This window comes from Staurois parvus, unplaced genomic scaffold (genome assembly GCF_062004578.1).
Source record: "Staurois parvus isolate SC_StPar_1 unplaced genomic scaffold, SC_StPar_1.0 ptg000044l, whole genome shotgun sequence".
In the NCBI taxonomy this organism is placed as follows: Eukaryota; Metazoa; Chordata; class Amphibia; order Anura; family Ranidae; genus Staurois; species Staurois parvus.
The window spans coordinates 508,676-580,764 of NW_028317840.1; the positions used below are offsets into that span (position 1 = coordinate 508,676).

General features: G+C 41.9%; 1 protein-coding gene across 1 annotated transcript; it reads right to left on the reverse strand.

The window, feature by feature from the left end:
* Positions 1 to 18,640: 18,640 nt before the first annotated feature.
* AREG (amphiregulin) lies at positions 18,641 to 31,052 on the reverse strand. Its single transcript, XM_089663701.1, has 6 exons — positions 30,879 to 31,052; positions 26,783 to 26,983; positions 22,019 to 22,229; positions 21,084 to 21,242; positions 19,601 to 19,699; positions 18,641 to 18,832 (listed from the first exon to the last, which is right to left on the reverse strand). The coding sequence occupies exons 1-5, from the start codon at positions 30,961 to 30,963 to the stop codon at positions 19,609 to 19,611; spliced, it is 747 nt and encodes a 248-aa protein (XP_089519827.1). The 5' UTR covers positions 30,964 to 31,052; the 3' UTR covers positions 18,641 to 18,832; positions 19,601 to 19,608.
* Positions 31,053 to 72,089: the final 41,037 nt, after the last annotated feature.

A 72,089-nucleotide genomic window follows, 5' to 3' on the forward strand; every position in this document is an offset into this window, starting at 1 on the left:
GGAGTGTGAGGCTTGATCGATCTGTCATCTCAAAGCATCGCCGGAAAAGCTCCCTTGTGTAGAGTTGTTTAAAATTGGAGATGACCTGCTGGTCCATTGGCTGGAGTAGTGGGGTGGTGTTAGGCGGAAGGAACACGACTGTGATGAAGTTAAAGTCCTCCTTCCTCGAGGCCTGGAGGATGAGCAGGAGCATTGTCCATGAGCAGCACGGCCTTGAGTGGCAGGTTATTGTTCGCAAGGTACTGCTTGACAGCAGGACCAAAAGCAAGATTGACCCACTGCACAAACAAGAGGCATGTGACCCAAGCCTTTGGGTTGGACTGCCACAAAATGCTCAACTGCTCCTTCTTCACCTTGTGTTTCTTAAAGGCCCATGGGTTCTCTGAGTGGTAGACAAGCAGGGGCTTGATCTTAAGGTCCCCACTGGCATTGATGTATAACAGGAGGGTGAGACAGTCCTTCATCGGCTTGTGGCCAGGCAATGAGGTCTCCTCTTCCATGATGAAGGTACCCTTTGGCATCCTCTTCCAGAAGGGCCCAGTCTCGTTGCAGTTGAAGACCTGATGAAGAAGGTAGCCCTCTGAAACCATGATCTCTAGGAACTCAGTAGCAAATTCCTCAGCTGCAGCAACATCAGAACTTGTGGATGCCAGATCTAGTCTTGAACCTTTCAAACTACCTCCTGCTTGCCTTGAAGCCTTCTGCATTGGCTGACATTCCTGGCTGTTGGTCGAGGAGGTCAGTGTGTAAGGCCTTGGCTTTTTCGCAGATGATCACCTCGGTCACTGTGTCCCCTGCACGCTTGCTTCTCTTCAATCCAGAGCAGGACCAACTTTTCGACCTCCTCCAGAACAGGTGGCCATTACTTGGAGACCCTGGTGACTCCCTTGGCTGCATCTCTCCCAGTTATCTTCTCTTTTATCTTTAGGATGGTACCAATTGTTGATGCACTCCTTCCATATTCTTTGGCGACGTCAGTCAATCGCATTCCTCCTTAATGCTTCCTGACGATTTCTTTCTTGACCTCAAGCAGAATCATCTCCTTCTTCCTCTTCCCAGCTTCCACTGCTTTCTTGGGTACCATGACACCACGGTCACAAATAACAAAAAATGCTTTACACCCACACCCAGGCTCTCAATGCTCCAGTCCAAGAGCCCCAAGTCTAGCCACACAAGATACAGTACTGTACAGTAATGAAAACCCAAAAAATCTGTCCACATGAGCTGGCATGGAAACCACTCGACAATGCAAAACACACAGTAGCAGGCATGCACAGCACATGAGCTGGCATGGAAACCACCCCACAATGCAAAACACAAGGTAGCAGGCATGCACAGCACATGAGCTGGCATGGAAACCAACTCACAATGCAGAACACACAGTAAAAGGCATGCAAACGACAAAGCTCACCTCCCTACCTTTGCACAGACTCTAGCATGCACGGTGCTATAAACCTCCCAGGTGCAACACCGACTCCACCATGCACGGTGCTACTGTATAAACCTCCCAGGGGCAACACAGACTCCAGCATGCACGGTACTATAAACCTCCCAGGCACAATGCATCCTGGGGAAACTTGCTTCATATTGCGGTAAAAATTCATAAACCGAGGCATTATTGTCAATGGATTTTCATTCATAAACAGAAAATTCCATAAACCGAGGTGTTCGTAAACCGAGGTACCACTGTATGTTATTGTTAATCTCATCTATAAACTTTTTGAGTGATGCCTCATCACCTCTCCATATCACCATCCCGTCATCAATGAACAGCCTGCAAAGAACGAATTGTTTCTGCATATTCTTAAAAATATCCTCAGATACCCACTTGGCCACCATCACAACACCTTTTACTTGGGCATAGTACTTGTTATTATACCAAAAACATGTATTCCTCATTGCTAAATCCAAACAGTCAAGGACGAACCTCTTCTGGTCTTTCCTCATTGTTTCATCACTCTCCATTGCCCATTTGACTGCTTCAATTCCATCTTGCTGCTTTATGCTTGTATACAGACTATTAACATCTATTGTTGCCATAATGTAATTGTCCTCCCAGGTGACGTCATTTTTTATTAAAACCCCACTATCCTTCAGATAGGTAGGCTGTTGCATTACTTTTTCTTGGAGAAAACAATCTATATATTCACCCATCCTGCTGAAAGTGGGAATCTGCAGATATTTTTAAGAATAGGCAGAAAGAGTTGGTCTATTACAGGCGGTTCATTGATGACGTGATGGTGATGTGGAGAGGTGATGAGGCATCACTCAAAATGTTTATAGAGGAGATTAACAATAACATGTATGGATTGACCTTCACATCCACATGGAGTAGGGAAAGGAGAGAATTCCTGGACCTGACTGCATTTACAGCTAGCAGTAAAATTCTAACTAAAACGTATGTAAAAGAGACAGACAGAAACAGTTTCCTACCACCAAGTAGTTGCCATCATCCTAAGTGGGTGGGAAATATCTGTATTGATCTATAAGATGAACACTATACATCTAACTTAATATTTTCAAGAAAATGTACAGTGAAAAGGAGATTAGTCATGGCGCTAGACAAAATTTAAGTGAAGCTTTAGTCATAAAATTAAGTCCAGCTAGATCACTTCAGACCGGCCCCTTTTGCAGGTATAGCTATGTAAAACATTAAAAATAAGTGCCAATGCGGTTTAAAATCCAGTAATACTCTGTCTCACCATCGCCTCTACACATGCTTAGTTGCTCTCTATTTTTCAGCACCTCTAGAGGCTAATTTGATGACAACCTAAAGATTTAATGCTGTTCAGGGGCTCTGGGCTTCAGCAAAATCGTAGCCTCCAGCCAGAAGAAACAGGAGCAAGCGTGGACACAATTTACAGAATGCTAATTTTGGTATCATTTTGGTAGCATAATTAATGTTGTGGAATGTATGTTTCTTGCTAAAGAACATTATTTTTTATTAAGTTGTTATGAGTAAAGTTCCACTTTAAGTTTCTCAATGTAGCTGTTATGCAGTTATGAGTCACACAACAAAATTCTCCTATAAACTGTTACTAAAAGTTAATTCAGTTTAACTGCTTCCTGACTGCCCTATAGCAGAAATACTGCTACAGGGCAGCACAGGTGTGCAAAATCATGTGTATATATGTGGTTCGCATTCCCGCGGTACTCGCGGCTCGGGGGCGAGCGCACACCCCCGCCGACTTGCGGGTGCTGTGATTTGATCCCCAAGGGATCAATCATCCGATTTAGGCCAGTGATGTTCAGCCTAAATCGTATGATCAATCCCTGTCCTATCAGGGTTCTTCCTGTACCTGTGTTTACACTTACACAGGTACAGGAAATTATGAAATCTTCTCTCTCTGGACACATTCCATCCCAGAGAGAGAAGAAAGAAGACACAGTGAGTACAAGCAACACACTTGCACACAGAATATTTTAGGACACATTTAACCCCTTGATTGCCCCCCAGTTAACCCTCTCACTGCCCTGTCACCAGTGTCATTAGTACACTGTACAGATTTTTCGAAAGTCACTGGCGACTTCAGATAGCGTTAGCATCAGTTAGCATCCCTCTGAGATAGCGTCAGATTGTCATTACACCAGTCATCACATTTAACTTCTTGATTGCCAGGAACACGGTCACATACACAATAAACCTCCACTGCTAGTGTAGTGTCTGAACGGATCAATATCTTTGATCAGATCAGCACTATACCAGCGTTCACATTAGTATAGTGTCCCCAAAAATGCAGCATTAGCAGGATCAGCCCCGTAACCTGCCAGCACCTGCGTGTAGCCCCTACGCTTACCTCCCCTCCCCCCTCTCCCCCAGCAAGTGCAGTGTCAGTAGATCACTATCACTTGATACATTACACACAAAACCACAGTGTTCGCAGAATCAGGCCTGATCTCTGTTACCACTTGCTGGTAAATTTTTTTGTAGCGGTTCAAGCAGTCCCTGACAGTCAGGTGCGCTTTTTCCCATGAGTCGCACTGGGTACCTATAAATGTAGTGGTCAAAATGTCAATTGAAAGGTATTCTAGTGAAGAGGCCTGCAGGATTCTGAGCATGTCAAAGCAACCCAAAAAAAGAAAATCACCCTCGTGTGCCCCAGTGTTGACCCCATGCCAGTATGTAAAGAGCGGTTGCACCATGCATGTGAGGTATCACCGCGAACGTCAGATCAAGGGAAGAGATTCTAGCACTAGACCTCCTCTGTAAATCTAAAATTACCAGTTGAAATAGTGCAGTGACGAATAGCAAAAAAAGGCCTGGTCATTAAGGTGGGTAAATCCTCAGGAGGGCGAGTGGTTAATATCTACCGATGCTCATTTACCATATATTTATGGTTGCAAGCATGGCATACTTTTGTGCCACAAAAGACTTGATAGTGCTTTGGTGACTGTAATTTTATTGTACTTTTATATACTTTTATTTTACTTTTATTTAATTCCACTGTACTTTTATTTTCATACTGTGCAGTGTATTGATTTGTGGGGCCTTGGGGGTCCAAGCCTTATCATGTACAGCAAGCTTTTACAAAGCATTTTCAAAGCTCTTAGACAGCTTCCTTTGGTTTTGTTGAAGTATTTCAAGAAACCTTCACTGCTAATAAGGTCATATCAAACACAGGTGCCAACAGACTCCCTGCCTAATTACAACCTGTTTTATTTACCATTAATTTTAAGTTGTAATTTTGGAAATCGTAGGAATGCTGATGCCTAACTACAGGAGGAATGAATGATAGTTTCTATACTTATCCTGTATCTGTAAATTGGTGTGGAAACATTTCACATCGATCTCTGTAGTGGTAAAATAGGAGGGGCTTATCAGTTAGAGGTGGGGTTGTTACAAGGCACAGAGGTCTTGGTGCAGTTCTGAAAATATACCTACCCTATTTGATTATTCTCCATTATGACAGATAGAGATGAGCGAATCGAAGTATCCGAAGTGGAATTCGAGTCGAATATCGGAAAAATTTCAGAAAATGGCGGCTGACATGTTCGGCGACAGAGCGGGGATGTCTGGGAAGGCGCGCAGACAAGGCGCGCTGACCCATAATGCATTCCTCAACTACATGTGATCGCATCAGCCAATCAGCAGCCAGCCAGCCAGCACTGTGTAATGGTCGAGCTATAAATAGCGGCCATTTTGGAATTCTTCATTTGCCTGCAGTTATTGAACAGAGGCAGACCGCTCTGTACTAGGGACAGGGACAGAGTTAGGGCCACAGAAACGATAATTGGGGACAGAGAAAAGTTACTTAGGGACAGAGAACCATTACTCAGGGACACAGACTTGTTAATGAGGGCCACAGAATCGTTATTTAGGGACAAAGAAACGCTAGTTAGGGCCACAGAATTCATACTCAGGGACAGACAGAATTGTTACTCAGTGCCAGAGAATTGTTACTTAGGGCCACAGAAACGTTATTAGGGCCACAGAATTTTTACTCAGGGACAGACAGAATTGTTACTGAGTGCCAGAGAATTGTTACTCAGGGACAGACAGAATTGTTACTGAGTGCCAGAGAATTGTTACTTAGGGCCACAGAAACTTTACTTAGGGCCACAGAATTTTTACTCAGGGACAGACAGAATTGTTACTGAGTGCCAGAGAATTGTTACTCAGGGACAGACATAATTGTTACTGAGTGCCAGAGAATTGTTACTCAGGGCCCCAGAAACTTTACTTAGGGCCACAGAATTTTTACTCAGGGACAGACAGAATTGTTACTGAGTGCCAGAGAATTGTTACTCAGGGACAGACAGAATTGTTACTGAGTGCCAGAGAATTGTTACTTAGGGCCACAGAAACTTTACTTAGGGCCACAGAATTGTTACTCGCACAGACACAGAATTGTTACTGAAGGCCACAGAACTGTTACTTAGGGCCACAGAATTGTTACTCGCACAGACACAGAATTGTTACTCGCACAGACACAGAACTGTTACTGAGGGCCACAGAACTGTTACTTAGGGCCACAGAATTGTTACTCGCACAGACACAGAATTGTTACTCAGGGCCACAGAACTGTTACTTAGGGACAAAGAAATGCTAGTTAGGGCCACAGAATTCATACTCAGGGACAGACAGAATTGTTACGGAGTGCCAGAGAATTGTTACTCAGGGCCACAGAAACTTTACTTAGGGCCACAGAATTTTTACTCAGGGACAGACAGAATTGTTACTGAGTGCCAGAGAATTGTTACTCAGGGACAGACAGAATTGTTACGGAGTGCCAGAGAATTGTTACTCAGGGCCACAGAAACTTTACTTAGGGCCACAGAATTTTTACTCAGGGACAGACAGAATTGTTACTGAGTGCCAGAGAATTGTTACTCAGGGACAGACAGAATTGTTACTGAGTGCCAGAGAATTGTTACTTAGGGCCACAGAAACTTTACTTAGGGCCACAGAATTGTTACTCGCACAGACACAGAATTGTTACTCGCACAGACACAGAACTGTTACTGAGGGCCACAGAAACTTTACTTAGGGCCACAGAATTGTTACTCGCACAGACACAGAATTGTTACTCGCACAGACACAGAACTGTTACTGAGGGCCACAGAACTGTTACTTAGGGCCACAGAATTGTTACTCGCACAGACACAGAATTGTTACTCAGGGCCACAGAACTGTTACTTAGGGACAAAGAAACGCTAGTTAGGGCCACAGAATTCATACTCAGGGACAGACAGAATTGTTACGGAGTGCCAGAGAATTGTTACTCAGGGCCACAGAAACTTTACTTAGGGCCACAGAATTTTTACTCAGGGACAGACAGAATTGTTACTGAGTGCCAGAGAATTGTTACTCAGGGACAGACAGAATTGTTACGGAGTGCCAGAGAATTGTTACTCAGGGCCACAGAAACTTTACTTAGGGCCACAGAATTTTTACTCAGGGACAGACAGAATTGTTACTGAGTGCCAGAGAATTGTTACTCAGGGACAGACAGAATTGTTACTGAGTGCCAGAGAATTGTTACTTAGGGCCACAGAAACTTTACTTAGGGCCACAGAATTGTTACTCGCACGGACACAGAATTGTTACTCGCACAGACACAGAACTGTTACTGAGGGCCACAGAAACTTTACTTAGGGCCACAGAATTGTTACTCGCACAGACACAGAATTGTTACTCGCACAGACACAGAACTGTTACTGAGGGCCACAGAACTGTTACTTAGGGCCACAGAATTGTTACTCGCACAGACACAGAATTGTTACTCAGGGCCACAGAACTGTTACTTAGGGACAAAGAAACGCTAGTTAGGGCCACAGAATTCATACTCAGGGACAGACAGAATTGTTACGGAGTGCCAGAGAATTGTTACTCAGGGCCACAGAAACTTTACTTAGGGCCACAGAATTTTTACTCAGGGACAGACAGAATTGTTACTGAGTGCCAGAGAATTGTTACTCAGGGACAGACAGAATTGTTACTGAGTGCCAGAGAATTGTTACTCAGGGCCACAGAAACTTTACTTAGGGCCACAGAATTTTTACTCAGGGACAGACAGAATTGTTACTGAGTGCCAGAGAATTGTTACTCAGGGACAGACAGAATTGTTACTGAGTGCCAGAGAATTGTTACTCAGGGACAGACAGAATTGTTACGGAGTGCCAGAGAATTGTTACTCAGGGACAGACAGAATTGTTACTGAGTGCCAGAGAATTGTTACTTAGGGCCACAGAAACTTTAATTAGGGCCACAGAATTTTTACTCAGGGACAGACAGAATTGTTACTGAGTGCCAGAGAATTGTTACTCAGGGACAGACAGAATTGTTACGGAGTGCCAGAGAATTGTTACTCAGGGCCACAGAAACTTTACTTAGGGCCACAGAATTTTTACTCAGGGACAGACAGAATTGTTACTGAGTGCCAGAGAATTGTTACTCAGGGACAGACAGAATTGTTACTGAGTGCCAGAGAATTGTTACTTAGGGCCACAGAAACTTTACTTAGGGCCACAGAATTGTTACTCGCACAGACACAGAATTGTTACTCGCACAGACACAGAACTGTTACTGAGGGCCACAGAAACTTTACTTAGGGCCACAGAATTGTTACTCGCACAGACACAGAATTGTTACTCGCACAGACACAGAACTGTTACTGAGGGCCACAGAACTGTTACTTAGGGCCACAGAATTGTTACTCGCACAGACACAGAATTGTTACTCAGGGCCACAGAACTGTTACTTAGGGACAAAGAAACGCTAATTAGGGCCACAGAATTCATACTCAGGGACAGACAGAATTGTTACGGAGTGCCAGAGAATTGTTACTCAGGGCCACAGAAACTTTACTTAGGGCCACAGAATTTTTACTCAGGGACAGACAGAATTGTTACTGAGTGCCAGAGAATTGTTACTCAGGGACAGACAGAATTGTTACGGAGTGCCAGAGAATTGTTACTCAGGGCCACAGAAACTTTACTTAGGGCCACAGAATTTTTACTCAGGGACAGACAGAATTGTTACTGAGTGCCAGAGAATTGTTACTCAGGGACAGACAGAATTGTTACTGAGTGCCAGAGAATTGTTACTTAGGGCCACAGAAACTTTACTTAGGGCCACAGAATTGTTACTCGCACAGACACAGAATTGTTACTCGCACAGACACAGAACTGTTACTGAGGGCCACAGAAACTTTACTTAGGGCCACAGAATTGTTACTCGCACAGACACAGAATTGTTACTCGCACAGACACAGAACTGTTACTGAGGGCCACAGAACTGTTACTTAGGGCCACAGAATTGTTACTCGCACAGACACAGAATTGTTACTCAGGGCCACAGAACTGTTACTTAGGGACAAAGAAACGCTAGTTAGGGCCACAGAATTCATACTCAAGGACAGACAGAATTGTTACGGAGTGCCAGAGAATTGTTACTCAGGGCCACAGAAACTTTACTTAGGGCCACAGAATTTTTACTCAGGGACAGACAGAATTGTTACTGAGTGCCAGAGAATTGTTACTCAGGGACAGACAGAATTGTTACTGAGTGCCAGAGAATTGTTACTCAGGGCCACAGAAACTTTACTTAGGGCCACAGAATTTTTACTCAGGGACAGACAGAATTGTTACTGAGTGCCAGAGAATTGTTACTCAGGGACAGACAGAATTGTTACTGAGTGCCAGAGAATTGTTACTCAGGGACAGACAGAATTGTTACGGAGTGCCAGAGAATTGTTACTCAGGGACAGACAGAATTGTTACTGAGTGCCAGAGAATTGTTACTTAGGGCCACAGAAACTTTAATTAGGGCCACAGAATTGTTACTCAGGGACAGACAGAATTGTTACTGAGTGCCAGAGAATTGTTACTCAGGGACAGACAGAATTGTTACGGAGTGCCAGAGAATTGTTACTCAGGGCCACAGAAACTTTACTTAGGGCCACAGAATTTTTTACTCAGGGACAGACAGAATTGTTACTGAGTGCCAGAGAATTGTTACTCAGGGACAGACAGAATTGTTACTGAGTGCCAGAGAATTGTTACTTAGGGCCACAGAAACTTTACTTAGGGCCACAGAATTGTTACTCGCACAGACACAGAATTGTTACTCGCACAGACACAGAATTGTTACTGAAGGCCACAGAACTGTTACTTAGGGCCACAGAATTGTTACTCGCACAGACACAGAATTGTTACTCGCACAGACACAGAACTGTTACTGAGGGCCACAGAACTGTTACTTAGGGCCACAGAATTGTTACTCGCACAGACACAGAATTGTTACTCAGGGCCACAGAACTGTTACTTAGGGACAAAGAAACGCTAGTTAGGGCCACAGAATTCATACTCAGGGACAGACAGAATTGTTACGGAGTGCCAGAAAATTGTTACTCAGGGCCACAGAAACTTTACTTAGGGCCACAGAATTTTTACTCAGGGACAGACAGAATTGTTACTGAGTGCCAGAGAATTGTTACTCAGGGACAGACAGAATTGTTACGGAGTGCCAGAGAATTGTTACTCAGGGCCACAGAAACTTTACTTAGGGCCACAGAATTTTTACTCAGGGACAGACAGAATTGTTACTGAGTGCCAGAGAATTGTTACTCAGGGACAGACAGAATTGTTACTGAGTGCCAGAGAATTGTTACTCAGGGCCACAGAAACTTTACTTAGGGCCACAGAATTTTTACTCAGGGACAGACAGAATTGTTACGGAGTGCCAGAGAATTGTTACTCAGGGCCACAGAAACTTTAATTAGGGCCACAGAATTTTTACTCAGGGACAGACAGAATTGTTACTGAGTGCCAGAGAATTGTTACTCAGGGACACATAATCGTTGAATTAAAGAGTATGTCAGACAACATGCAGAGGAGTGGCAGAGGAGGCAATTTTTTAGGAGCGAGCAGACGTGGCAGCAGAGGAAGGGGTCGAGGCAGCACTATTCGCAGCCAGAGGCCAGTGCTCCCGGTGTCATCCAGCGGTCGTGTCTCCACCGACAACCCTGCCGTCATTGATTGGTTGGCTCGGTCGTCTTCCTCTTCCCAGGTCACCTCTGACACCTACAGCCAACGGTCGGTGGGTACGTCAGACACAACCGTTAGTTGGCATGGCCCGGGAGCAAGCCCACTGAAATCATATGTCCTCTACCTGCCCCTGTCCTTTGCTGTTCCCTCACCAAGCGAAGTATCGCATGCTGTGGGCTCAGCCCCACTGTACAGTGAGGAAGAGCTAACAGAGGGCGGTCAGGAACGGGGGGAGACATCGGCCTTTTCAGCAGCCAGGCGAAGAAGTACTGGCGAGGAGAGTGACATAGGGTGCTGGCAGATTACGGACCTCCCATAGCTGCTGCCAGGCCCCTAATCTGCCATGGGCCCCTATATACCGCCTCCTCATGCTGCTGCCAAGTCCAGAGTCTCTCATGGGTCCCTGTACGGCCTCCCATTGCTGCTGTCTCCATCGCCACACTCTGCCATGTGCCACTTTCAGGTCTCCTCACACACTGCTGGTGTGTAGAATTTTTTGACATAGGGTGCTGGCAGATTACGGGCCCCCTATAGCTGCTGCCAGGCCCCTAATCTGCCATGGGCCCCTATATACCGCCTCCTCATGCTGCTGCCAGTTCCAGAGTCTCTCATGGGTCCCTGTACGGCCTCCCATTGCTGCTGTCTCCATCGCCACACTCTGCCATGTGCCACTTTCAGGTCTCCTCACACACTGCTGGTGTGTAGAATTTTTTGACATAGGGTGCTGGCAGATTACGGGCCCCCTATAGCTGCTGCCAGGCCCCTAATCTGCCATGGGCCCCTATATACCGCCTCCTCATGCTGCTGCCAGTTCCAGAGTCTCTCATGGGTCCCTGTACGGCCTCCCATTGCTGCTGTCTCCATCGCCACACTCTGCCATGTGCCACTTTCAGGTCTCCTCACACACTGCTGGTGTGTTGAATTTTTTGACATAGGGTGCTGGCAGATTACGGGCCTCCTATAGCTGCTGCCAGGCCCCTAATCTGCCATGGGCCCCTATATACCGCCTCCTCATGCTGCTGCCAAGTCCAGAGTCTCTCATGGGTCCCTGTACGGCCTCCCATTGCTGCTGTCTCCATCGCCACACTCTGCCATGTGCCACATTCAGGTCTCTTCACACTGCTTGTGTTTTCAATTTTTTGACATAGGGTGCTGGCAGATTACGGGCCTCCCATAGCTGCTGCCAGGCCCCTAATCTGCCATGGGCCCCTATATACCGCCTCCTCATGCTGCTGCCAAGTCCAGAGTCTCTCATGGGTCCCTGTACGGCCTCCCATTGCTGCTGTCTCCATCGCCACACTCTGCCATGTGCCACTTTCAGGTCTCCTCACACACTGCTGTTGTGTTGAATTTTTTGACATAGGGTGCTGGCAGATTACGGGCCTCCCATAGCTGCTGCCAGGCCCCTAATCTGCCATGGGCCCCTATATACCGCCTCCTCATGCTGCTGCCAAGTCCAGAGTCTCTCATGGGTCCCTGTACGGCTTCCCATTGCTGCTGTTTCCATCGCCACACTCTGCCATGTGCCACATTCAGGTCTCTTCACACTGCTGGTGTGTTGAATTTTTTGACATAGGGTGCTGGCAGATTACGGGCCTCCCATAGCTGCTGCCAGGCCCCTAATCTGCCATGGGCCCCTATATACCGCCTCCTCATGCTGCTACCAAGTCCAGAGTCTCTCATGGGTCCCTGTACGGCCTCCCATTGCTGCTGTCTCCATCGCCACACTCTGCCATGTGCCACTTTCAGGTCTCCTCACACACTGCTGTTGTGTTGAATTTTTTGACATAGGGTGCTGGCAGATTACGGGCCTCCCATAGCTACTGCCAGGCCCCTAATCTGCCATGGGCCCCTATATACCGCCTCCTCATGCTGCTGCCAAGTCCAGAGTCTCTCATGGGTCCCTGTACGGCCTCCCATTGCTGCTGTTTCCATCGCCACACTCTGCCATGTGCCACATTCAGGTCTCTTCACACTGCTGGTGTGTTGAATTTTTTGACATAGGGTGCTGGCAGATTACGGGCCTCCCATAGCTGCTGCCAGGCCCCTAATCTGCCATGGGCCCCTATATACCGCCTCCTCATGCTGCTGCCAAGTCCAGAGTCTCTCATGGGTCCCTGTACGGCCTACCATTGCTGCTGCCAGGAGGCAGCAGGGTCGCAGCAGTGTCAGTGGAGGCAAACGGCCACGGAGTAGAGCACCAGCTCCACTGCAGCCTACCACCACGGCCAGTAGTGGTGCCGGTGTGCACGGAGGAAGTAGCAGTCAGCCAGTGAGGAGTAGAGGAGGCAAAGTTTCCTACTCTGCGGTGTGGCAATTTTTCGTCAAGCCGCCCGAGGAAGTAAACGTAGCCGTATGTCGACTATGTGGCCAGAAAGTCAAGCGTGGCCAGGGGGCCCATGTTGGGACTACAGCGTTGCGTCAGCATATGCAGCGTCGCCATTCGGTGGCCTGGGAAAACCGTGATAAAGATACGGCGGTTCTGCCTGCCCCAGCCCAGGGTTCCATTTTGTCATAGGGTGCTGGCAGATTACAGGCCTCCCATAGGTGCTGCCAGGCCCCAAATCTGCCATGGACCCCCGTACCGCCTGGTCACGCTGCTGCTGGGCCCACAGTGTGACCTGGGTCCCTGTACCGCCTCCCATTGCTCCCACTCTGCCATGTGCCACTTTCAGGTCTCCTCACACTCCTGCTGGTTTCCATTTTGTCATAGGTTGCTGTATGGCCTCCCATTGCTGCTGCCTCCACCGCCACACTGTGGCTCCAAACACTGGTTTTGGCCCCGTGACTGGCCAAATGAGTGAAGTGTGCGGTGATTCTAAGATCGACGGCACTCATCTGCATGTCATACTGAGTGACAGTATTATTTCTCTTCCCCAGCAGACTCCAAGGGCATTTAAATTAAAGGTACAGTGTTCTGCACTAATATTAAGTCTCTCTGAAGCCTAGAAACACCCTTTTTTAAGTTAAATTCACAGCGAATTTATTCGACTCGAATCGAATATTGTCCACGAATTCGCCGAATCAGTCGAATCGAATTTTTCATTTCTTCGCTCATCTCTAATGACAGACCTTGGTGCATTAGTGTGCTATGATAAAAACTACATAAAGATCTATACAAAAGTCGTGTAAAACATTACAGTAAAAGTTCTGTGATGGCATTATTCATGACAAAACATGTAGGGTGGAGCTATAATGATCCTGAATTGAACTGACTAGCTGAGGGCTGGAGGGATCCCAGTCTTAACAGATCAGCTTTTATTCATAATCCTCCTGGACAGCATTGAATCTCACCCTGGCTGAGGCCATTCATAAGTGCCCATTTTGCTTTACTTTAAATGTGAGTTCATTTTTATAGTTTTAATAAAGTTTTTTTATTAATAGTGAGCACTAAGGTTTGATTCTCTTCCATTTGAGCTTGAGAGATGGATATCCTTTGCGGTCAATTTCAACAAGTAATGTGGTTGTAAGGCTGAGTCTTGTGGTTCCTCTGATTGATTGCATATCCACTAGTGGACCAGTAGCGTACCCGTACATAGCTGAACTCCAAGTGGTTATACCAGAGTGATGTCTGCCGGCATCACCCCGGTACTGTTTTTTTAGAGCTGACAGTCATCTCTCTTGTACAAGCAATCTGAGTTATTACTAGCTGCTCGATTACTTGTACAAGCAGCGGGAGGGGTGCCTTCCAGAAAACCCGATCGACCAGCCATATCTGCTGGCTGGCTGGACAGCCAAACAAAGCCAAGATCGGCTCTGATTGTCTCTATGTTATCGGCTCTCTGACCTGACATCACTTCCGGTTTCCTTGGAACTAAACAGCGCCATTTTTAAAAAACTGAAAGCATTCAAAAACACCTATCTTGGTGTTTTGAATGCATTTATGTGCAGATAAGGGATTTGGGGTATTGTAGACCCTAGATCCCTACATAAAGATTACCTGTCATGTGGATATTGCTGTCACAAGGGAAGTTGATATTCCTTGTGACAGCAATAAAAGTGATTAAAAAAAAATACAAATTTAAAGCAACAGTGTAAATTTTTTTTTTTTTTAAAGAATTAATTAATAATTAACCACTTCAAGTCCGGACACTTTCACCCCCTTTCAGTCTAGGCCAATTTTCAGCTTTTAGCACTATCATACTTTGAGTGACAATTATGCAGTCAGGCAACACTGTACCCATATGAAATTTGTATCCTTTTTTTGAGACAGATTGAGTTTTCTTTTGGTGGTATAAGATCATAGTGAATTATTTTATTTTTTGCTATATAAATGAAAAAATACTAAAATTGTTGAAAAAAAATCATTTTTTTGCTTAGTTTTTCTTATAAAATTTTGCAAATAGATATTTTTTTCTTCATACATTTAGGCCAAAATGTATTCTGCTACATTTGTGAGGTAAAAATCCAAAACAGTTTATATTATGTAGTCTGTGTGAACGCTATAGAGTCTACAAACTGTGGGATATATTTTTGAAAATTGATCAGTTGAGATCCTAAAATGCTGGACACTGGTATGGCATATGGCAGTGATCAGGACACAGGTATGGGGTATGGTGGTGATCAGGGCGTTAGCATGAGGTATGGCAGTGATCAGGACGTTGGTATGGCAGTAACCAGGTCGCTGTTATGCTGTATGGAGGTGATCAGGATGCTGCTATGGGGTATTGCTGTGATCAGGAGGTTGGTATAGGATATGGCAGTGATCAAAACACTGATATGGGGTATGACAGTGATCAGAATGCTGGTATGGGGTATGGTGGTGATCAGGGTGATGTTATGGGGTATGGCGGTGATCAGGACGCTGGTATGGCATATGGGGTGATCAGGATGCTGGTATGGGGCATGGTGGTGATCAGGATGATAGTATGGGGTATGGTGGTGATCAGGGCACTGGTATGGTGTATCGTGGTGATCAGGGTGCTGGTATGGCATATGGCAGTGATCGGAGTGTTGGTTTGGGGTATGGCTGTGACACTGGTATGGTGTATGGGGGTGTTTTGTGCGCACTGGGACAGAACCTCCTTCCATTATTTATTATTATTATTTATCATTTATATTGTGGGGCAGTGATCAAGGACACAGGGGCAGTAAAATGGGGCACTGGGGTGGCTGGCACTGCAGTGTGTGAGTGTACAAGCAGACTGACAGGCTGCTGTACACTCATACACTGCAGGATCTCTTCTCTCTGCTCTCACACTGAGAGCAGAGAGAACTGATCTTTACTTTTAGTTTCACTGTTTACTATGTGAGTGCTGTGACTGGTCACAGCAGTCACATAGTAAAACACCATGTGATCGCCCGTACACAGCGGTAATGTGATCTGCTGTGTCTGGGTGACTGTCAAGGTCCTACCTTTTCCCTGAGGTTATGTTACTCCATGTGCTGGCGTTCATCTTGGATTCTGCTGTGCATGGTGGGAATCCTTTTATGCCTTCAGGTCTCTGTGGTCCATCCCCCAGAGGGGTGTGGCTGATGACATATAAGCCTGTGGCCTGCACATGCTCTTTGCACTTGTGTCTTGTGTCTTTGTGTTGCTATTACTCTGTTCTGACTCTCATGACTCTCCTGGTATCTGATTCGGCTTGTGACTCGACTATTCTTTGTATTCTCCTTTGATCTGACCCTCTGTTGCTGAACCCGGCTCGTGACCTGTGATTCTCGTCTGCTGTCCTGTACTGTTTTGTCCTGTTGTTGTTGACCCGGCTTGTCTGACTACTCTTTTGTCTCTTCCACCAGCTACACGCCATTGGCGGCGGCCATTACCGCAGCTGAGGTGTCTCGGGGGCCGCGACCTGGTACCTGGCTGCGTCAAGTCCATCCCCACCATCAGGGGCCCTGGTGAAGGGCAGCCTGGGACTTAGACTCCGCGCCCTGAGGGACTTCGGTCTGTGGGTGGTGGTTGTCGTCAGCCAGTGCGTTACATTGTTAGGCCTGCCTGTCCGTTCCTCGGCCCCTTTGAGGTGCATGCTCCTTGAGACGCACAGGAGCCACTGATGTGGGCTGACATACAGGAATGTTAGCTTGCCTCAGAGCTGCTTCCTGTCCACTGTCTTCCTGTCCACTATGTAGAATGGGCAGATGGGAAGAAGTTAATCTCTTCCCGACCTCCCTATAGCAGAAATACTGCTACAGGGCGGCAAAATCAGATATATATGCGTGATTTTGCATTTTCCTGGCCATGGCTGTCAATCACCAGGTCCTAGTCGGTGATTACTCACTGGCGCCCGATGATTTCTGAGGATCTCCGACGGGGAGGAGAACTGTTTTGTTTACTAACAGTTCTCTTCCTTGTCAGCTCGGGCACACTGCTTTGGATGGCTGTGACAGCCACTGATTACAGTGAAGCACACTGATACGGCCCCAAATTAAAATACTTCCAGCACACAGTTAACCCTTTGATAGTCCCTCATGTTAACCCCTTCCTGTCCAGTGCCATTAATACAGTGTCTGTGCTTTTTTAGCACTGATCACTGTATTGGTGTAACTGGGGATGTTAGTGACACCAAGTCAGTTCCCCCCCAGTGTCAGAATGTCCACCGCAGACCCGCAGTCCTGCTATAAGTTGCTGATCGCCGCCATAGACATATTTGCCTGTAATCTAGGCGGGCATCCCTATGACTAAAGCCTGGTGCACACAGGTAGGCAACTATGTGATGTTAGTACAATGATCTCCCTGCTGAGCTTTTGTATCCCCCACCAAAAAAGACTGGCCTGAAAAATGCCAATCGGCTGTTTTTCAAGCATGTCAGTTCAACAGAAGCCGGCTTCTGTCGGACAGGCTCCTATACACATGGGCAGATATTCATCTTGTGTGCACCAGGCTTAAGCCTAGATTGCAGGCAAAACACATCAGCTGCAGAGCAAATGTGGTGGGAATGTATATGGAACTGACCTTGTTTGGTGGCAGTATATATACTGTAATTGAAGCAAAAAAGTTCAGTGGTGTGTAGCCTGAATTGTAAAGGTAAAGGTAACAAAAGGCTGAGCACCCTTGCCTAGTTGCTGCTTGGATGTTGCTTGGAGCAGTGTCATTTGGAGCTGTTTAAACTCATATACATGTGATAGTTAGGAATGAGGTTCGAGTCCATAGCCTTTTGCCCGAAAACAACCTATAATGCAGCTGGTCAGCTAAGTTGTAAAAGAACAAGAGCCAGTAATTTGAACATATGGATAACCCAAAACCCCTATTTAAAACAAGGTGGGATCACAGCAGCCATATTGCAAGTGTGATTTTGAGTAGTTCAGGAGAGCTGACAATTCTGTGTAGGGAGATAAACTGTCTAATTTCGGCATTGGAACATGTCCCTATGGCAGTGCCCAGCTTAACGTGTATTTTGTTTGACAATAGATTTTTTTATTGGCCCTAAAAATAGGTGAATTACGTACACAGTGCAAAGTTCAGGAATACGCTACGTACAGAGGGCAAAGTTCAGGAGTATGCTACATACAGAGTGCAGGGTTTAGGAGTGCACTATGTATAGAGTGCAGGGTTCAGGAATACAACTATATACAGAGTCCGGAGTTCAGGAGCACGCTACGTACAGAGTGCAGGGTTTAGGGGTGCACTACAAATACAGTGCAGGTTTCAGGAGTACGCTGCGTACAGAGTGCAGGGTTCAGCTCTCTTTCACATCATCTCTTCTCCCCCCTGCCTCTCTCTCTCACTTGAAGGGAGATTCTTGGTTGGCATCTGTCCCTGCCATGCCCCACCATGAGTGCATGCAGGGCAGGCATGGATCTCTATGAGCTGTGAGCCACTAAGAGGAAATCTGTACTTGTAAACACAGAAGCCTTCCTTTAGAAGTGAAAATGGTGAGCAGGGAGCAGAGGACGAGAGCCATAGATGGAAGAACAGAGTTCTGCTACGTTCCAGCTGAAAAAAAGCCCTAGGTGGAGGGCCACATGCAATGGCCTGGTGGGCTGGATTCAGCTGACAGGCCTTGTGTTTGACACATGTGCCATATGGTGTCCATCATATCTCCTGGTTAGCATTTTTGTTTTAAAAAATGATAGACAAGCTTGAATCTGTCACAAACTAATAAAAATTCACATAAATAATAGATCTTTTTCTCTTCAATGTAAAACTCCAAGATTGAACTTCTTGCCAATTAAATCACACCTGATAATTAAGCCACAAAACAAAAGGAACTTTTATATAAAAAAACATTTACTGTAGTAGTAATAATAATAATAATAACAATAATATTAACAATAATTTTAAGTATACACATACAACAGAACATTAAAAATATTAAATAAAAATAAATTATGGCAATAAAAAAATATATTATATTCAGGGTCACATTGCATGGCAGTGCTTCTTTAGAATTCAGAGCGCAACCTAAAAACAAGAAAAAAAAAAACATGTTATTTCAGTTTCTTGGGACCTATTTTCCAGTGTGACAGAATAAAATTAACATGTATGATTGTTTATTAACGGAGTTACTAGTCAGGTTTTTTTTCATGCTAGTAACATGAAAGTGATGGATACATTTAATGACATTATTAAACTGCAGCATTTATACCCTCATTTTGCAGTATATTTGTCACAGATCTAAAAATTTTTGTTTTTCTTTTTTATTCTGCATGTGGTTCTCCTCTTTTTTTGACAAAGCTGAAACCTCCATCATTAAGGAAGTCCTGCATGAAGAAAAACTAACCTTTTCCCTGCTTCAGAAATCTAATGCAATCAAACTACAGAATGGGGTGAATAGGGGCATGAAGTTTTAAAGTTTTTCATTCTGCCAAAATATAACATTGACTGTAAAGGGCCAAGGAAACTATGACAAAGGACAATGAAATACAGTATTAAACGTTTCATATTATTTATTACAGGTACTTATATAGTGCTGTCAATTTATGCAGTGCTTTACATATATTTTACAATCACATCGGTCCCAAACCCTCAAGGAGCACACAACCTAAGGTCCCTAACACACATTCATATATACACATACTAGGGCCAATTTAGACAGGAGCCAATTAAACTACCAGCATGTCTTTGGAGTCGGGAGGAAACATGCAAACTCTAGGCAGGTAGTGCCATGGTTGGGATTTGAACCGACAACCCTAGTGCTGCCAGGCAGAAATTTCATATTAAAATACTCACCATTTCCTTCAAACCTCAACTTCATCACTTCCATTTTCTTGTCCTAATTTCTTTTTTTCCTCTGCTTCATAATGATAGGATGAATATTTCCTTCGTGTGCTAAAAAAGAACAATATCCAAATTAGTACTACTCATAAGCACCATAACCAGAGCATTTTCACTCACTGGTTTGCAATCAAAACACATGAGCAGAAAAAGATAAAACAAGGATTTTACATAAGAAATTTTGTTAGAGATCAAATATTGTCTGAAAATATTTTATTGCTCTCACTGCCTTCCTGTCTTGGTGACAACTGGTCTCTCCATTTCTTTTCTTGGACAGGAAGTGGGAGATGATGTACCTAACTGGGTCACCGATAAAATTAAGATGCTGATCTAAATTCAAACATATGTTAAAACCTGATCTAAATTTTAACAGAAATTAAAACCTGATCTAACCACACTCCATCCAAAACAGAAAATGTACTGTCTGGAGTTAGGATTTGAATGAATGTTAAGTAGGTTTTATGAAGACTTTAGATCTGATATACTAAAATGTGAAGTGAGGTATATTGTATATTCGCAAGTTAATTGTACCCTACATTCCACTTTAGTAAATTATTATTATTATATTATTATACAGGATTTATATAGCGCCAACAGTTTGCGCAGCGCTTTACAAAATGAGAAAAATCAGGCCTTAAAACTATAAGACCATTTTCACATGGGCACCCTCCATTCTGGCTCAGCAGGGAATCCTGGGCTGAACCCCTGTAGTATCAGTTTAGAAGAGAAACAGATGTGACATTTGTGGCATCTGTGTCCTTTCTGAATTTTCCTTTATCTTATGAAGAAGGAAAAAGGAAAGGAAGGAAAGGAAAAAGAGACCCATATAATCCCTATTTTTGGCCAGAGGTAAAAGGATGTGTGTCTGCATATTTATCCACCCACATCAGGTCAGTAAAAGTGGACATGAACACAAACTAATTGAGTTCAGCTTAACGAACCTGAACAGACCCAGATGTGGATGGATATAAGCGGAAATAGGTCAACTTACATCCAACCACCCACAGGAATACATTGGAGTTCGTTGTTGATCTGTGCAGTCACTGGTCAAAAACAGATTATCGGCATGCCTTTGTGAAAAGGATCTTATCTTTTACCGATTCCTGCTTTGGCACACCAATCCAGGTACATGGAACTAGAAGGCTAGTGCTTAAAAAAGGAAGTGATTTTTTCCTAATCTGGTCACATTGTGGGTGGTTTTTTGGCACATCAGAGGCATCTTTACCTCCTGCTTTCCTTGACTTGTACATGATCTTGATTATCTCTCCCTCAAATTTTGTGCTATCCATTCTTTTCCACACTGGCTTTCACTATCTTATCTAGGGACAAGGTTTAAATGTCATGTTCCTTTTTTTACTGTAAACAATTGGAAGTTACACATAGCCTTGTTGCACTTATTTCTCAAAAGAAACAATGAAAATGGGTGTATCCTACTTACTGTACTACAATGATGATGATGATGGCAGCAATGCTAAGAGTTGATAGCAGGACAGCGATAACTGCTAATACTGTTGTTGTGGTTATGTCGCTAAGTTTTTCTTTTGCAGATGTCATAGACTGTTCGCTGCACCGCTCACCAAAGAAGTTTTTCTGGCATCTAAGGAAAGATAAAAACCTTTACGTTAACACTCCATACATACTCTATACAGCACTAAAAGCTTTCCAGACAAAGGTTAGGGTTATTGTGGACATAAGAAAAGGCTCTAACAAGGCACTGCCTAAAATAGAATTTCACAAAGACATAGCACAGTTCCAAAGGTTTGTCATCCATGGAATGCAGTGTGATCTCATCTCCACATTACATTCTAGGAAAAGCAGAGTGTATTCATTAACTGCTTTCACATTCATTTTTTTTATAAGCAGCTATTCACGTACAGAAAGTGTGAGGCTTAAACTATAAAGGAAGGCCCTTTTGCTCACAAAAAGGAATGATGTTATTATAGGCAAGACTAATAGGCTGAATCAGTAGATCAGTACAAAAAGAAGTCATGACATCTAAAGTATGGCTTACTGCCCTTTACACTGATACTGAATACATTTGAATAGCTCTTCCTTAAATAATCTTCATGATCAAAAGATGAATCACTGGTATTTATGTCTTCCAAGGGCTCTGTAGGTAAAATCTCCAACACTTGAGTTTGTGGACATGCACACCAGCAATTACAAAGATTCAATTATGGACCTACAGTAATTTAAATTATGAAGAATGCAAGAGAATGAGTTTGGTCATACCAGAACACTACTGTAGCAGCAGAAAAAGGGAGCGACATAGAAAAAAAGGAACTATAGTGTAGAGATGTGAACGCTAGAATCGTAAGAGATATAAGGGTGCAGTAGTTGACTCCAAACAGATCCTAAAACTACAAAACTCACTTGCATGAGACTTCTGGGACCTTTTCCAGGAATCTACATTCGCCATGTATGCAGAAGTTCTTATGTGTGGTTAGGCAGGGATTCTGCTTCTTCTTCTTATTTCCCTTTTTTGATCCCTTTTTCTTCTTCTTGTCTCCATTTTTCTTTTCACCTTTCTTGCTTGTTGTAACAGTCGATGTCTCTGTATTTTCAGGCTTGATTACTGGTTGCACTGGTAAGTGAAAAAAAATCAGTTAGTATTATTAGTATTTGTTAGGAAGTAGTAGACGCAAAAGATTTTAACATTATTTTCAGCATGGTTGCTTTATTAACATTAATTATGTCTTTATTAACATTAATTAATTATTAATAGGTATTTTCTCAGATTGTTAAGGAGCCCTCATATGGTAAGGGAGAATTTCTCAGCTTGGGAATCTAAATCCTTCGAAGACATAGCTATGCAGGCATACATCAAACCCTTTCTGAACTGGGTGTTCTGTATAAATAAACATTACATACATAGTCAGAAGCATTTATCATAGACCAGATTTTTCATTCCAAGCATGCATACTTCAGTAAATTCAGAATGGTAAACATACATCAATAATCACTCAGTGTCCAAACCTTCAATTGTCATCTGATAACTATACAGGGAACCCTTACTGAGATGAAATGCAGGCTACCATCGCCTTTGAAAAATGCTAGTTGTCTGGCTAATGTTAACTCAGTGGCTTTAAAACTTTATGTGCCACTAACCTGGAACAAATGCCAACATCATTGCGTTGATGGAGTCTGGAAATGGCAAACTTTGGGGTTGATTTACTAAAAGTGAACACTGCAAAATCTGGAGAAGCTCTGCATAGAAACCAATCAGCTTCCAGCATTTTTAGCCAAAGCTTAAATAAACGTGCTGAAGTTAGAAGCTAACTGGCTACCATGCACATCTGAACCAGATTTTGTGTTCTCCAGTTTTAGTAAAACAATCCTTTGTTTCACTAACCACACATTTCCTTTAAAGCGGTAGTAAACCACAGACAAAAAATGTCCCTTACAAGGTAATGTCATAATGTCCTATTATGGATCGCATACTAGCACATTATGTAAAACATAATTTAAACACAGCCCTCCATTGGCGCACTGTCACCGCTGTAGAGGCTTCCATCTTCACCTGTCTTCCTTCCGGATTCATGAGCTGTGGCATCCTAACAGGCCGGGCTGCGAAGACGTCCCAGGCCACGGCAGACAGCTCTCAAGGGACGTCATGGGTATGCCATTCCTTCAGAGCGCATGCGCCGGATTAAATGAAGAGAGAATATCTCCTAAGCGGTGCACATTTAGGAGATATTCATTTTACCTACAGGTAAGCTTTATTATAAGCTTACGTATAGGTAAAATTAAAAAACAGAGTTTACAACCACTTTAAGTTCTTTCTTTACTAAAAGTAGTAGACTCAAATCTGTTTTATAATGACTTAAATAACATAGGCTTTTGTATTTTGTGACAATATACAGAAAATCCAGTCAATTCAAGCTAATTGAAAATGTTCCAGCCAATTCAAATTGTTTGTTTCTGAAAGTAATGCTTTTGCAGACTTTAACATTTTTTGTCAGTATACTGTATGTAACTACTGTAAGAGATCTGTAACATCAGTTATTAATTGCCTATCAGAAATTACCGGTATATGATTGTGTCCTTATAATTTTCCTCCTATGCAACATGATGATTAATATAAGTTGGATTTCTACTAAATAACTTGCTTCCATACCTAGCTCTCACAAATGCCTCTGGGAACATACATAGCGTCTAACGAGACCCCTTCCCCCCAAGCTACTAGTCTTTATTGGAATTCCTCTCCATCGGAAGTGTCACTTTTTCAGGAATGACTAAAAACTGTGTACACATAAGCCCTGGAGGCAGGGTTGGGAGGAGGTCATGTCACTGGGAGATTGTGCTAGACACGTTTCATTAACATGCGTTGAGTCACTAAGGTGAGGCTTTAAACACTCAGCTATTTCCCTTCATTGGCATTCAAACACAGTAATCTTGTATGTTCACTATGGTTTACTATATCACTATGCTCCCCCGCAGCCTAATATCTTTCAGGACATTTGATGGACGCTCATAAATTAAGATTTACAGTGCTAGCCGCTTCTGGTTTGATGTTAATAAAGGGATAATTCCAACCCAATAGGCTATTATAGTTAAAATGCAGGAATGGTAAATGCTTTACTTGCCAAAAGATTTGTAGAATAAACTAAGCTTCTTATGATCCAACTGCTAGAAGTTCTGAAGACTGACCAACCTTGCATTGGTTCCTGCCATGTGTAAATCTGCTAAAGCTGGGTATGCATGCATAGAATATTTGTGTTCAATGACAATAATCTAACAGATTCCCCCATCCACGTTAGACAATGCAGATGGAGGTATCTATTGTATTTTGACAGCTTCAGGCAGAACCTGTCAGTATACCTGAACAGTGGCCACACCTGATTGGATGCAGTCGCTGATCAATCAACAATTTTCCACCCAGCTCTTTAGATTTCTATAGTACACCCAACTTGGGAACTCTCCCTCATACTTAAATTCCAGAACAGGTACTCATTGTTATGGATTTCAACTTTCAATTGTTTTATGCTAGTGCAGCATACAACAGGCAATGATCCTAGAATCCTAAGCACCTCCTAGATCCTAACAATTATCCTCAGACAGCATTATGTTAGGATGTGATAACTGGTACACTCTGGAAACTGACCTCTTAGTATACTAGATACCACTAAGACGCTTTATTAAAAGTGATGCATGCTAGAAAGCAAGTATATAATTATTTTCAGAGAAATTCACAGTCCCTAAAATGTGTTTTTAAAGGGTTCCTTCACTTCTTAAACATTTAGTTCCAAAGATGTGAAAATGACATATGCCTAAGAAAGTTCTAATCTATGTAAATGCAGTTTGCCTAAAGCAACAGATGCTTATGCAAAAGACACCCTATCTTATTATTTGAGGATCCCAAAGAGTGATTCTCCCTCTTTATATCTGAGATTTCTCACTGCTATTTATCATTCCTATTTTCATAGATTTATACACAGAAGTATATTGCATAGCTTTTGTCATACAGTAAGAATTTATTACATGTAGAAATGATTGCAGTGGTTACTTTAGCTATAGCAGTTTAAATCCACATAAAAAAAAAACAAATGTTAGACACATGGTGTCCCAGATGCAGACAAGTAAGTGTTCCATTATATGATTCACTCCTGGCAGTGCCACAAACCTCTGCAATGTGTTCTGGGCCCACACAGCTCCAGATCATTAAATGACGGAGAGCAGACTTTCTGATACAGTGTAATAATAAAAGTAGATTCTAAATATTATTACTGCAGAGTTCTCGGTTTGTAGACATATTTTGCGTAGGCAGAAGTAAGTGTCATATACTTTTTCAAAGAATTGAATTATTCTTGTTTCTCATCAATTGCTTGTGTCTACATATGCTTGACTTTTATTTAAAAAAATATGTTTGCTTTAATAACAAGTTTGCTAATTAATAACAATCGGGCCAAAAAAAGAGAGACATGTTTGCGTTGCTGGCTTCTCCTTCTGAGAATGCATGTTTCCTTGCTGTCATGGTGATTCTCTGGCTTCAGCACAGTGAATCATTGATGCAGAACAGGCATTTATCGTAGATAAGTACCACTGTCTATTCTCCAATCAAAACTACCGATTAGCATACTTGATCTGGGTCATAATAATAAAGTATTAAATCTATTAGCTCAATGTGGGCAGCATGGTGGCTAAATGGTTAGCACTTTCGTCTGGCAGTACGCAGGTTGTTGGTTCGAATCCCAACCACAGCACCACCTGCTTGGAGTTTGCATGTTCTCCCTGTGCCTGCGTGGGTTTCCTCTCACACTCTGGTAGGTGAATTGGATCCTGTCTAAATTGTCCCTAGTATGTGTATGTATGAATGTGAGTTAGGGACCTTAGATTGTATACCCCCATGAGGGTTAGGGACTGATGTGAATGCACAATATATATGCAAAAGTGCTGTGTAAATTGACAACACTATATAAGTACCTGTAATAAATAACAGCCCAGATACTAGGATATTTTAATAGAAAGTCAGAAATGGCAGTTTCCGTATTTCCCTCAAGACAGGTATTCTTTAGACGTTTTTTCTACATTGAAAACCTTATTTTTATTTATCTAGCCGTTGAAAATAAAAAATCTGGGTGTCAGTTATAAAGACTACAGGGAATGCAAAATTGGGTTGTTTAGGGTAACCAATCAGATTGGAGTTCCTATTTTGTGATTCGAAATGGAAGAAAAAATGGTGAATTTGAACTGGTGTCTATGGGCCACACATTGGGGTAGATTCACTAAAACTGGAGCATTCAGAAACTGGTGCAGCTGCACCAGATGTTGCCCACTCCAGTTTTAGTAAATCCCCCCAATATCTTTTTTGTACTCTGATTCATAATCTGGTTATATATTTTAAAGTACAGAGTTGCGTGTCCAGTGAGAGCCAAGCTAGAAATGACATAATGCATACCATTTCTTAGTTTATTGCTCTTACTCCTAGGCTTTTAACAAGTTCATACAGGCATTACCTGCATTATACGCACGTAATTTAAACACCTTGTTCAGTGATTTCTTTTACTGCTGCCTCAGATTTTACTCAGCCTGAATCGGCAAGGAAGTATTATAAAACTCAATGTAAAGTATGTTAGATTTAGCTAATTACAGCATATAGAAGCAATGTTAAACCTATAGATACTTCCACCCACTTACCAAGTATAGAATCATCGTCTATGAAGAAGCTTTTCACTGGGATGTGTTCGTCATTATCTTCATCGTCGCCCTCTTCTTCATGGTCCAGGTCGTAAAATTCCTTCGTAGCGTCAGAAAGGCCATCTCCTTCTCCAGGCACTGTCACACTAGCATTAGGCTCAGTGGTTGTTAATACAACACCATGCACTTTGCTTCTGTTTGCTGTAGATTGAAAAAAGAATTACTGAGAAATCCATTATTTTTAGTAATTGGTAGTGTATATGTTTCTCTAAATACAATTAAGGTGTAAAATAAAATCTAGAACTTCCAAAATTGAATAAAATTATTTAAAAAAAAATAAGCTTAAACAAATTACTAGAAGAGAAGTTTAGTGTCAAATACTCCATTCAGCATCAATACTATCTACCTTATTTGTCAATTTAGTGTTTATATAATATTACACAGAGTGCATAGAACCAAATCAATTCCTGTCACCCGAAGGAGCTTGCAAGCTATCATTCCCCATTTACGCACACTGATGCTAATTTGGGTTCAAGACAATTAACCAACCAGTGGGGTGGATTTACTAAAACCAGTGCACTCAGAATCTGATGCAGCTGTGCATGGTATCCAATCAGCTTCTAACTTCAGCTTGTTCAATTAAGCTTTACAAATATAACCTGGAAGCTGATTGGTTTCTTTGCAGAGCTGCACCAGATTTTGCACTGTCCAGTTTTAGTAAATAAACCGGATTATGTTTTTGATTTATTGAAGGAAACCAGGGCAGCTAGAAGAGACCCACACAAAAACAGAGAGAAAGTGCAGACTTACTCTTGATTGATTTGCATGTGATTCAGCACAGTGTGATTTGAGTCCATTCATTCTGAATGGTCTCAAATTGCACTGCATCGCACCAAACATAGTGCATGCACTACTTTTGGAAATGCACTGCAACTGGATTGCATGGTGTCATTAATTTAACATTGGCGTTCGCTTCAGGTCGCAACTACAGTGCGTTTTGAATGTGGTTCAAGAAACGTGCATTAATTGTACATTTCCAGCACAGCTAGTGTGAACCTAATCTACGATAGAAGCAAACTAAATTTTTTCAAAAACAACCAGCAGGTAATAAATAAATAATAACAGGTAGGCACTATATGCCTCTTCTGTTATAAATGCTTTTCCACACCTGCCGTGCACATGCAGCTCAGTGTACAGTCTTGGCACAATTCTGTGTCAGGACGAAGTAACTTCTGTGCACATGTGCAGGAGGTATGTCACACCAGCCTGACCAGTCAAGAGGCTGAAGACTCCAACACGGGAAGTAGACTGGATGAAGATGGAAGTGCCAGCTGTGGAGGGGAGTAGAGACATGGCAGCGCTGGAAGTGATCACTTTGCTGGGTAGGTTTGCCTTAATGTGCAAATATGCAGTGCATACTTGTAAATGATAGCAAATAGCTCCTGGGGGCATTTTTGTGGTGCTTTACTCCCACTTTAAGTGCTTATAGTCTAACATAACCAGCATTTCCTATATGTAACATTAGCAGAAGCACAATGGCAGATTTTTAGGTTCCAACACAAAACTATTTCAGTTATGCATTATATCTCTGAATTTTTAGAGGCTCCTAAAAAAAACACAACTTGCATTTTTTCAGTCTTACTCAGTAATGTGACACAAAGAGCTAAATATTAGCACATACTGCTGCAATCCAAGGAATCCAATCCCGTAAACAACATACAAAAATGAAATTGCTTCGACTTTTTCTTGCTGAATTAATAAGAGAATAGTAAGACCAAAATGCAAAGTACAGTACTCCATTGGGACCAATCAACAGTCATTTCTAATCTTAGCTGAATACAATAATTTGAGTTCCTAAGTAACTTAACTTCACAAATTATTCCTTGTAGAACAAGCAAACGTACCCTGGCCATACACTATACAATTTTCTTATTCAATTTCCTTTAGATTTACCTTCAGCTATGTAGTGCAAGGGCCTTTGTGATTACATACAAATTGAAAGTGTTTAGGTTTGACCTCATCTTATACAGTTTTGGAAAACTGTAATATGTGAGCAAGTTGATACATTAAAAAATTGTAAAATGTGAACTAGTTGAGACATTAAAAACTGTAAAATGTGAACTAGTTGAGACATTAAAAATTGTAAAATGTGAGCTAGTTGAGACATTAAAAAGATGCCTTCAGGGGTCTTGAAAAAAAAGGGCTTTACAGTGTCCAGAGCCTCTGCAAAAACTTTCCTCGGACCCACAGTGCTCATAGACAACAATCAGAAGATGAGACTGTATGTGGTTATGCAAAAGATTCCTTCAGGGATCTTTTATCTTATATTTATAAACATTTCACAAATAAAAGATCCCTTGCTTGCTCTCTGATCTTATATTTACTGTATAAACCTAAACACACTAAACTAAAAGATCCCTTCTGTGGTCTTTGGTCTTATATTTATCATTATGACACACCAAACAGATGTCCTATTTCCTTGCCAGTGTGCTGGGGGTTTGGTTCATTCATAATCTTGTTGGTGATTTATCCTCCATCCACTGACATGCCTTCCTCCTTACATATTCCTGACATGCTCGGACATGCTGCAAGTTTCAGCATATTAGCTTACTTATCTCAGGCTAATGCTCTGGCTACGTCCTCAGCTACGTAAATGTGTCATTCTTTAGTTGTGTTAAATAAATTGCAGGAGATCAAAGCGCGCAGAGGTGATCAATCTTTCCCCAGTTATACAATGCTGCAATATCATTTTTGCAGCAGAAAATATTAGTGATTAATCTGCTGCATAGGCATGAATGGGAGGAAGAGATGTATTGCTTATTCAAGAGATTATTGGGTTAAGTGCCTGTTCACACTGTGTCTATTACTCTGAGATGACAGTAAAGTTTCTGAATGATATGCCTATAAATTATCCATAGATGTCTAATGATATTAATCTGATGAGACTTTAAGGCTCACCATACACATTACAATTTGACTACACAATCTATGTACAATCAACTTTAGACCGACTGAAACCAAAACTTTAGACCAACTTTAGACCTATCAAAACCAAACTTTAGACCAACTTTAGACCTACCAAAACCAAAACTTTAGACCAACTTTAGACCTACCAAAACCAAAACTTTAGACCTACCAAAGCCAAACCTTTAGACCTACCAAAGCCAAAACTTTAGACCAACTTTAGACCTACCAAAACCAAAACTTTAGACCAACGTGAGACCTACCAAAATGTCATATGAAGACCTACCTAAACTATCGAATTTGTATGCAATCCGGAAGGCCTTTGCATTACATATTTGTTGAAACATCTATATGAGATTGTACAATCAGATTGTAATGTGTGTGGTGAGCTTAAGTGCCCAATGAATTGAGATGACAGTCACTTTTCTGAATAATATGTCTATAAAGTATCTGTAGATGCTTCTATAGAGCACATAGAAGCATTCAGATGACTCTGTGTTAAACTGGCCATACATCATACAATCCTATTGTACAATTGTCCTTTAGATTTACCAAAAAGCATATATTATGAGGTCAAACCTAAACATTACTTTTAATTTGTATCCAATCAGGCAGACCCTTGCACATCATAGTTAAAAGTAAATCTAAAGGAGATTGTACAGAAATTGTACAATAAAATACGTCCGGCTTTAATTTGCCATCATTTTTCTCCAATAAACCAGGGTTGGGGGTAGCATTACAAGAAAAAAAAATAAACATTCGGCTAATCCTCTCTCTCTTGTGTCACCTGTATCTCTCATCAATTGCTCAGCAGTTTCCTGTACTAACAAGAACTACAAAAAGTTTTTAGACTCTTTGAAAATGATAATCGCCTTTGCAGCCCAAGTTCAATGAAACAAAATTATTCATTTGTGATTCTGTGTAAATAATGCTTATAGACCACTAGATACTAGAGAAATAAAATTAACAATGAAAAAAAAATCTAAATATTTCTATCACCTGCCAGTTTCCATTATTATCAGAAATAAAAATGAGAAACAAAATAAAAAAGGAAATAAAAGAATACTAGCAATCCAGCAGAAGCCAGAACAAGACACTGAAGTTGTTAATGTATTGTCCAAAGTGCACTTACCTATGGAGAGCAGTAAAGTGGTCCACACTAGGAGCTGTGACAGGGAAGGCATTGCTGAGCAGTGGATTCTTCTGTAATGAGGCATGTTGTAGATAGCTGAGCTCCTGGCTTAGGGCAGAGTGGAATGCCTTGTGTCAGAGCGAGCTTTGCAATGTTCTAGCTGCTCCAGCTGAGCTCAGAGTGAAGTGCAGCAAGCTATGCCATTTATTATGTAGAAAGGGAAGGGTGGTGTGTCATGGGAGGAGTAAGGCTCAGCTTCGTCATAGGAAACAGGTAGGCAGATGACACAGGCCAACTGTACTTTTATATGTCTGAGATTTTTTTCTAAAAGTTATGCCTTTAGATGAAAATTGAGTATTCTTAAAAAGTTGCAGTATTATATATATAGTAAAAGCTGATAAAGGGCATCACTTCACTTTCCTGCTTTTATTAATGGCTAACACAGCACATTATTTTTTTTTTAAAAACTAATCTTGACAGCTGATTAGGATTGCAGTTAAGTGGAATTTAGATACATTTTGACAAGGTAGAAGCGTAAAAAGCAACCATATGCCGTTACATTTAAAGGCCCCATGCACACTGAGCATTAAAAATGATGCTCTCAGGGGCGTCTGGCATTACTTTTTCTGCTCCTATATGCCCCTTTATGTTAGCCTATGTGTCCATGCACACATAGATGTTTAGAAGCAGAAAAAAACACCGCCAGTGCATCCAGGAGCAGCAGCATTTTGGCATATAAAATTTTTGACATGTGTAAACGCATCTAAACGTGCACTAATGCTCATCATGTTTAGCACTTGAGAGTTAATTCATTTAAATGGCCAGAATAAATTGTTATTCTGGCCAATTAATTAATGAATTAACACCCAAGCTCTTGACGCACCTAAACACATCTAGAAGCATTTACACCCAATCTCTGGCAAAACACTGCTTCCTGGGGGAAAGGCGTTCAGGAAAACTGGGAAAATGCCCTGTGTGCATGGGGCCAAACTTTTAATAAATGCCCCATCCTAAAGCAGTAGTAAATAACATAAAAATAAAATAAAACTGCAGGATAATGTCATAATGTGCTAGTATGCGGTGCATACTAGCACATCATGACAGGCTTACCTTAACCACTTCCTGTTCGGACACTTTTACCCCCTTCCTGTCCAGGGCAATTTTCAGCTTTCAGCGCTATCACACTCTGAATGACAATTGCGCGGTCATGCAACACTGTACCCATATGAATTTTTTACCATTTGTTTGAGACAGATAAAGCTTCATTTTGGTGGTATTTATTCACCACTGGGATTTTTATTTTTTTTGCTATATAAATGAAAAAGTCCAAAAATTTTGAAAAAAGTGTTTTTCTTATAAAATTTTGCAAATAAATAATATTTCATCATAAATCTTGGCCAAAATTTATTCCGTTATCTTTTTAGTAAAAAAATAAATACGCCAAATTAGTTATAACCAAAAATTATAATTTTTAAACATTTTTTTTTTACATTTTTATTATTTTTTTTATATTATTATTTATGGGTTTTTTGTGTTTTTTTTACATACCATCACCCTAGCAGTACAGTGTCACCTTGGTGACACTGTACTACTTGTGGGGGGTGAAGAAGATTTTTTTTTTTTTACAGTGATTGCTTTTACACCCATATAGGATGTAAAAGCAATCATTTCTCTATCTCTCTGCCTGCATTATTGCAGCCATTGAGAAATACTGTGTGAGCTGTGATTGGTCACAGCTTGTCACATGGTACAAGGCTGTTGTGAATAGCCCTGTACCATGTGACCTCTGTGATCATTCACAGATTTCACACGTAGTAAGCAATGATGTCACAAGTGACATCTTGCTTACTACTTTGCATGTGATCACTGATTTGGCCAATCAGTGATCACATGATCGGGACCTCGTACAGAGGTCCCGTCCGACGATCAGTGTTTCACTGTGTCCAGAGGACACAGCGGGCACCGGATCGCGATGATGCGCGCTCCCAGGGAGCGCGCACAACTAGGAATAGCGGGTGCCATTTATGAACGGCAACCCGCCCATGGAGTGCCACCGCCCTGCCGTTTAAAAACAGCAGGCAGATGGCAAGTGGTTAAAATGAAGTTCTCCAGTTGCATGCTGTCACCACAACAGGGCCTTGCACCTTCACCCAGTCTTCCTTCCGGGTTTGCGGGCATTGGCCGTTTGAATGGCTGAGTCTTGATGACGTCACTCCAGTGTATATATGCAGAGTCATGGTCACAGCACAGGACTCTTAATGGATGTCAATGTCCATTTAGATCGCAATGCGCATATGCCGGTAAAGTCACCGGCTGCTACTAAAATAAATATCTCCTAAACAGTGCATGTTTAGGTGATATTTACTGTATCAACAGGTATGCCTTAATCAGGAGCGGATTGACAACTCATGGGGCACCCGGGCAATAGGGGATCATGGGGCCCCTGTGTCCTTGCCCAAACTCAAAAAAGCCTATGAAAAAGGTACCAGGGGCATCTCATGGGGCCCCCTACTGACCCCGGGCCCTCGGGCAGTGCCCAAGTTTCCAAATAGTCAGTCCGCCCCTGGCCTTAATATAGGCTTACCTGTAGGTATAAATCAAACAGGTAACTTTACTACCAGTTAAAAAAAAAAATTTAATCCAACATAATCTCCTAAATTACAGCTGTTTATTAGAATCTGCAAATTATTTGTACATACCGATTTTTAATTGAATAAATGCGCTCTCCTTGCACTATCCACAAAAGTTGTCTTCCCTTAAAATGATTTTTAGGGCTGATGCACATAGAGAAGAAAAAAATGTGGTTTCTATGGTCATCTGGTGTTTTTTTTTTATGCTCATGAACACAGTTGCAAGGTATTTCATGTGGCCATGCAGATGCAAGCATTTATGCATGTATTAGTGTGCAGTGTTCAGGGACATAAAAAAAATTTCCCAAACCTGCGTTTGGAGAGGTGCCTATCAGCCTAATTTTGTGTGTAAATATACGCTTATTTATTGTATTTGGGAGAATTAATCAATATTCTAGCCAATAGAATGAGTTTATACTCATACACTTATAAACACACATAAACACGTGCAAATATGAGACATTAGAGGCAAGCTCTGGCAGAAATAAAGCAGCATATATTCATACACATGTGTGCATGAAGCCTAAATAGCATCCTTATTCTCCAAAAACAATCAATGCACATCCACTACTCAATGGCTCTGTGTTACTGTGTTTTCTTGCCTCCTTGTATTGTCCTCCAAGAGTTCCCAAACTTCTCCTTTTCCCTCTCACTTACATTTGCTTGGAATGAGCAGAGTGCATCAGTTACAGTCATGTGCACTGCTTTATGCACACCAGAAAATCCCATAGTTCATAGTCCATTGTCCACCTCAGAACCAAGCAAGAGAGGGTGGCAACGTTCCTACAGTGGGACCAAGAAGAACGAACATAACCCACCTTCTAACATAAAGTCAAATCATAGCAGCAAAAAAAAAGAAAAGAGGATTGGAGAAGAATGACAGCAATAGAAGTTACTTTTTTTGAGTTAAGATTATATAGTTACATTTTAAATCAGAGTTAAGTTCTACATTTACACTCTCCGGCCACTTTATTAGGTACACCTGTTCAATTGCTTGGTAACACAAATTGCTAATCAATGCATTTAGGCATCTAGACGTGGTGAAGATGACTTGCTGAAGTTCAAACTGAATGGGGAAGAAAGGAGATTTAAGTGACTTTGAACGTGGCATGGTTGTTGGTGCCAGATGGGCTGGTCTGAGTATTTTAAAAATTGCTAATCTACTGAGATTTTCACGCACAACCATCTCTAGGGTTTACAGAGAATGGTCTGTAAAAGAGAAAATATCCAGTGAGTGGCAGCTGTTTGGATGAAAATGCCTTTTTTGATATCAGAGATCAGAGGAGAATAGGCAGACTTGTTCAAGTTGATAGAAAGGCAACAGTAACTCATGTCAATATGGACCAAAAACTCTGAGGAATGTTTCCAGCACCTTGTTGAATCTATGCCATGAAGAATTAAGGCAAAAGGTTCAAACTGGAACTAGCATGGTGTACCTAATAAAGTGGCCTATGATTGTATATTGCAGTCACACGCATTGCTCTCCTCAGACTACAGATCCCAGTAATTATTGCGCCTGCTGATTCTAAAGCATATGAGCACCCATTTTCATTCACGTTAGTGAACAGGAGGCTTTGCGTGCGTTTACATGCTGGTGCATTGGCATGTAGTGCTGTAGTCCATGTCGGCTGCGTGCTGAAGACCACCCTCACAACAGAAGTTGGATCAGGGCCATTTTTTAAGTGTATTTATCTCAATGTGCTATATGATGCTGCTGTATTAAGGTAAACAGATAGTATCAGATGAAGGTCTGCAATATGATACATTTTTTGGGCTTTAGTGACACTTTAACAACTACAGAAACAATAAAAGATGGCAAAGGGGCACTGCTTTGTTATGTACTGCATTTACGAGTCTGTGCGATAGAGAGTTATCAGTGGTAAAATATTATGAAATCCTCTTAGATTTTACGATTCCCAGTAAATACATTTTCAGTATTTTCTATTGAATTCTACATACACAGGCTGTGATTTCTGCTTTGGCAATGCTACACAATAGTTGTGCCTTAAGCTAGCCACACACGGATCGAAATTCAACTGGTTCAGCAGGGATCCATCAAATATGGATCTGTGTGTAGCTCTTTCTGTTTGACAGAAACCAATATTAAGTGACCATCACACATATTTATTAGAATAACAAGAAATTTGTAAGCAAGATTGCTGCACTGTGATTGTTAAATGATTGTGCTTTATTGATCCTCTTATTTTCTAAGTCTATCAGACAGGGTATGTGCAACTGAAAACAACAAAACCCCAGCATTCTTTAATGATATGAAACACCCATTCTGCTCCTGGTAACTAGAGACCATGGGGTTTATTTACTAAAGCTGGAGAGTCCAAAATCAGACTCCCTTCTGCATAGAAACCAATCAGCTTCTAACCTCAGCTTGTTCAATGAAGCTTTGGCAATGAAACCTGGAAGCTGATTGGTTTCTATGCAGAAGTGAGTCTGATTTTGCACTCTCCAGCTTTAGTAAATAAACCCCCATGTGACCTTAGCCTAGGCAGCATCATTAATTATGATTATTAATTATAATATAATTAATTATATTTATTTTTAAGAGAGGTCCTTTTTTGACCCAAGTAACAATGTGAATTAGTATAGCTGAGGTGTGCCCTATCTCATTAAAGGTTGCTTCCATTTGGTCACAGTTTCCACTGTTCTAAAATCTGAATAGCCACCATAGTGGTGAATATAAATTTGATAGGCAGTATGCTAGAACTCTGAAATAATTGCCTTCTAATACCTTAACATGTGATAACCTAGAGGCACAGTACATAGAATGTGTAACATCCTGTGAATGGGTATGAATTCATACTAGGCGTGGGCATATTGACAAAGTACCAAGCAAGTAAAAAGGCTTGAAGCTTGTGCTATCAGAGCACAATCTTGCAAGAAACCTATTGACCTGTGGATTCCAACAATGTAGATGGGATGGCATTAGTGTATGTTCCAGGGTGACAACACACAGAATTATCAGAATGCTTGAAAATTAAGTTACGCCCTTGGATACCTTTGAAGCCATACTCCTTTTTTTTTTAAAACCCCTAGTGGTGCGCAAAAAAACTCCACCTACGTGTACTTAAGGGTGTGTCTCTAGTCCACCTCTCGAAGAAGTAGGACTCTACCCTTACACCCCAGGACACAAGGCTCCTGACTGGGGCAAGGCACAACTTGGTCCATCCAGCCTGGAGGACCCCTCTCTCATGGTCCACAAAAGCTGACCGCTGCGTGCTAGGTGAGGGGCTCTCCCGAGATCTCCCAGTTCATGGGAGGAAGGAGCCTAATGACCACATCCTCCCCCCTAAACTTCACAGTAGGTCTGTATACCCAGGTCTAAGGACCCACACCCGCCATCCAAGTAAAAGAAACAGACAAAAGTGCAAAGTGACAAACGTGAAGAAAAATAATGAAATAAATATGTGCCAGTGCAGAGTGCATCGACTATTACCAGACCTATTACTGTCTACCATGCTGGTCAATGAGGAATTACTAGGAAACTAAATCAGAATATCAAACCCACCAGATCACTAAAGATGCACTAAAGTCTCCTGATAAAGGTTTTCATTGTCTTTACTATAATACCTGTTTTGTTAAGTGAACAAAAGAAAGCAGAAGTAAAATTATGACCAATACTCATTAGCTTTGAATACACTGGATGATAGTAGCTATGAGCAAATCGTTTTCCAAACCAAGTGAATAAGCAAATGAGCAAATTTACATTTTTTCCTGACTATAGTTGCGCTCTTTTGTCCAACCTGCAGAAACGTATACAATTCATGAGTGATGATTGTCTGGGTTTGTTAATTGTGTGATTGTCTGAAGATCATGCACTGAAATTAATAAATAAATAGCAGCATTCTCCTGAATTATTATGTCTAGTTGCTATCAATGGCTTCTCCACCTTTTCTTTTTTAAACCAAACATCATTGGATACTAAGTAAGCCTCCAGCTGACTGCCTTACAATTATTATTTCCATAGGATTCCTATGCATGCCCCCTGTCTGTGAGTAGACCATATAGAGCTAGACCTAGGAAAGCATTCTACGGTGCTGCTCCTCATAGATACTATGCTACTGCCATCTGGTCATACAGTAATCACGGATGGTAAGCAGATTTACTGCTTCTACAGAACAGGAGAATGTAGCAATAGATAGTTGTAGTATGTACTCTGACCTACATTTCTGTAAGGGAAGGTAGAATACTGGCAAAGTAGTACAGTCTAATGTTTTCCCATTCCAATTCATTACAGAAAATACAAAGACATACAAATTGAAGTCCTATTTTGTTCAATAGAGAACTCTTGAGATCCTTGGAGAAAAGAGAGAGGAATCCTAGCAAGAAGAGCTGAAACTTCACAAATATACCTCATCATCTGTTTCCTCCCATTTCTGAGACTATACAATAAAAAGAAATCAGATTTCTCATTGTGTATGTGGACCTGAGAAAGAGTATGGAGCAACTTACAAAACAATAACCAGGGATGATGTTAGGATCTTGCAAAACTTGGGGCACTAGGTAAAAGCACATGAGCCTTTTTGTGATAGACAATTACTTAGAACCCCCAAACAATTGAATATTTTTTGAAAGCAGAGGCCCTGTAGAATAATAGTGTCTATTGCAATTTTTTATGTTATGCTATATTTGCACATCTATTTATCTAATGCATATTTTCACACCGCATTTGCGACGATTCCTCACATGTGTGGCACAGTTGTCTGTTGACATATGTACACCCTATACTTGCGTTTGCATTTGTGTTTACATATTTTTTAAAAATAAGTTTATTTATTTTATTTAAATTTCATATTTAACACCTTTTTCATTTCTTTTTTTTATTTAAATTTAAAACTATCACAAAGGAACCAGAACCCACTATGCAATAGCATGGGCAGGAGACAGGTCCTCTTTATGAAGACACCAAAAGTCTGGTAAACCACCAATGTCTCCCCTGCCCCCCACTGCAACTTATCAAACACAGATCATGCTTGATTAGCTGCTGTAGCCTGGGAATGAACAAAGTGAAACTGGCAGTGTAGAAATGCTGGTCGCTTCCAGCTTCATGGTCCTCAATCTTCTGTCACTCTGTTACTGTGGTCCCAGCCTCCCTGAAGTAACAGGAGAGCATGAAAAACCACCGCAGGCTGTGGTGGTGATGGTGGTGGAGGGTGGGGGTGTTAATTGGGCAAACTAAATAAAAAACAAGTGCAGCGCTCATAAATAAACTAAATCTCTATATATACACATAATGACATAATAGTGAACAAACGTGAATCACATTGAAGAAGAGAAAAAAAAAAAAGTGCAACACAATGGTGCTACAAGTGAAGATAACCATTAATAAGCCCCTAAATCAGGGGATGTATCTAATAATGATTGTGCTTAGTGTCAACACACTCTATTCATCAATATAAATGACAACTAAATCATAAAAATGCAATAAGTGAACACATCACTCAAAAAAACTTGATATATAAAAAAGAAAAAAGCCTCCATAGTGCATTATCATTTATTGTTACAGTAAGATACCATACCAACAAGACACCCTAGAGAACCCAGCAAGTACACCCATGCATGAGGTTCTATATGCTCTGTACAAGAAGAGGAAAAATGTGAGTGTCCTGTATATGTTATCTTACTGTAACAATAAAGGATAATGCACTTTTCTTTGTGGACTATGTGGGAGCTGATATGTCTGGATAAGAGCCATTTAGGAGATTGCTGGTGGATTTCGCTTTTACCCAGGAGGATCCAGAAGAGATCCATAAGGCATTTAGGCCCTTTTTAGGGTCGCAGCAAGGAGGTGAGGGGCCAATCTAGCTGAGTGTGCTGTCATCACCAGGATCTAGCAACACACGAGATTCACCTGCATGTGTATTTATCAAGTGGACACTGGTGACACTTTTTGTTTATATATCAAGTTTTTTTGAGTGATGTGTTCACTTATTGCATTTTTATGATTTAGTTGTCATTTATATTGATGAATAGAGTGTGTTGACACTGAGCACTATCATTATTAGATACATCCCCTGATTTAGGGGCTTATTAATGGTTATCTTCACTTGTAGCACCATTGTGTTGTTACACTTTTTTTTTTTTTTTCTTCTTCTTCAATGTGATTCACGTTTGTTCACCATTATGTCATTATGTGTATATATAGAGATTTAGTTTATTTATGAGCGCTGCACTTATTTTTTATTTAGTTTGATTTATCACTTTAGGTAATAAGGTGCAGGTGTAGCAGCTTATCTTTAGCTTATTAGGATTGTGCGCAGGAGGTTTCCTCATTTATCTATGTGTTAATTGGGCAGTCTTTCACACTACAAAGTGTCCTATAGCCGCCTGCACACTTTTACTGAACAGCTGATCACTGGCTTAAAAAAATGTACCTGTTGCTGCAACTGTTATCTTGCTTTAACCACTTAAAGCTGAGTCATTTAAAAACGGCCTAAGGACAGCAACTAGTTAAGTATGCGTAAAAAGTGCAGTGCTAAATCATATAGTAAATCATTCTAAAGTTTACACAAGTGCAAACAAAACATATACATCAGTGAAACAGTTATTAGATAAAGTCCATGCAGTGTAAAAGATAAGTGCTGGTGTAAATCACAAACAATGTGACAAATTATGGTCCATATATGTGCCAGTGATTGCAAAATGCAAAAAAAGCAATGTATCCAGCTCCAATACAGTGCCAAGGGATCCAGTGAACACTCCACTACCACTATGCACTCACCAGAATGCTACTGGTATAGTAGCAATGATCGATGGTCACTATTCAGAATCCTGGGCTAGAGGTCCTCCTAGAAGGAAAGCACACTACATGGAGCCTGAAATAGCATTTATAGTGTAGTATTTATTTGAAAATTGAAAGAAAACTTTCCACGTGGAAAACAGAAAGTACATGTGTAAATACACATACCAAAATGGCCACCGTTCCGGATCACGGACACGGCGGTGTGATATCAGCACGTAGGCTCTACCCAACATGTTTCGTACGCATGCACGTCCTCAGGGGTACGCCTGGTTATTCCTACCCCCCAACCCCCCTTTTCCCCTGGCATTTACTCAACTAAAGCTGGCACAGGTATTTACAGGAGGCTGCATGAGTGATCTGGTCACTTTCTACTGGCTGTCCAGTGGTGAGTTCTCTCAGGATCCAGAAGACTGGTCTGCAGTGATGACATTATTGTGAGGGGACTGTCACAGATTGGCTTGAATGGGCACATCTGCAGTGCTGGCTTAGCCGTCTCCTGAACCCAGAAACGTTTTCTGCATTTGATCTGCTTCAAGCAGATTTTGCATCTCCGTAGACTTGTATGGGAATTCAAAACCATTATGACACAAGCCTGTTGACACAGAACCTAAATCTGATCTATTGCACTTATTTAGTCGCCATACTATGTGCCAGAATTGATACACGACCCCCCCAGTGTTGTCACCAGAATACAACAGGAAATTAGGTGCATTTCTACCAGCATCAACAGGTATTGCCCTGTACTTGAAGAGCCTTTAAAAGGGTTAGAACATGGGAAAATGTACATGTATTGCACAGATGTACTACATATGTTGTTTTCGAATTTTCACTCATATATGCTTTAAAGATTCGAATGATCACTTTACATTATACTGGTGCACCAGGAACAAAGCCAAATCCTTTTAGAGGGACCTCTCTACTCTAATTACTACAGGCCTAATTATTTGTATAATCATGACACTCTTCTAAGTATACCACATAAATACTACCAGGTGGTTTCAGTAATTTACGATGGGAATTAGTCGGTGACTAAAGTTTCTACCACTTGTTTTACTACAAACAAACAGTATGAGAAACTGTAAGAGGGAATATTAAAAACTCTGGTCAGTTTTTATTCAATATGTTATTAGGCAATATACTGTACTTGCACTGCCACATATTTTATTATTGCAGAAACCATTTACAGTACCTATCTACAGTATATCTGAAGGCTTAATTGGGCTAAAATATATTCAAAACACAAATTTCACATAGGCATGTCAAGTATATATAAAGCTATTTTTATAGCCTGAGAATGTTTAAAACCTGTCAGTTTTTATTTTATCAATTGTGTACCATTGGGGAAATTTCCCTTAACTTCCTGTCCTGTAGACTTTAAAGCAGAACTTCACCCAAAAGCAGAAGTTCCACTTGTTTGCATCCTCCCCCTCTCCACTGCCACATTGGGCACATTTTGGGGGGAGCGGGTACCTGGTTTTGACAGGTACTAGCTCCCACTTTCGGTCAGATTGCCGCGGTGATCTGTGCGGAAGTTCAGCCCCTCCTTCTTCCCTCTGCAGCCTTCTGGAGCACATCAAAGGGCCCAGAAGACTGCAGGACCATTCACAAAGCGCAGTGTGGCATGTGTAGAAAACCAACTGTGAAGGCTTTACTGACAGATTCCCTTACCTAAGATTCCAGCGCCTGCACCCAAAGCTGATTGAAAAATCGACTTGGGGGAGGACATTGCTGGATCCCTGGATAGGTAACTGACCCTATATTAAAAGTCAGCAGCTATAGTATTTGTAGCTGCTGACTTTTAATTTTGGGGGGACTGGAGCTCCTCTTTAAGTAGGATGTGGTCAAAAGGTTTTCCAAAATGAAAGAAATGCCATCTTGTCACCTGAACACATGACCCCACTGGAAAAAATTGCCTTTATTCCTGTTCTGGTGATAAGCCAAAATTTTTAATATTCTGTTATTTTCAGTCCCTGCGGCAATGGTCATCAGGATTAATAGATAGAGTGGATTTCCATAAGAGACACCAAGGTAAACCTAAGGAAAAATTGAGGCTCTGGCTATGAATCTTCAATTATATAATGAGAGAAGTCCCTATAAAGCCAAATGGCTTGTGTTTGGCAGCTGCCCACAAAACAGGGGCCCCTCTCAAGAGACAGAGATCACCTAATTTAGGAAGTGCATATGCATTTTAACCAAAAAGTGGTCCAAAGTGGTATTTTATTAATTCTGCAAATAACAACAGGAATAAAACACCAGGCAGGGAAAACATTTTGAGGGCTCAGCACTCCTCCTTCATCATGATTCTAATGTAAACTAAGCATCAGTTGGACCTAAAGCAAAGTTCCTGGAAGAAATGCAATTTAATAAATCAGGAGACTAAAGTTGGCCATAGATGGATCTTTTTTTTTTGATCATCCATCGGCTGATCGAAAAAACCCCCCAAAACAAATGGATTTCCCCATCCACATATTCGAGGTGGAGAGAGGAAACCTCCTGTGCTATCGTATTCTGATAGCAGGGACACTTATTGACTGCAGTGTTGATAGAAGGAACATTTTCCAACATTCGCATTGGAGAAGCCTGTTATTACATTGAATTCTTCCAAGCCATAGATGGATCAAAATTCGGCTGGTGTGACAGTGTGGTGCCCTGTCATGGTGTTAAAAGGCAGTCTGGAACTGGTTTTGCAGACAACTGGCACACTGATGGTGCAGGTGTATGTTGGGTTCTTAAGGTAATCAGAACTAAGGTTCTTGGCTCCACCCTCCTGAGGAGTCCATGTGGTTTCAAAGGAACACCCAGAGGTGTGCATGTCTGCATGGTACAGTCTGGGACAGGAGAGACAGAGGCCCAGGCTGGAGGGCCAGGAAGCAAAGAGCTGATGTGCATTGATAGGTGGCACTGATGGGCACTGTTAAGTGACACTTATAGGAGGCACTGATGGGCACTGATAGGTGGCACTGATGGGCACTGATTCAACTGATGGACACTGGTGGTCACTAATTCAACTGATGAGCATTGATTGGCAGCACAGATGGGCACTGATTTCCAGCTTAGATGGGCACTGATGGGAACTACTGGCCGCACTGATGGGGCTACACTGATCACTAGGACACTGATGATCAGTACCCTGATGATCAGTGCAGATGTCCCCCTGTGAAATGCCACTTACCAGTTCTCCTCTCCTCACGTGCCATTAGCATGAGAAGAGGACGGCCGATAACCGGTATTTCCTATTTACCCGGTTATCAGCTGTGATTGGACACAGCTGGTCACATGGTAAAAGCAGCTGTGATTATCCAAGGGACACAGCGATCACAGATCGTGCGCAGGGGTGTAGTTCTTGGAGGACGTCCATCGACGCCTTCCCAGAACTAACCAACCACGCTGTAGCCATCTTTTGCGGTTGGGAACTGTTTAAAAGGCATATCTGGCATGGACTGGACTCACTGGTGAGCGCTACGTTTGAGTCCTTGAGTCTTTGCTGAATGGGCTGATTTTCGATTCATCTGCTGACATAAACCTGATGGGGGTTGTAACCCCTCATCATGCTACCTCTGAAACAGAAAAAAAAAATATGAAAAGTTTTGGCTTTAGGTACACTTAGTGCTAATGTTTTCCTTATAGGAGAAGCACTGGAAGGAACAGACTCTAAAGTCTCTTTACAGCTACTATTTCCTTTAGGTATTTAAATACAAATACAAATTGGGAATACTTGTATGTACCTGCAAAGTCAATGCAGAGTCCTCAGGTGATGGTGAACTTTTGCTGAAGGAGTTTTAGACAAGTACAGGGCACCATTCCAAGAGATTCCAAGAACTGCAGCTCACTCCCCTACAGACTTCTGTGTCCTGCACAGCATCATAAATACTACAGGCAAAAGGTGTGCTTTCTAGTTGTTGGAGGTATTTACTTCAACTTAGTTCAGTCGGTGTGACACAAAAGAAGCCCTTATCCAAATATCCTGAACTCTCCTAGAAATTGCATAATCTGCTGTCTTTACCTGTGCCTGTAGAGGCGAGGCCATTACAGAAAGAATGTCTCCGATATGTTTACTTTGGATGTGTGGCCTTATGACGTCCAACTTCTTATGCACTTTGTTCTGACACGCTTACACATATGTAGAGGATATCCTGGGGATCTCCTTCCCTCCTGACAAGGTGTGAGAACAAATGAACAGACTACTTGTCTGCTAACCCAGAATGAAGAGCTCACAATTCACCACAGATACCAGCAGATGGGGTAGAATCATTAAACCCTACTTGTGGGCATTCTAAATTCCATGCTGACTAACTTGAAAGTCATTTATAGCACCCTGAGGGGGAGCAGCTCATTGTGACATGCACCTTATCTCAACAATACAAGGCTTTCCTTAACCCCTTCACGCCTAAGGATAAAACAAATCTTAATGCCTAAGCACAAATTTGCTACGTTGACAGTGTTAGTAAAATCACAACTACTTTGTACATCCAGGTAGATTACACCTTGTTTTTTTCAGGAGAAATTGGACTTTCATTTGGTGGTAAATGGTAATGGATATCTCCTGATTTTTGTTTTATTATCAATGGAAAACGCAAATGCAAAATAGTAAAAAAAAATGTTTTTTTATTTAGCTGTGTGTTTCTTGTTACTACCATAACCTACCATCAAAGAACAACCCAAAATAAATTTTCCAGCTCTTGACGATCGCAGCAATACCATATATGTGTATGTTGTTTGTTGTTTGTACTCGTAGTACAGCCCAGAAACAATAGTGCGCATTTGTTTTTTTGTTTTTTTACCTAAAACACACTGACACTAACTGACACTGATACCAATTTTTTTTAAATCCTGACCTTTGACCCTGACCTTTTGATCTTGACCTTTGACCCTGACCTTGACCCAAACACCCTGACACTGAACTAGATCAAACCTTGATCTAGGTATTTTTTTTTTAATTTTATTTTGTAGCCTCCCTAGCGGTCTGATTATGTCAGTATTTCTGTACTCAAAGTGGTACATTTTTTTGCATGGAAATATGTGGTTTTTTTATTGTAGGCCTGCAATTTTCAGGAATAACTCACTGAAATCTGTCGGAACAAGAGTCTAGTAAACATTCCAGGTATGTAAAAATTTGAAACACGAAATCATAAATTATAATTTAATAAATAATCATAAAAATAATAATATAATAGAGCAACGCTGCAGTGTATTCCCGAGTACAGCTCGGGGTTACCTCTTGTAGTGCTGAAACTTTACCCCGAGCTACACTCAGGAATACCTCCAGGGAGGTTAATATTTATTTATTTATTTTTATTTATTTTTTTACAAACATTTTTTTCCCTCTATGTATCAATGTATCTCTCTCCTCCATTCACAGAGAGAAAAAAAAAAACAAGGGGGCCGGGCTGTACAGTGACTGATCACTGTGATAGCCAATCAGAGGCTATCACAGCGATCATGTGACCTGGATTCGGGAGTCCCGGGTCCCGATTTTTAGAATGGGACCCGGGGCTCTCAGTGACACTGTGCTGTGTGGCGCGCTCCCGGCAGAAAGACAGGTACGCAGATATGTGGCCCCATGGAAAAAATCCCAGTTCTGTGATGCCGCATATTTGTGTTACGTCGGCATCAAGGGGTTAAGCCTAGTACACACAATCAGAAAACCACAGGAAAAATGCCACTCTCGAAGCGATCGTTCGATAATCTGATCATTAATACACAGCTTTTGTCCGAAATTATTTGAAAGGACAAGCACAAAAATTTTTCTTGTAGGATACCAGATCATACGATTTTTGTTTAATCAGCATAGTTTTCGGCCGGAAATACAATACAAATACAATTCATTACAAAACTTATGAATTTTTATTCTGTTGTACAAGAATTTTTGTAACTTTAGTAACCTCTTCATTTTCAATATGAGACTAGCATGCAAAAAAAAAATTGCAACCATTGGAGCGATATTCTCATCGTGTGTGTGGGTCTTTATACTGTACATCAAGAGCTGTACATTTCTGGTAAGTGTATCTCTGCCCCTGATTGGCTGGATTGGCAGTACTACAAACACTTCCAACTTTCCCGCACCTCATTCCTCCTCTGTTTTCCCTCTTTTTGGCCTAATGCATAGAACTCTCTAAAAATGTGTGCTAATAAGCTGACAAGCAATTATCATCTAAATAAATTTGTCATGTGTATGCTTTTTTATTCTTGGTGTGTTTTGTGTATTTCTTCCAGGTCTGTGTAGTAATACAGTGTGAAACGTTGCCTCTGTGCAGGAGATTCCTGTAATAAAGACCAGTTTCTGTTCTCTATTTTTGTGCAGCGTGACTGGTCTTGTCTCCTCCCCTTCCTGTAGTTTTCTACAGGCAGCCTGTGGTGGGTGGAGCCTGTTAGGTTCCTCCCACAGCTCTGCTGTCTGCACAGGATATGTATAACAGTGATAATGTCACTGCTACTTTTACAAGATAATATCCGGATTTACAAAGTCATTAGGTGTCTTTATGGCTTTAGAGGAATATATTTAAGCGAAATCTTTTGTTCAGTTTTAATTACCAAAAGTGTTATGCTATCTCATGCAAGTGGATGCATTTTCCCATCATTATAAAAAAATGGCAAATTTTTGTGCCTGGTAGGGGAAGGTACAGCCCGCTGCCAGCAGCCAGTCAAAATCCATGACAAACTGAAATATGAAAGTGTCTCTATACACACCCAAGCAGTGCTTGTATACTGGGAAGTATTCCCATGCATAGCCCTATATGCAATTACCACTCAGATGTTCGTATAGCCCCATACTGTAAGGGATTATGTTCAGTAGGTTTGGGGGAGCAGTGATAAGCAGTTGTACTTACCATATCCCTGGATCCTGCAGGCTGCTTCTACCCGTGTGACCAGGTCCCTCTAAACTTCTCTCTAAGGCGCTAATAGCCCTGTATTGTTTGTTGTGACACCAAGGGACTGTCCACAATTCGAAGCTTCCAGGAGAGGATGAGGGTGCCAGCGCCTGTTGGCATGGGGAATCAGGGTAAGTATTACTGCCTGTTCTTCTAACTTTCTAGACATGATGAGCATTTATCTTTTCTTACAATCTCGGTTCAGCTTTAAGTTTCATGAGAGAGATACACTATATGAGTAGTGGATGCTTAAAAATGTACCAGACATTACTCACAGGATTCCTTGAGAACCTGTTTTAGCAATGTTGAAGGCACCTACCTGAGAAAGCTCTGCTAATCACAGTTAAAGTTCCTTTCTTAGTTAGGCTGCCCATCCCTTGTGATTTCTTAGTGTTCTGCAAGCAGCTGAAATGATGCTTACAGAAATGATTTTTAATGAAAATGTACATTGTTATTGCATTTGCTTATATATAGTATGTTAGGCAAGTGGTACAAAAAGAAAAAAATGTAAAACTGTACATGAAGCTTTGAAGCTAAATTGGTATGCACACCATTCCCATCCACACTTCTGTAGCACCCTCCTAGATAGGAGCCAGGTTTTGCCAGGTACATTTATATTTCAATATATTTATTAAGGATTTTTAGAAACACTATACAGAGAGACAGGAAATGCAACCCACCAACATGACGAGTTGCAGAACATCAAGCAATAAAACAGTAAATTCAAGTACAATGTGTAGCAACACAACAAAATCGACCAATAAAGCGTAATCAAGAATATACTGGTAACACAAGCAAAGCTTGATCAATGATGAGCAAATTGCTCCTTAACCACTTGCCCTCCTGAGGATTTACCCCCCTTAATGACCAGGCCTCTTTTTGCTACTCGGTTCTGCACTAATTCAAATGATAATTGTGCGGTCATGCAATGCTGCACCCAAACGAAATTTACGTCTTTTTTTTCACACAAATAGAGCTTTCTTTCGGTGGTATTTGATCACCTGTGCGCTTTTTATTTTTCACGCTATAAACAAAGAAAGACCAAACATTTTGAAGAAATACGATATTTTTTAATTTCAGCTATAAAAAATATATAGTAAACTCAAAGTTAGTTATAAATTTAGGCCAAAATGTATTCTGCTACATGTTTTTGGTAAACAAAATCCCAATAAGTGTATATTGATTGCTTTGTGTGAAAGTTATAACGTCTACAAACTATGGTATAGATACTGCAATTTACGCCATTTTTTTGCTATACAGCGCTGCGCTATTTTAAGGGACAATTGCGCAGTCATGCAATACAGTACATAAATGAAATTTACATCCTTACAGAGAGCAGAGCTACTGCAGCCCTGCTCTCTGTCAGTGATTGCCGCTAATCGCCGGGACATAGCCGGTAACGACCGGCTGTGACCCGGCGAGTGACATCCTCGGCCGTGATCGGCGGGACAGGCAGGGCGGTGGCGCGCCTCGCGCGCGCCCCCTAACTGTTTTGAAAACACGCGTTTTAAAACGTGGTTTGGCCCAGCCATGCCACCCTGCCAAAGTATTTCTACAGTGGCTGGGCGGCATGTGGTTAAACAAGGTGGTATGAATTATATCATTAAAGTAATAGACAAAAATAGAGAGAACGAAAAATGAGGAAAGAACTGAAAAGAAAATAAAGAATAAAACCCTGTAAAGAAATAAGAGAGAGGGCCAGTTTGCCAGGTAAATTTAGTTGTCACACTGTAGTCAGTGTGTTTGTAATTGCTGTTAGGTAAAAGCACAACATGCACATTGTAATCAGTGTTGCTGTGTCCTTCTAGTTAGGTCTGCTCAGTTGTTTAGCTGCAGCCAGCCTGATAGCTCCCACTGCCTCCAGAAAGCTTGATACGTTTCTGGATAAGTGTAGAGCTATGCAGATGGCAGCATGAATATTGATAACAGCCCTGGCCTATCCCAGAGAGAGAGGTTCTGATGGCATGCTGGGTAACTGTATATATTCAGTGAGCACACTGAATTCTGGGTCTTTTCCTGTATTGGATTGTTCCAGTTTGGAGAGGGCATGCTGCTCTCCCAGGCAATGCTGTTGGATCTACTGCTGTATGCCTCAGGTGGGCGACCTGAGGGCCTGAATGCTGAGACCCAGGGTCTGCTAGAGCTGACTAAAGGTCTGTCTACTGTAGATCTAGTCTGGAATCACAGAGAATACAACTTGCTGTTCTTGGGCCTTGTGAGTACAGACATCCCTAAAGAATCTTAGTGACTGTGTGCTACTAAACCCCCTCTGGTGCTAGGGAGTCAGCTGCGGGTCTAGGTAAAAGGGACATGATGTTGGTGTTTCGAAGAGTTTTGTCCATTTGATCTACTTCAACACAAAAAACTGAAGCACTGGATAGTGTGAAAAACAATTGATTCAAACAAAAATCTGTGCTAATTAGTGTTAAAGTCCATCAGAAAAAAAGTCCAAGAACAGAAAAATACACATTCAGTGCATCAAGAAAGGAGCAAGATGACACCTCTATAATCTTCGTGAAAAACAACAGACAAGCAAAAGTTCTTACCAGAGCTATTGGGCTTTTATATTACAAAACGTCAACAGCGCTTTACGGGTTAACCCTGCACGAGTCTCTGGTTTATGGCGCAGAGATAATCTCCATGGATCCGCTCCAACTCCGTGTTACTGCCGAGCCATGTCCCCGTGACCGATCTACACACACCCCACACAACCTCACTGTTCAGTGGTCAGAGGCAGTGTGTCCTGTGTTGGGGACATGGAATGGTTCACCCGCGATTCGAAAACGTGCTGTAAAAAGTGTGAAAACACACAATCACGTTTTCAGGTGCCATTCATTTCAATGGCACCTGAAAACTCAGGACGTTTTTGCTGAGATCGTGGCACGTTTTTCCACAAAGCAAACATGCCGTGATTGTGCAAACAAAATCGCAGGACGCGTAACGCCAAAAAAGTTTACAGAACCAGTTTTTACTTGTTTTGGTGACCTGGGGGACCCCAAGGAATTCCCTTAATTTGCACGGATTTCCTCTCACTTCCTTTTTGGGACAGGAAGTGAAGAGAAATCTCCGCAATGGGACACAAATGGCAAAAAAAATCTTACTGGGGTTATAACCTGCTCTTGCTCTATCCAAAATGAAAAAAAAAGTTTTTCCTATAATCCTACTTTAAGAGCTAATTGCATTTCTGTCAGATCAAAGGGTATTTTTCTGTACTTACAGGGCAATTAACTCCTTAATACCCAGCCCAAGCATCCTTTAAATAGGCCTTTAAGGGCTCATGTACACTGCAGCTGATAAACTGACGTTCAGGAGCTGTTGAGCATTTTTTTCAGCAGCCCCTGAACTCTCCCTAATGTTTTCCTACGTATCCATGTACACTATGTCGTTTACAGGCAGTTGAGTTTACAGTCATTATTTTGAAAGCACCAATTTTGAAATGCAAGCAATTTGCATTCATGAGTAGATTTTACTGGCGTTTCAAACGCCAAACCCTTTACTTGTGTGTAAATGCTTGTAAATGCGGTTAACCGCGTTTATATGCGTTTGCGTTTAGAAGCATTTTTTAACTGTTCCATGTCCAGATGCTGTCCAGAGCCTTTTTTCATCATCATAAATGCATGCAAAGCGTTTTCCATGTATTCAAATGAACCTAGTACCGTATTTTCCGGCGTATTCAACGACTTTTCAACCCCTGAAAATCTTCTGAAAAGTCGGGGGTCGTCTTATACGCCGGTGCGAGCCGGTGTCAGGGCGGCACTTTTTCGAGGGGTGGCGCGGCGCCACCCCCCCTCCTTCTCCAACGGACACTAAGTACAGGGGTGGGCAGAGGGGCTGCTGTACCTTACCTATCTCCGGTCCCACGACGATCCGGTCCAGGAAGCGCGGCTGCTCCTTCTTTCAGTTCGGCCGCTCGATGGTCACGCGGCCGCTCGGCTCCGCCTCCTCACTGGTGATTGGGCGCCAGCACTGGAAAGGCACACAGGCGACCAATCACGGTGAGGAGGCAGAGCCGAGCGGCCCCGCGAAAATTGAGCGGCCGAACTGGAAGAAGGAGCAGCCACTCCTCTCCCCCACTGAGACTAACGATGGGGCACTATTCCTCCTCCACACTGACACCAACGATGAGGCACTGTTCCTCCCCCACTGACACCAACGATGAGGCACTGTTCCTCCCCCACTGACACCAACGATGAGGCACTGTTCTCCCCACTGATACCAATGATGGGGCACTATTCCTCCAAATGATACCAATGATGGGGCACTATTCCTCCCCCACTGACACCAACGATGGGGCACTATTCTCCCCACTGATACCAATGATGGGGCACTATTCCTCCCAATGATACCAATGATGGGGCACTATTCCTCCCAATGATACCAATGATGGGACACTATTCCTCCCAATGATACCAATGATGGGGCACTATTCCTCCCACTGATACCAACGATGGGGCACTATTCCTCCCACTGATACCAACGATGGAGCATTATTCTCCCCACTGACACCAACGATGGGGCACTATTCCTCCCACTGATACCAACGATGGGGCGCTATTCTCCCCACTGATACCAATGATGAGGTACTATTCCTCCCACTGACACCAACGATGGGGCTCTATTCCTCCCACTGATACCAACGATGGGGCACTATTCTCCCCACTGATACCAATGATGGGGCACTATTCCTCCCCCACTGACACCAACGATGGGGCACTATTTCTCCTCCCCACTGACACCAATGATGGGGCACTATTCTCCCCACTGACACCAATGATGGGGCACTATTCTCCCCACTGATACCAATGATGGGGCGCAATTTCTCCCACTGACACCAATGATGGGGCGCAATTCCTCCCACTGACACCAATGATGGGGCGCAATTCCTGCCACTGATACCAATGATGGGGCGCTATTCCTCCCACTGACACCAATGATGGGGCGCAATTCCTGCCACTGATACCAATGATGGGGTGCTATTCCTCCCACTGACACCAATGATGGGGCGCTATTCCTCCCACTGACACCAATGATGGGGTGCTATTCCTCCCACTGACACCAATGATGGGGTGCTATTCCTCCCACTGATACCAATGATGGGCCACTATTCCTCCCACTGACACCAATGATGGAGCACTATTCCTCCCACTGACACCAATGATGGGACACTATTCCTCCCACTGACACTAATGATGGGACACTATTCCTCCCACTGACACCAATGATGGGGCACGATTCTTCCCACTGACACCAATGATGGGGCACTATTCCTCCCACTGACTAATGATGGGGCACTATTCCTCCCACTGACTAATGATGGGGCACTATTCCTCACACACTGACACTAATGATGGGGCACCATCATTGGTGTCAGTGGGAGGAATAGTGTCCCATCATTGGTATCAGTGGGAGGAATAGTGCCCCATCATTGGTGTCAGTGGATGAAATAGTGCCCCATCATTGGTGTCAGTGGGAGGAGTAGTGCCTCATCATTGGTGTCAGTGGGAGGAATAGCACCCCATCATTGGAATACCATACTGAAATAGCATACCATATTGAAATCAAATCTGATGTTTTTTCATTTTTATTTGGTGTGCGTTGGAAGAGGGGTTGTCTTATACGGCGAGTATAGCTCAAACCCCATATTTTAACAGGAAAAGTAGGGGGTCGTCTTATACGCCCAGTCGTCTTATACGCCGGAAAATACGGTACATCAGCGCAGTCAGTTCCAGGTTTCACGTGAAGGAAAAAATGGTAGAACGTGCTGCATTATGCTCATGATGGGATCCATAGTGAATACAACCAGAAAAGACAGGTAATCTCAATACATACTGCTCTCTTTGCTTCTGCTCTCTCTATTCCTCTCAAAATGTCTGAAATAGTTAATTTTTTACTATTTTCAGTGCATTCTGGGCATTTAGGAAGGTCTCCTGAGGTTATCTTTTAAAAATGCTTCTAAACGCAAATGCACATAAACGCGCATAAACGCTGTATGCAAACTAAACTGACGTTTTTTAACCTACATTTTCCAGCAGTTAGTTTCCATCATTCAAAAGAGTTTTCCAAATGCCCTGTGTAAATGAGCCCTAAGCCTGGAAGATTTCCAATCATGTGACCACTGTGATTGCAGGTCACAAAATAGAGCCCATAACCAAGGGCTCTCGATCATGACCAGAGACCAAGAGCTGTCTCTGACATTGGGACATGTGCATGTATTGCAGACATTTACTACATGTTTATGTAGCCAGGTGCAATGAAGGAGAGGAGATATTTCCAAAAAACTATTGTAGACTATTTATTGCCTCCTCATGCTCAGGAACAAAGTTGTTGAATTATCTCCTGACTCTAGAGGGAATACGCTCTTCCTAAATAAAAAGCAGAGGATCTTGAGACCTGTAGTCCTGCAACTAACATTTATTGAATCATCAAGCCATTTTAGAACTACAAATCCCAGTGAGCTGTACCAACAAGGGATTCTTGGGCAGCACAGTGGCTAAATGGTTAGGACTTCCACCTGGCAGTGCTAGGGTCGTTGGTTCAAATCCCACCCATGACACTACCTGCACAGAGTTTGCATGTTCCCCCTGTGCCTGCATGGGTTTCCTCCGAGTACTAAAGTATCCTCTCACACTCCAAAGGTATGTTGGTAGGTTAGTTGGCTCCTGTCTAAATTGACCCTAATATGTGTATTTATGATTGAGAGTTAGGGACCTTAGATTGTACGCTCCTTGAGGGTTAGAGACTAATGTAAATGTACAGACTGTCTGCACACCTGACACTCTTACCAGCTCAAATATTTCAAGTGTTAAAGAGCCCAGACTCTTGCTAGCAGAAGAATTCATCCTCAAATACAAACTGCCTTTTTTTTCCCTTCACATATACAGATATCCATCACCCAATCAGGGGTGCCTCTCCTCTATTCATATTGAATCATTACCTTTTCTCCTAGTACTGCACCATTGAGCGTGAAAAGTCTGATCACACAGCACAGGTTTCCTTTCTACATCCAGTGCTGCACCCTGGCAAAGCATCGCTATAACCTATATTGCATCACCCAGTGGTTCATTATAACCTGTTATTTTCCTTACATATTTATTATTATTTGTGGTAAATCAACTACTTCTTAACATCACCTGACTGTGTATTGCTGCAAGCAGATTGTTTGCTATAATTGTCCTGAGTTACTTTGAAATACAACAGTGATTACTAAACTCTGTGCATATTGCCTGTGCTTTGTGCTGGCTATTGCTGGTGAGCAGGTTACTGAACATTGTTTTCCTAATCCATGTCTGAACGTAGAGTTTCAGAAGGTTTGAGTAGCTTTCAAGGTCAGGACAGTCCAGGGGACAAGCATCACTCAACGACCCTTCAAGGGGTAGCGCAACATATATATATCTATATACACTGCTCAGCATAAATGAGTACAGTCCTGTTGAAAAGTAAGATTTTAATTAATATCTCAATGAACGCAAGAAGAATCTTCAAAATTTTGACAAAACTGAGTTTTATAGAACATTTGTTTTGCTCATTACATAAAAGTAAGGTTATTAATATAACTTAGATCACAAAATCTTCAGTTTTACTCAAATTAGTTGATATAAAGATTAATACACTCTACAACAAAAACTACCCCATCTAGTATTTTGTATGACCTCCATGATTTGTAAGGACAGCACCAAGTCTTCTAGGCATGGAATGAACAAGTTGGTGACATATTCCATTCTTCAAGAACAACCTCTTTTGGAGCCTGGATGCTGGATGGAGAGTGATGCTTCATTTTTCTCTTCACAATTCCCCATAGGTGTTCGATTGGGTTCAGATCAGGAGACATACTTGGCCACTGAATCACCTTCATCCTGTTCTTCAGAAATACAACAGTGTCTTTATATGTGTGTTTTGGATCATTGTCATGTTGGGAAAAGTGCTCAACGACCAGGGGCACGGAGTGATGGTAGCATCTTCTTTTTCAATATAGAGCAGTACATCTGTGGATTCATGATGCCATCAATGAAATGCAGCTCCTCAACACCAGCAGCACTTATTCAGCCCCACAGAAGGATATTGCCACCACCATGTCTCATTGTAGGCATTATGCATTTTTCTTTGTACTCATCTTTTCAATGCCATACAGTTTTGAAGCTATCAGTTCCAAAAACATTTATCTTGGTCTCATAACTCCAGAGTACAGAGTCCCAGTAGTCTTCTTCTTTTTCAGTATGGGCCCTGGCAAATTCTAGGTGGGCTTTTTTGTGCATGGGCTTTAGGAGAGGCTTCCTCCAGGGACATGCATGCCATTCCTCTGCAGTGTATGCCGTATTTTGTCATGGGAAACAATCACCCCAGTTTGGATTTCTACTTCTTTAGCTAAATGCAGCGAACTTGCATGGCGATTTTCTGCAACCCTTCTCATCAGAAGACACTCCCGTCGAGGTGTTAACTTCATGGATGGTGGATGGTGGATGGCCTGGATGTCTCTGTGACATGGTTGCATTTCCATCTTTGTTAAATTTTTGTATCACTTTTTCTACAGTATTCTGACTGATAAGTAAATCTTTGCTGACTGTCAGACTTTTGCTATTATAGGTGCTGCTAGAATCTTCCCATTCAAAACTATCAGGTGTGTTGGATGCCTGCAACTCCGTGCTGGTTTTTTCGCACCTCCACCCATCCCTAGCTAATATATCACTAGCGTGTGCCTGCCGCTCTCACACACAGCCTCTGCACTGTCAATGGACATATCGCAAAGCTGTGCTGGCAGCTTTAGAAATATGGCCAGGACATAGTGTCCAGGGATGCATTGGGCAGTGGGAAAATGCAGGCGCTCGACAAACCCATAAGTGTCAGAATGGGGTGACTCTAATGGCCTGTACACACAATAAGAAAATTGTGCGAAAATTTCCTTATGAGGAACAATCCGGTGACCATCTGATCGTTAGTTCAGTGATTTGGACAACTAATTCCAACTTTTCGGATGACAAAAACCGAGGGTGCAAGCTAGGAAATTTATATTGTACGTGAACACAACATCCGATATTCGGTTAATGTATACAGTAGTCCTACGGAAATAATCCAATAGAGAAAATGTGCATGATCAGAAGCAAAGAACGACCCTACATTTGCCTACGTTTGCCTTTGTTGTCCGAGAATTTTCTTACAAGTCAAAACCATTCCGACTACATAATGATATGCACTTTCATGAAAAATTGGACGACTGATCATCTGATTTTCCCATACTGTGTACTAGGCTTAACTTTGTAAAATTGAAACCCACACCAACGGAATTCCCCTGTGCTTTGTGCTACTATTTACAGTAGTACGGGGATTTTAAAGCTAGGTACTTAGTCCTATGTGGGTTCCAGATTCTTAGCCAAAGCATTCATAAAATGAAAAAGTTGCAAGTAGTGACAGGGCCTCTTTACAAATTCAGCAGAATGAAGGTCTGCAATTGCATGCAAAATAAAATATGGCAGGTGGGGCACTCATAATTTTAATCTCGGGGGAGTAACACATTTGGCGCTAAAGGCTGGGTAGTGTAATTTACTAGATATTCAAACATTCCTTCAGCTTTCACATACAGAAGACATGCCAGGAAAAAGGTCTTTGATACAGCCATCCTAAGAAGGTGTGGATATCTTTATGACAGATTTATATGTGCTCACCCTGTGTACACGTACTACTCACACTGATGTGGGCAGCAGTTTAAAAGAAATCTGAAAACCCAAGGCATGACTTTTTAACCAGGCTGGCCAATAAATGGTTATCAGTTGTAAGTAATGAAAGTACAGGCTCACACTCCTATGATCTATATTGGTAACTGTACTTTGTGACAATCCCTCATGCTTAGACCATTACTCATAGCCATACAGTAGTAATGCTTTAAAGAGTATAGTACATGTGGATGAGTCTTCATATTACAGATTCTGTTGGCTCAACTTATTTGATGAACTGATTGATTGCCCCCAGTCTGCTGTCTAATGTGACAATGTTTTCCATTTACAGGGAACTAAAACGCTAGTAACAGCAGAACCAGCTGTGATTACCCCACTGAGGAATCAAACGGCGAAACTACTGGATTTTCTACCTTGTCTAGAAATTCTCCCTGGAGAAAGCAGTTACAGACCAAAACTAAGAACAACAGACATTGCCTCATCTTCTAAACAGCAGGACATTCTTACAACTAACTCCTAATCACTCAAGGCAGAGTTTCCTTAAGTACAGTTAACCTCTTCCAGCCCTCTCCCGGCCACCCTTTAACTGGGTCTTAATGCCAGGGAGAACATCCACACAGATGTCACAGTGGTCAACTCATTGGGAGCCCATCCCACTGGCTCCTATGACAGCTTGGTCACTGTTCTGCGAGCGCACTCTCTGCACAAAAACCTCAGCCACCACGGATGCATATGGCTTGTTTCACATAGGCTATATTATATAAGAGCAGCGTGAATAGCATGCTTCTATGAAACTTTCAGCAGGCCTTTTCAAAGCTTCTGGTAAGCTTCGAGCTGCTTTCTCTAAGCCTGTAAAGTTCCCTTCAACTCCTCTTCGGAAATGTTATGCACAGTTCGTAATGGGAGTGCTAATTGTCACTTTAAACAAGCTGCTAGCAGATTTCCAATTATTTTTATATTATTGATATACAGGATTTATATAGCGCCAACAGTTTGTGCAGCGCTTTACAAAATTAAGGTAGACATTACAGTTGCAATACAATTTGGTACAAGAGGAAACAGAGGGCCCTGCTTCCATTAAGCTTCTAGTAGTGTGGAAACCTGCTAGTAGCTTGTTTAAAGTGACATTTACCAGACTTCCATGTAAAACAGGCATTTGTGCAGTGCGTAGGTGTTACAGCAGAAGTAAAGGTAGAGATACTCACATTTCCAATGGTCCCTACTGGTGCCAACATCTTCTCCTGTGTGCTTGAATTTGGGCCTCTTCGTTGCGGGATGACGTTACTCCTGCACATACACAGGATCGGGACGGCCACTGTAAGCTGAGCTGCACAAGCGCAGCTCAGCTTCCATTGCAAGTATCGCTGTGATCAGGCAGGTAGGTGTAGTTTATTGCAACAAACAGCCTGCCTGCTCACAGTGAGGTACAGCAGAAATTTTGTTCCGCTTTAAGGCCTATCCTCTGTGCCACCACACATATTTGTTACATGGTTGGCAAGAAGTTAAAGTGTTTCTAAAGGTAACATTTTTTTTTCACAAAAATAACAAATATGTTATACTTACCTGCTCTGTGCAATGGTTTTGCACAAAGCAGCCCGATCTTCTTCTTTTTGGGTCCCCTGCTGGTGGTTCTGGCTCCTCCCTCCAGCTGAGTGCCCCCAATAGCAAGCCTCTCGCTATGGGGGCACTCAAGCAGGCTTGCTCCTGAACTGCGCTCCTGAGAATGGACATTGTCCATTCAGACACAGAGGGCTGCTCAGCCCCACCTCCGCTCTCTCCTCATTGGCTCACTGACTGTCATTGACAGCAGGAGCCAATGGCTCTACTGCTGTGTGAGCCAATGCAGAGAGGGAGAGCTGTGGCTCTCATGCACATCGCTGGATTGAGAAGGGGCTCAGGTAAGTAAAAGGGGGGGCCTAGGGGGGAGCTGCACCCAGAACGTTTTTTTTTAACTTCATGCATAGAATAGATGAATTTATAATTTAAATTGAATTTTTTTTTTTAAATATTCTTCAGATTTTTTTTAACCTAGAAAAAAAGTCATTTTAACATATATTTTTACATATATTTGTAAATGCATTCCAAAAATGTAGATTTGTATTTTTAAAGACATACAGTATATTGGAAGTGTATTTTAAAAATATTTTTCATATATTTTGTAATACAAATGCATTTCAACTTGCAGTATATATATATATTATTATTATACAGTATTTATATAGCACCAAAAGGTTTGCTCAGTGCTGTACATTATAGTGGGGGACAGAACATGAGACAATACAGTAACAAAACAATACACGAGGGGTTCGAGGGCCCTGCTCTTTCGAGCTTACAATCTAGGATAGATGTAAAAATGTAAAGTCACACCTAAGGGCTCCTTCACATGGAGTGCTTTACTGCGGGCCCTGTGCAGGCCTGTGCGTTCCCGGCAAGGGAACGCACAGGTGTTGCAGGCATCCCCATACCGGCATCCCATTTCTTTCTATCAGGACAAGCAGCTGCACAGACACAACTGTTGTGTCCTAATATGACAGGTGGGTGAGAACTGGTCCCCGAATGCATACAGGGTGCTTTGTCTGTGCATCAATAGAAATGAATGGGACACCAGCACGGGGATGCATGAAACACCTGCGTACCCCCCCCTCATACAGGGAGAACCCAGAACCAACACGGGCCCACACTAAAGCGCCCCATGTGAACTAGCCCTAAAATTGACACTGCAAGAATACCTCAAACTATGTAGTGACTGAAAACCTGTTGCTCACTATACCTTACTACCTGCCTCTGCATGGCTTGTGCTCAGCGACAGTGATAAGCATCACGCATGTACAGAGATATCATGGGTGAATAGAGATTTCAAAATACTGAACAAACACTATTAGCAGTCATATAACTAGTGATGTCAGAAACTGATGGTTGTTATAGCAACGAGTAGTAAACACTGAAATGTTTAGAGCTTTTTTTTTTATTCCTCTCCCCAAAGTCAAACTTTCAACTCAAGTCACCTCATAAATGACTTCCGCTGCATGAACCTGTGACAGCTGCTATGTTACAAATCACTATCGACACCAATATAATGCATAATGTCATTGACACCGGTGTTTCTGCTTGAATACAGTATACATTCCTTTCCTTTCACAGGGAGCACAGTCCGCTTCATTCTGCAGAGGGTTGGTGAGCAGACTCCCTGCTCATCGGAACTGAAAGGGATGAATGTCAGTGTTTTGGCAAGCCCAGGTGGATCCCTCTCAGCTCTAATGGGTGTAAACAGACTCCGTTGTCGGGCTACCTCCAATCTGGTCTGGAAGAACGTCCTTTTCCTTTTTTTTTTTTACTTGGATGTATCCTGAGGTAGGCGGGTTTGAACAGATGCAAGTCTGATTACATCTGGCTGTCCATAGGGCTCCACTGACTTTCTGATCTGGTCCGTCTGAAAAATTACCAGGTGGACCTGATCGGAATGCATGTGTGAAAGGGGCCTTATGCTGGCCATACATGGGTCGAAATTCGACTGATTTTTCGTCCGGAAATCGGACCTAAGAATAATTGGCTCTGCTAGTGGGTCAATGGCACCAGCCGATTTTTGTGGTTCTTCCCCTTTTCGGTGATCAGGCATGTTGGAAAATTTGTGAAAAAGTACTGATTTTCGACTCAATGATGGTCAAATCGTATGATCGTTTTTCCAAAAAGAATATGCACATGAGCCCTGAGATGGAAGGAACAGAAGTTTTGCCTGTTATATGGGGTAAACTTTATGACTTGGTCGGCCGATTTTCAAAATCATCGATGGCACCATCGGATTACCGAGCAAACGACATTTTCGAGAGAAAAATCGTTCAGAATTCGACCCATGTATGGCCTGCATTAGGGTACTTTCACCTTGCTCAGGTGCAAAAATGTGTGCGTTCTCGCTGCATTACCATGCATTTTTCACCTGACACGTGGCTCAAAAAATACACCAAAAACACAACCACGGGTGCATTTTTGTTGCAGTTTTTGTTGCTTTTTTAATGTGTTTTCCATTAATTTCAATAGGGAGCTGCTTTTTTTGCAAACATGCACCAATAATGAAGCAAACAGGACTTTGAAAACTGCAACGGACTTGCAATTGATCAGTGTGAGAAGTCCCATATGATTTAATGGTTCTGCGTTTTTCTTCCGCTTTTTTTAATGCAAGAATGGAAGAAAAATGGATCGGTGTGACCCACTCAATTGAATGAGGCTGCACTGCAACTGTATGAAAAACACTAGACTGGGCTTTTTAAAAATACATCTTTGGGAAGGACTTGGTTATTCGTGCTTCTTATCATGAATACAGTTGTGCTCAAAAGTTTGCACACTCTGGCACAAATTGTGAAATTTTGGCATTGATATTGAAAATATATCTGATCATGCTAAAACACTTTCTTTTAATTAAGGATAGTGATCATATACAGGCATTTATTATCAAATAGTTGTTTGGCTCCTTTTTAAATCATAATGATAACAGAAATCACCCAAATGGCCAAGATCAAAAGTTTACACACCCTGGAATGTTTGGCCTTGGTACAGACACACAAGGTGACACACACGGGTGAAAGTGGAAATTAAAGATTAATTTCCCACATATGTGGCTTTTTAAATTGCAATTAGTGTCTATGTATAAATAGTCAATGAGTTTGTTCTCTCTCACATGGATGCACTGAGCAGGCTAGATACTGAGCCTTGGGGAGCAGAAAAGAACTGTCAAAAGACCTGCATAGGTAGGAAATGGAACTTTATAAAGATGTAAAAGGATATAAAAAGATATCCAAAGCTTTAACTATGCCAGTCAGTACTATTAAATCATTTATTAAGAAGTGTTTTTTCAATTGATTTGCCAAAGTGGGCTTTGACAGCCCAAGAGCAAGCACTTAAGTCACACAACTCTGAAATCTTCTTAGAAGGGATTTCACTGGAAAACGAAAACTGTTATTTGCTAAGGTGTACATTGATTTGCACATCTTCCTTGATCTCAGCACTAACATACTGGGTAAGTGATTTTTTAATGCCAGCACTGAAATGGTTACACATAAACCCAATGTGTTCTACAGGGCCAACTTCCATCAACATGTATGGGTTGATTTACTAAAACTGTAGAGTGTAAAATCTGGCCCAGTTTTGCATAGAAACCAATTATCTTCCAGGTTTTCCTGTAAAAACTTAATTGAACAAGCTGATGTTGGAAGCTGATTGGCTACCATGCACAGCTGCACCAGATTTTGCACCCTTCGGTTTTAGTAAATCAACCCCATAGTATTGCAGTGCATAAGGAAAAGTTCTGGCTGTCACTGTTCATTAGCGAGGAGTTGGAGAACTCTAAATAAGTATGTTAAAAGCTCCAAGTTAAATGAAAAATAAATCCCCCCTTTCCAGGGTCCCCTCAAATTTCTACCTTTACCATTTTACTAGTAGCAGGCATTCCAATTCATGTACTGCAAGGATGGCAAGGGCCCAACCATATCCCAAAGCACTGGAAAGTGCTGGTTGCCAGTGAAACAAAGTAACAAGGTAAGTATTACTGTTTATTCCAGTCCCCCTACCTAGACAAAACAGGCGATTAACCCTTGTAGTATGGGGAGGGGGGGAGAATGAGTAATTTTTTTCACTTTACCCAGGAGTTCAGCTCTTAAATCACTCACTTCTGGGAAACATTAAAAGTCATACGCTGTGTACTGTGTGAAAACATTTCAATGTGCTTTCTGGTAAGAGCACACGTAGGTCACAAGTCAGTAAAGCGTATTAATAGGAAGCAGACAATAAGTGGGTTTAGGAGATTAGTGATAGATTACTACTAGATGTCATGCTGCTTTTTTGTCGGTCATTATTTTTAAAGTTGGGTAAATGGTGCAGACATATACGAGGCAGTTAGTTGTAAGAGCTTACCAGTTCATGTGTCAAACAGTTCCCAGAAAACAACAAATAAGCATTGGAATTGCAAAATACAGCAACTAAAACATGAGAAAATTAAAATAATTAAGATTTGCTGTTTGCTAAATGTATATAGTGACAGATGAAATAAAAATGCAGGTGCTGATGTCTGGACCACTGATTTAAAACTGCACTCAATAGTCTAGTCCAGTGGTCTCCAAACTGGCCATTTGTTGAAAGTGGCTCTTTCCGTGCCTTCGTCTGGCCCTTGGGGTACTATTCCTCTCACTGACACCAACAATGGAGCATTATTACTTCTACTGACACCAATGCTAGGGTACTATTCCACCCACTTCTATAAATGATGGGACACTATTCCTCAACCATGGCACCAATGACTGATACACTACTTCTCCCACTAATACCAATGATGTAGCATTATTCCTCCTGACCACAGGCGCTATTTAATTTTTTTTACACCCACTGACCTCCAAGCCTGGGACAGTGGGTCTATTCCCACTGACACTGGGGCATTTTCTGATTTTCCTGGTCACAGTCCAGCTCCCTAAAGTCTGAAGGACAGTAAACTGGACCTTTGTTTAGAAAGTTTGGAGATCCTAGGTCTTGTCTATCCCCTTTTTCTTTGTTAGAGTTGGTTGAAATGTAATTTATTTTGTTGTTCTTGTATAAGATGAATTAATGTTATTACTGAGGCCTAAGTGCCTAAATGTGTTGACCATGCATGTTGCACAAAAAAAAACATTTTATATAATAGTCTTGCTGTTAGTTTTTATATTTCTAGTTGCTTGAGTGTCACTGAACCCACATCATAAAAAAACTGTCAATAAATGCTGTATTACATGCTGTTCATACTCACTCAGCCACATTGAGATTTGTTTTCTGTATTCTCCAAAAAACCTGGTTGATCCTGCTTCTCTCTATCTCCACCTTCTGGTCATGTCCCCAATTCAGCTAGGGATTTTGCAGCTGTAGAGGCAACTCTGCACATGCTCAGTTTTCAGTGAGCTTCAATGCTGAGCATTTTCTTCTCATCACATCTGAGCAGCCCATGTGACTATAGAGTCATACATGTGGACGTATACACAGTGGTAAGTGACAGCCCACTACTGCCTCTTCCTCCATGCCCACTAACCAGCTAAACACAAATGGGGGTGGGATATTACATGTAGATTAATGGTAGCTTCACTTCCCTGGTATTCTAAGACACGGGCTGGAGGGGTGTGACACAGCCTGTGACTGGCATAAATCCTCCCACATCATGGTATTTCCACAAATAATAAAGATTTAATTTCAAATATATATTTGTATGTCAATTCAAAACAGTTTATTGATATGATTTATTTATTTTTACTCAGTATCCCAAAGGCTTTTTTTTTAACATGTGACCAGCAACAGAGGGCTAGAAGCTCCTTCTGCTTATGTTAGATATGGGTCATGTGACAGCTGTATATTGATTAAGAAAAGGTACTTAGATTTTTTTTTTCTTTTAAGTAACATAATTACAGTGCCATCATCCACATACAGAAATAGAAGGGATGATGTATATTAAACAGTGTGTGTATAGTATCACTTTAAGTGCAAAGGAGGCTAAAAAGAAGGCTTAAATTCACTTCTTTCACCTTTTAGAGTGCATATGTAAAGTGCATACAAATCACTTAGGAGCTCACTCCTAACTTACTGTAGATATTGCTATCTTTTCTCTGTTAGTGCTCTGCTTAGCTATGAATACTATGGCCCTCCCATTCATAAAGTTCAAGTTGTGCTGTGTTGCCGGCGGAGCTTTAAGAGCTCCATAATTGGAGGAGAGCCAGTTAAATGACTTTGACAGGTCACATGGCCAGGCCTTTTTCTCGCTTTGAATTGTAGGTAAGTGGGTGCACTAGGACACCCTGGCTGCCATTGTGCTACATGCTGGGTATCCAGTGCGCTCCTGTGCCTTTAAGAGGGGTGTGCTCTCTCAGGTCCACCTGCCCTTGATCTATCCATTTAATACATGTGACTCTACCATGGGGGCTCTCAAAATTTGTAGAGTTAGGACCACAGAATATCGGGGTGCCGTGACATGGCTGTGTGGCTTACGTATGTATTTGCAAATGTGTGCTATCTAAACCCCTGTTTTTAACGCATACTGTTAGACAGGTTAATTTGGTTGTTGGCAAGCTGGCTGGCAAGTTGACCAGGAACCTTCTTTTGTCTCTTTTTTTTTTTGACATGCGTCACCTGTTCATTTGTCCTTGCTGCAAAAGCCAGTTATAAACTGGCCATTCGAGCACTCGGGCACTGCCCGAGGGCCCGGGGTCAGTAGGGGGCCCCATGGGATGCCCCTGGTACCTTTCATTGGCTTTTTCATAGGCTTTTTTGGGTGTGGGCGAGGACACAGGGGCCCCATGATCCCCTATTGCCCGGAGGCCCCATCAGTTGTCAGTCCGCCCCTGAGACTGGTGCAGTAGCCATTTTTTGTACTGTTGAATTGTAGGTAAGTGGGTGCATTAGGACACCCTGGCTGCCATTGTGCTACCTGCTGGGTGTCCAGTGCGCTCCTGTGCCTTTAAGAGGGGTGGGCTCTTTCAGGTCCACCTGCCCTTGATCTATCCATTAAATACATGTGCCTCTACTATGGGGGCTCTCAAAATTTGTAGAGTTAGGACCACAGAATATCGGGGTGCCGTGACATGGCTGTGTGGCTTACGTATGTATTTGCAAATGTGTGCTAACTAAACCCCTGTTTTTAACGCATACTGTTAGACAGGTTAAATCGGTTGTTGGCAAGTTGACCAGGAACCTTCTTTTCTCTCTTTTTTCTTTTGACATGCGTCGCCTGTTCATTTATCCTTGCTACAAAAGCCAGTTATAGACTGGGGCAGTGGCCATTTTTTGTACTTTTTTCTCGCTTTGTTTTTCATGGCACTTTTATTTAGTTCTATTGTAGAGTGCAGAACATAAGTGTAAAGCACATCACTGTGCCTTTTGATGGCGTATGTTTGATTTTTTGCAGAAGCAGTATAGCCATACTGCTACTCTTTAAGTGATCCCTTTAGTGCAACTTGGACTACTCACAGTCTACTAGCAAACTATAATTGAAAACCTCAGAAAGCAAGAACAACAAGGACATGGAAGTTTTTATGAGCCTGCCAAAGACCAGTTACTGAGCCGCACTGAGTTTGTCTAAGATCTGTGGTGTCTATTTGAGAACTATTCTATGCTGTTAAGTAAATTGTTAAGTGGAGAGGACTACAGTAGGTAAGTAAAGTGATTCGAGCTATTATTTTTGAAGTATGCCATTATATTTTCAAGTGGGATTAGTACATGGAGCATTTTCAGAAAGAAACATAACCTATAGACATGTGACAAGTACTAATGAAACCAGAGAGAAGGCTAAGGCCTCTTGCGCACATGCGTCTGTGCCTCGTGCAATGTAGATTCCAGCATCTCCCCCCACCTGTGTACAGCTGCCTATAAACAAGAATGACTGTGCCCAGTTGTACTCTGGTATAGGCCAGTGCTGTCATAAACACGAGTGTAGCACCAGGGTGAGCTCTTTAAATCCTGCCCAGCAGTGCTGAAAATACATTTTTCTTCTCTCCTGTGATGGACAGCTGCAGAAAAAGAGGAGAGACTGTGCCCTGATTGGCTATTGCTACAGCTGAAGAGGACCCCCCGCTAGCAGCCTGGAGCAGGGGGACTTGTGATTGCTTGCCTGAACCAAGCTGGCTTTTGATTGGCTGCTAGTTGTGCTAAGTCCCACCCACCATAGTGAAAAGGGTAGGAGACCCTTGGAGAAGAGTCTCTGGGGAATCGTGGGGAGAGCTGGCAGCAGGAAAGTGTGGAGAAGTGGCTTAATGTGCTGCAGGGACAGCTGTGTGTCCCCCAGGGAGTGTGGTTAAAGGCTGGGGCACATCATTGGGAGCTGCTGCCTTGATCATTGCAATGTGCAACCTGGGCTGAAAGTATCAGGAACCCAGTGCTACTGCTGCTGTGCTGTGAGCAGTGCCCTGTGTAGGGCAAAGTAGCAGGAACCCTGAATAGAGGAGGAGAGATCTTCTGTGATAGAGGAGCTGCAGGACCAAGAGGTGTGCTTTGTGAGAACCAAATGGCTGCAGAATGATCCTGCTGAGAGCCCTTGACTGCAAGACTGTTTTCTGAGAGTGCTGCTGCTGCAGGCTACCCTGACCAAAACTGTCTGACAAAAGCTACGAGGGATTCTGCTGAGAGCCATGTGGCTGTTATACTGATGCTGTGGGTTTTAAGTAGTACTGTGGTTCTAGTACTCCTGCCGTTTCAGTGTTTCTCCTATCCACGGTATCTTGCTCTCCAGAGCGTCTCATTGTTTCTGTCTAGTCCTCCCTACAGGTGCTCTAAAATCTGCACAGTTTGGAGAGGTAGGCCCAGGGTTGTGGGCTACCTTTTGCCTGACTTTACCACGCAGGGGATGCAATCCCATCCTATTCCATGACCAGACTGAGTGGGAGGGTGATTATAGACTGGATGGTGACTAGAAGGACTCCACCATGATCCTGGTTGGTGAGAGGTTGCTTTTGTTTGTAACACAGCTATTGAACATTTCTGCTAGAGGGGACTGGATATCTTAACTACCCTGGGATTACAAACACACCCACTGGGGAGTAAGTGCCCAAACGTTGGCAGGTCTGTGATTAGTATCCCACTGATCAGTGGCAGAAAGGGTCTGTGATTTAGTAATTAGATTACATTGCTGCTGATATCGTTGCTATTTCTGTTGTTACTGAGGAACCAACCTTGTTTCTTTACTTCAGCCTGGTGTGTTCTGCTTAACCAATATGTCCTTTTCAGGACTTTCATTTGGTATTAAAATCCATTTAGGATGCAATACATGTGTGCTATTGCTCTTGGGTCCAGTTTGGGGCAGGTCGTCACTACAGCAGGGAAGATGGACTCAATACAATTCTGTGGCTCCGTTGGGTGCAGTGGTACACAGGTTTAGTATATGGGTGTATGCAAAAAAATAGAAAAGTTTCTATTTTTTGCATATGCCCGTACTCATACTTGCGTATACCTGAGAATAGCCGGTCACAACAATTCATGTCTGTGAGAGGCTGTACACTGCACCTGGTCTACCCAGGCGAGCAAGGGGGTAAGACTCCAGAATTTACATTGCAAGAAGCCTAGTAAAGACAAGAGAAGGCATCCTGTGCTAATTGCTGATTGGCAGAAATGTTAGTTATAAACATTTTAAAATTAAGTACAAGTTTGCTTTAACACTGTAGCACACTTTTTAAATAATATTATCCGTGGGATAAAGTGTCTTACGTTAGTATCTTTTTCTTTTTTATACTTTCCACCCACTGTTTATCTCCTGAAAATTTCACAGGACTATCCCCCGCTAATCTTGAACATTTTCTATGTTTACTTCAAACGTATCTTTTTTTTTTAATGATTAGAGAGATATATCTAAAAATGAAGTTGTTATGAATTTAGTCACTAAGTATGCTTTGACTAACTATCCACCCACCACCGAAGCTGTAAATGTGCAAGTCCTTCACCTTCTTATTTCACATCAACTACTTAAAACAAAATGATTGTAGCATCAAGATCCATTCTTGGGCAAAACACAATCTTAGAATATTAAATATGTGCCATGGAATTGTGCCCAGTAAAGATGTCCTGACCTTTGAACAATAAAATCTCTAGACGGCATTGTTTATCTTTAATTTATCGCCATTGCAGTACGTACAGTTGTGTTCAGAATAATAGCAGTCAGACATCACTAACCTGATCAATCACTGTTTTTGGTAGAAATGATATTTCTACATGGCAAATAATTTATTAGCAGGTGTAGTAGAGTAATAGAAATCCAACAGACCCAACAGTCATGACATGCATGCTGCTGATTCTGTGTAATTGAATCACTAATTGAAAGGGGCATGTTCAAAATAATAGCAGTGTGGAGTTCTATTAGTGAGGTCATTCATTCTTTGAAAAACAGGTGGCAATTATTGCCCTTATTTAAGGAAGGAAGGCAGCAAATGTTGTACATGCTGGTTACAGTGCATTTCTCTCTGAAATTCTGAGGAAAATGGGTCGTTCCAGACATTGTTCAGAAGAACAGCGTACCTTGATTAAAAAGTTGATCGGAGAGGGGAAAACATATAAAGAAGTGCAGAAAATGATAGGTTGCTCAGTTAAAATGATCGCAAATGCTTTAAAATGGCAACCAAAACCTGAAAGACATGGAAAAAAGCGAAAAACTACCATACGAATGGATAGAAGAATAGCCAAAATGGCAAGGACTCAACCAACAATCAGCTCCAGGAAGATCAAAGAAGGTCTAAAGTTACCTGTGAGTACTGTTACAATTAGAAGATGCCTATGTGAAGCCAAGCTATCTGCAAGAAGCCCCCGCAAAGTCCCACTGTTGAAAAAAAAGACGTGCTGAAGAGGTTACAATTTGCCAAAGAGCACATTGACTGGCCTAAAGAGAAATGGTGAAAACATTTTGTGGACGGATGAAAGTAAGATTGTTCTTTTTGGGTCTAGTGGCCGGAGACAGTTTGTCAGACGACCCCCAAACACTGAATTCAAGCCACAGTACACTGTGAAGACAGTAAAGCATGGTTGCACAAGCATCATGATACGGGGATGTTTCTCATACTACAGTGTTGGGCCTATTTATCTCATACCATGGATCATGGATCAGTTTGAATACATCAGAATACTTGAAGAGGTCATGCTGCCTTATGCTGAAGAGGAAATGCCTTTGAAATGGGTGTTCCAACAAGACAACGACCCCAAACACACCAGTAAACGTGCAATATCTTGGTTCCAGACCAATAAGATTGACGTTATGGAGTGGCCAGCCCAATCCCCGGATCTTAATCCAATAGAAAACTCGTGGGGTGACATAAAAAATGCAGTTACTGAGGCAAAACCAAGAAATAGAGAAGAACTGTGGAATGTAGTCCAATTATCCTGGGCTGGAATACCTGTTCACAGGTGCCAGAAGTTGGTTGACTCCATGCAACACAGATGTACAGCAGTTCTCAGAAACAGTGCTTATACAACTAAATATTCATTAAGTGATTCAAAGGAAAGCAAAATCTTCAAACATTTTTCAGTTTATATAGTGAATGTTTGAGTTTGTAAAGAAGAATACAAACGCTGCTATTTTTTTGAACAGTCTAATATTCACTTTTCTTCAATTTACTTAGAGGAACAACACAAATTTGATATATTTTTCTTCATGTTTTGATTTGGAATAGAATGTGTAGTGTTCCCAATGCATTTGTGTATATGGAAATAAAAGCTATTAGAAGGATTTTGAGCTTTATTCACTTTTTTCAACACACTGCTATTATTTTGAACACAACTGTAGGTATCAGCTACAGAGAGCGTACAATGACAGGGGGCCTATTTATAAAACTTAAAAATGGTAAAAAGTTTGTCAGCAGGACAGGACTTGAGGGGACATCTCTTTAGCAGAACCCCAGATAGCAGTAAAAATACAACAGAAGTTCTTATCTTTTCCTAGGCTATTCAAAATTAAAGTGGGGTACACACTATCAAAAAAATAGAAGAAACATGTTGTACGAAGAACGATTGTTCAATTTTTGTATAGCATGTACACAACTCGACAGCCAGTTCAGACTTTCAAAAAAAACATTTTGGAGGGACAAACATCAAACTTTTTCTTGTACATGAACAGAACGGTTTTCAACAACAAAGATTGGACACGAAAGACTGCGTATGGTCAGAAACAATAAAAAACAATAATCTACACCATAGCATTTCTACTCAAACAAAAAAAAAAGCCTTTGTCGTTTAAGAATTTTCATACAATTTGTATTATCCTTGGGTTCGACTTGCTGTGAAACATTGAAGAAACCTGGACAATTGTTCTCCCGATTTTCTTATAGTTTCCTATAGTTGTTTAGAAAAAACGTTTGGAAAAAGGCCCCAAGTGCTATGCCTAAAAAGCATATATTGTGTTCGCCTTCTGCTTCCAAAATCTAAATGTATTAATAAATGCGAATACATGCAGAAGTTGGACATCCTTAGTAAATGGAAATAGACAAAAAGTAGGTTTAGTCAGTGATTTGATAAGCCAACTAGTTCATTATTGAGTTGAAAAACATCCAAGAACTGGCATTCTTTTTATTTTGCTTATCAATAGACACAACAGTTTCTATTTTGGCATAGACGTTTACGCGCGTCACACCGCGGTTTTAGATTGGCCGGTCCTTCGGGCACGAGTTGGTGAGAAGGTCTGGGGTCTGACGCCGCGGAGGTGACGTATTACTGTTAGTCGTGGTTGTGCGATTGTCGCATGTTGGTGGCGGCGACCGTGCAATCCGTGACACAGGGTACATAGTACCCCTACTTATTCACAAAAAAAGTGAACAGTAAAAAAGCATACACAGTATTTGACAAGGGTAGTTTGTACCCCAAACTCATTCACATGGGGGAGAGGCGGTAGCTGAGGCCCCTTTTATAGTTAAAGGGTGCTTCCAGATTCCAATAAGCCCCCCTGCCCATAGACCCACCTCGCCAGGTGTTAAAGGGAAAGGGCCTATCTATGTTATCATCAACGTGCCCCCCCCGCAAGATGCCAACCCCCTTGTTGTTGGCGAGTGGCCATGGTGCAGGAGGGGAGGACACCTGGCTGTCTCCCCTTTTCTGCATGCTCAGAAAAGGGTCTGCTATGAATTTTTGCAGATAACCCCATTTTTTTGTGGGGTTTCCCTTAAAATTCCTGACTGACAGCTGGGCAGGGATGAGCCTTGGTTGTTGGAATGACGGCAGGTGTTGACAACCCCTACTATTTTTTTTTTAAGAAGTTTTTTTTCACATGCAGTATTTAACTGCGTCAGATCACATGACCAAAATATTGCATGTGATATGGCTTAGTGAATTGAGCCCTTTGCCCCATAACCTGGCAAATATTTTATTGCAAATGTTTTGCATATTTTTGTTTTTAAATGCATCTTTGAAAGTACCTATTTTTATTGCAATGCATTCTTTTCTAACCTTCACAACTGAAAAGAAAAACAACCTGTTGTGTGTTGTGTGTTCCTGAATCACTTATGGCTCTGGTGCCCAATATGTGGCCCTTGGACTCTAGCCCTCTGTGGTGGTAGTGGGAGTATTAATTTGTAAAGGGGTCACAGCAGTCACCTTTATTAGCCACAGACAACAGATAACATTCTAGAATGTCTGCAGTCTCTGACAATCCTATCTAACATTACATATACTGTACATGAGGCATCCTACACCTTGTATATTGACACTTGCTGGTTTATTGAATGGCATTTATCTATAGGTTTGGTACAATTGTTTGTTCATTATAAAATGTTCTGATAGACTTAGGTTCTGGGCGTACAGACTGAGAAACTACACATGCAGTGGCC

Excerpts from the sequence above, each read along its gene's own strand:
- AREG (XM_089663701.1), bottom strand. The coding sequence starts at position 30,963 with ATGCCTCATTACAGAAGAATCCACTGCTCAGCAATGCCTTCCCTGTCA. Across the intron at positions 21,243-22,018 it reads GTCCCAGAAGTCTCATGCAA|ATGCCAGAAAAACTTCTTTG; the intron begins GTGAGTTTTGTA and ends ATCTTTCCTTAG. Across the intron at positions 19,700-21,083 it reads ATCATCATCATTGTAGTACA|CACACGAAGGAAATATTCAT; the intron begins GTAAGTAGGATA and ends GTTCTTTTTTAG.